The sequence below is a fragment of the Ictalurus furcatus genome, chromosome 7 (genome assembly GCF_023375685.1).
Source record: "Ictalurus furcatus strain D&B chromosome 7, Billie_1.0, whole genome shotgun sequence".
In the NCBI taxonomy this organism is placed as follows: Eukaryota; Metazoa; Chordata; class Actinopteri; order Siluriformes; family Ictaluridae; genus Ictalurus; species Ictalurus furcatus.
In genome coordinates, this window is record NC_071261.1 from 15,697,738 (window position 1) to 15,754,317 (window position 56,580).

The following is a 56,580-nucleotide window of genomic DNA, read 5'->3' on the forward strand; positions in this document are numbered from 1 at the left end:
ATTTTAAATAAAATATTGATAAACTAATCGATATTGAATCGAATCCAATTGAAATTGAAATCAAATCGAATCGAAACCATATAAATTAGAATCGAATCGCCAAATTGGTCACAATACCCAGCCCTAATGATCACAATGATAAATCATTGTCTTATAAGGTAGATTACAGTAGATACGTCTAAAAACAGGTTTTTCCCATTCATTGAACTTTATCATTTACATCATTTGAATTATTGAAAACATGAAGGCTGATTAAGGTGACTAGTTGCAAACAGACCAAATGTCGGACAAGTAGTAAGTTTGTCTGGGACAATGTAGGACACATTTCTGACACCCAAAGGCCTACCATTTTGATGTCTATCTAAATGACTATGCTTACATGGACAACAATAAGCTAATTACTGAGCTTATTCTGAATAAGACAATATTGTGATTAAGGTGCTTACATGAGCTGCGTTTAGAATATTCCTTTCATGTTCCCGTTTTACATGTTATAGAACATAGATTGATTAACAGCATACATCATTACCCCATGCTACGCCATCCGACGTTCCCTCCAGAATTTCACGTATCAACATACAGTTCATCTTCGTTATGGTACCATAGACAGTTTTGGGGGTTTCATTTTAAATCTTACGAAAGCTTCAAGTGCAGTTAATTGTTTGTCATGCTGTACGTGCAAATAGATGATTGTTCGAAGCCGTGGGCTGCGTCCAAAACCACATACTTAAATACTGAAATAAATGTATCTCTCCTACTATATAGTAAGTAAGTGCGCGGTTTCAGACGCAGCCATGCTCTCGTTTGCCGTTAAACGGCTGAGCACTACCATGTGTGTACATGTCCTGTCACAAAATGCAGTGAAAACTCGCACACGATGTTAATAGTGTGATTAACGTGTGTACATGTCTGTAATGCACGTTGATAATGCGACTAAAACAGGAATACTCCACGTCTTAATTTGATTTGTGTTTACTTTGATTATGACTTTACTCGGATTAAGGTAATCAGAAATTGCTGTTTACATGGTAGTTTCTTAATCAGAGTATTGTCTTAATTGGGTTAATATTGGACGAATGCAGTGTGACGTGATAAACAAACGACTCGAACCCGAAGACTCGAGACGTGAACTAATCATTTCTGTTTCTGTTTCTGTCAACACAAAATGAACAAATCACTCTCTGAGACAACTCTTTGTTCCCGAGTCATATTAAAGTTTCGTTCAAAATGAACGAATCATTCATGAACGACACATCACTAGTAACTATCAGGTTAAGGCTTGTCACTGTGTTAATGAGTAGTATGTGAATTTGTATTTAGTTGAATGATAGAATGCCGTTTTCCAGATCTAATTTACTTGGCTTTGGATTTGATCGCTAATGTTAGCTTGTTAACTGCTAAAATAATACTTGCCTATCTCTTCTAATTCGGCATTCTGCCATAAACAATATGATTTATTCATCATCAGTGAAAGCTTTTTGAAGTGATTTGTACATTTAGGGGGTTAGTTAGTTAGTTTACCCACAAAAACACTAATCAAACAAGATAATCCTGAAGACTTTGGTTAGATTTTTCGGGTGTTTGATTAGGGATGGAGCTAAACTCTTCAGGAGAGTGCAGTGTCCCTCCAGGACTGGAACTGCCCATCCCTGGTTTAGAAACAAATGTCAGGTTCAGTCACCTTTTCCAAGTTATTGTCTGGTATTTTAAGATCTACCTTCCTCCGCCCAAGATCTAACACACCTGTTTAAGTTAATCAAAAACTTCTTAAGGCAATAAATTACGATTACATTAAACTCATTAAACGATTACATAAATCATAAATACATTTATGATACAACAATGTGATCATCAAATCATGTCATCAATCAGTTTTATCATAGAACAAATATTTTATTACGGATCTTAACAGGGCTAAATAGTTTATAAAATGTTTGAATTACTTTCTGCCACTACTCAGCATACAAAATACATTTTAACAGATTACAATTTATAAAATGGAGACAAAATCTGGCAGGGTGGCACAGTGGGTAGCATTTCCATCTCACAGCTCCAGGGTCGAAGGTTTGATCTTGTGCATGTTCTTCCCATGTCCATGTGGGTTTCTTCCAACCACCCAAAAACATATGAAGATAAATTATTCCCTATAATTGCAACGCCCGCAGGTATTTATCACCTTAAAACTACTTTTGGCGATATACTCTCTCATGTCTGTCTCTTCCTAAGACTTAATTGTTACAGGATAATTACTGTCCTTTTGAACGTGTTCTGCAGTCTAGTTTAAACTCTTATTGATGGAATTGAGCAAATACCCTCAGGCTTCCATTATGAGTGGTTTAAGTAAAGAGATTTTCTGTCCTTTTCTCAGTACAGGACATGTTAATATTTGAAGTAATCCCACATACGCTGTTAAATGCAGTGGATTGAGATTAGAATAAAAAGGGAGTATTCATATGATAAGACTGGTATTGTATTATCTACTGATGCAGAAGAGATGGGCATGAATAGAAACAGTAGTTATTTATTTAAAGAATAGTCTCCAAGTAGTTTCACCAAAGTCGGTATTTTCCTTAAGCAGGGTCCTAGAAGAAATCATTTCAAAAAGTGCCAGTTATGTTTTTTCGTTGTCTGTCCTATGCCATTTTTGATTGCATTTTATGAGCATATTTTCAGCAGGACATTATATACAAATGGCAAGTTATGTACAGGCTCCAAAAGATACAAAATTTCATACATTATAATATGTACATTCAATGAATATACATTCTGTACAACAGACATTCATAACCGATCTCATCTCTCAACATTCAGTTCACATACACAGTTGCACAAGACAGTGTGTAAATTTGACCACAGCCCACTCACTCTCTCTCTCTCACTCAATCTCTCTCTCTCTCACATTCTTTCTCTCTCGCTCTCGCTCTCTGTTGCTATCTAACTCCGGTGCATTTAGTTTTAAGGAGCTGTAGCACTCGATGACTGTGATTGGCTCTCCATGGCTTCACTAAACTCTTCATGTTGACTAGAAGTCGACCTTTCCTCACATCATGGTGCCCAGCAACGAGATATTCCTCCCCTAGAGGCAGACAGATAGACATTAGACCATTCTAATTTAGTAAAACAGAACATTCTCATTTCAGTAGGGCTGGGAAATATACTGATATAATATCGATACTGTGATAAATGATTACACGATACACTTTTGCTGCTATATGTTTTACTTTTTTAATAATTATAAATTGAAATGGTACTGAATGGATGCTGTTGATTTGACAATTAAAAAATAACTTAATCTTCTTGTGTTTTTGTAGGCATTAGAGAAAAGTGTCGTCAAACTCAGTTTAACCTTTTTCGTTTAATTTACTATAGTTTTGCAGATAGTTAGTTCCCTAAATTATATATCGTGATATTTATTGATTCACAGAAAGGAAAATTCTGGGCCACAACCGAAAATTCAGGATGCACTTGGCTGAAAACCAAAACCGAAAATGAATTTTTTTAAAATCTATTTTTAAATAGTTTTTTTGTATAACTGTGTTAATATTAGACTTTTTAATTCATTTCATGAATTTAATGAATCTGAATTGAAGAACTACAAACCAATAAAATGATCACATTTTTATTGAAATGAACACACCAAAACAATATTAAATATATTATTCTTCATTCAGTTCTGTAACAATCAAATTGAACAGATTTTTTAATCCAATTATGCAAATAATGTAACGTTAACTATTACGATCTGCAAAACAGCAGTCAAGTAATGAACTTAGCAGCTCTAGGCTAGCATCTTGCAAATACAAAAAGTTTAAAGATGCTACACAATCATTTTAATGAAAACAACAGGCAAAACACAGAATGGTAGAGGGCCTCTATTCTGTCATTGTTGTTTTGCTGCACTCTGTATATTGAACTGGATGTCGTGTTCTCGGGTGGTGTATCAAACCTGCCATGGAAAAGTGCTTTGGCACCGTATACCCTCTGGAAATTTCTGCGGAACAAACACTGCAGATGGCAAATTTTATGTCCTTCTCAGAAACGTCAAAGTATTTCCAAATCGCTGACATGATCACCCTTTGCCGGGTAGCGCTGCGATAACCGTCTGTTAGATCGAGAGTGAAATCTGAGCGCTGAGCACTGAGGGGCGGGGCTGGCATGGCGGCATATATTTTCTGCCTTTTTTCTCTATCGGCCAAAAAGCAAAAATGCCATTTTTGGCTGCCGAAATTTCGGTGCATCCCTAGTGATACACATCGTGTATCGTAGAAATGTCTTCAAGTATTGTGATATGATATTTTTGTAATTACACGATTATCTAATCATATTATCACCACTTTCACTTCCATAATGCGTGTGTGCGGTTATACTCACCTGGGTACAGTACAGGGCAGGTACAGCCTCGAGTGGTCCAGGACTCTGGATACAGAGTGACAGTTCCTTGCATGAGCCTCAGGGTGGAGCTGCTCCACAGCACCTTCAGAACTTTAACATCCACCTCGGCATGAGAGCCCTTATCATGTGCTGCCAGCACTCTAACCTTTAGAGCTACACACACACACACACACACAAAATATGCTGGTATAAAATTAAGAGAACCTTACTTTCCTTCACATGCACACAGACAATTTAAACCATGGAACAGTGTTGCTGTAGACTACCACTATCTAACCTAAGCCTTCATTTCTAAATTCCTAAATTCTCAAACACCATGTCCAAATCTGGCTTATCTGCATGATATTATCTGCTGGAACACAATGACAGTCTTGGAATATCCTCAAGGCTACACATACACACGATAAGCATACATGATTGTTTATGTCTGTGCGTGTCTGATAATGCTTATACTTACCATAGGAATATTTCATAATGCAGAAGATTTTTCTGTTCCTAAGGGACTGCTGTTTGCAGACACATTTCTCTGCACATCAAAAAACAAAACAAAACAAAAAAAACAAGTTATCATCATCTTGCCTGTCAGTTTAGTTCCATTGTCAAGGCAGTATAAAAACACACATGACATTCAAGTGGCACATATCTTATCCAAGCCAACATAATAAACTCCAGAGACAAAGGAGAGCATTGTTAACAGACTTATACCTTGGAAGTTCAGGGCAGAAAAAAGCTCTTCCACTCGAAATAAGGTGGTGTTGTGATCAGGATCTGACCTGCACACACCCACACACACACACAAATTTGATACACATTATTAGGTTATATAACACTCAGTATTCTATGGGTTTCTGTTCATACACACATACATACACACACACATACACACACACATACACACATTTTATATTTTATATATATATATTATATATATATATATATATATATATATATACACACATACATATATATACACATACACACACACACACACACACACACACACACACACATACACACACACACACACACACACATACACACACACACACACACACACACAAACTAACCCCGTCATGCAGTCTCCACTGTATGGATCACAGTCACCTGCGCAGTGGCAAGGTCTGCAACCATACTGGTTGAAACCCCAGTATCCCAGCATACATTTGTCACACAGCGGGCTGGCCACACCAGGCTTGCACATACAATCCCCATTAGCAGGGTTACAACTCTCAGTTCCAACACGGTCGCACAAGCAAGCTGCGGTTGCACAAACAAGAGAAAAATATATTCATCCTGTACACATTAAGCATAATACCTAAAACAGTGCAGTCAATGTACATTTTACATTTATTCACTTAGCACACACTTTTATCCAAAGCGACTTACAAATGAGGAAATACAAGCAAAGCGATATATCAAGCAGAGAACAATACAAGTAGTGCTACCATACAAGATGTTTTAATTTATTTCTAGAGAAGCAGAATGCCCAGAGTAGATGTATAAGAGCCCGTGTAAGTGCAGAATTTTTTATTTTATCTTATTATCATTATTTTTCAATAATTTTAGGTAGTCCAATAAAAAGTGCAATATAATCTATGGGTGAATATATAAAAGCCTGAGTCAAGTTTCTTGGAAGGCTTATCATTGAGATTTTGAGACAAGATCGCATTTTATTAAGAATTAAACTGTGATCTACAAATTCAACAGCACTTATAGTACATCCATAAGAACAGGTAATTTAATGCCACTGTTTCTGTACTATAGACTTTTCTAAAACTTCAAATGTTTCACAAAAAGCATTTACATTTAAAGTGTTACATGTCTAAAAACTGCCTTTGTACAACACTTATTCTAAAAATAAAAATATTTTTAAAAACAGAACCAGAACTAGTCCTAGGGCTGCAAAATTAATCAATTATCTATCGCAATTACGATTTTGACTGCCCACGATTAAATGAACATGATCGACTGCGATATTGACGTTCAAAGTTCGTCCTCCGCTCATAGAAAACTCTACTGCAGATCAAATCAAGCGCTTCCTAAATTTGCAGCCAATCACCATAGAGCGGCGCAGGGATGACGTCATTTTGTAATACCAAAACCCGGAAACGGGGTTAGCATTTTACCGCTCGAGCTGCCAGTTTCGCTGCAAGGGGAAATCGTGACACTAGCACGATGCTAAATCACGCCGAACAGGAAAAAACTTTGCAGATAAACTCAGGGCTCTACAGTGCGACCGAAAAGTACTTTTTGCGACTGTGAATAAATATTATTCGCACCGGTGCAAGTGACCTGTTCGAAGTTGTATAATACAATCGGAATAAAAACTACAGGAAGTCCAAAATGCATCTACACCGAGCAACAGTTACTTTCCCACTGCTTTTCATCTCCTCAGTCAACCGAACAAGTGTGGAAATACTGCAGAGAAGCCATTATGGTGAAGAGTAACACTGAACATCATCTGCTTCTCTCAATTTCCCAATCTCACAAACCGCCATCTTTTATTGATCCCGCAAAATGACCTGAACTTTCACCTGCTCGTATAGATGCAGCGGCGTCGGGCGGAGTAAATTATTAATAATGCTAACACTACAAGGTGGGTTTAATTCAAACTTCATTATGATTGGTGAGGAATTATTTAATAATCAAGATTAGCAACTGTTCAGAAGGAGTACGCTGCTGCTCTCCTTCATGCTCTTCACTAACTCAAATATATAGCGTATTCACTTCATTTAAACTTAAGGTTGTCAGATATCACGAGAAAAGTCAACTGCAGTTTCCCTGTTTTGATTTAATCCCCAGTAAAACAATATTATCAGCAGACATGGAAACTGTACTGGGGGAACAGATCTAAAAGGAACAACTGAAACAAACAAACAGAAAACTAATAAAATGTAAAGACAGAAAAATGTGCTTAGTTAAATAAATAAATCAATTAATATAAAAAATAGATATTATAATAACTTCATAAAATATAAATAAAATGAGAAATGAAATAATGTTTAATTACTATGGGTAGCATTTAATATCAATTTGACATTAAGCTTAGTAAGCTATTTCCTTAGAAAGATATTAGCCTTTTTCCTAATATGGATCATGTTTGTGTTAGTCTACTTTTAATTAGGACTCTATTGTTTTTAAGATATTTAAAAATAAATATTTTATGCTTGTTTATTTATCAATTAACCAACAGTATTTCTCATTGCTATTATTTTAATTCAATTAACAGTGACCATGAGCAGAGAGCTTACATTTAACTGTTTATGACAGACCTCCTGATTAAAGTTTAAACAAAAAAAGATTGGTATCTGGATCGGTTTCGGCTGTAAAAATCCTGATCGGAGCATCCCTAATGAACACTATTAAACTAAAGCACTTCCCATCTGACGGGTAAATGAACTCACCCAATCACATCCTATATGAGATTATTCAGATATATACACAATATACACAGAGCTGAACTGACTCCAGCCCAGAACCATGACAGTGGAAAATGTCTAATAGTGTAGCTTTAAATATATTTAAGAGGAGCAGACTTCAAACACTGATTACTGTATTTGTTTACAAGGTGGAATAGGTTAACAGTGGTTTTTTGCATACAGTCTGTAAAATTAACTGAAAATATTGCATTTAGTTTATCAGAAGGTAAATTAATTTGTCATGGCTCATGCTATGTTCCTAAATTTTGTCATAATTGTCCAGCTCAAGTTTTCTCATGCCTACTTGTGCGTTATATTGTGGCACATTAAAGTTACCATCTCTAAAAAAAAAATAAATAAATAAAATAAAAAATAAATAAATAAACCTCAACTTCAACTGTGCTCCTAAATTGTTGTAATTAGTTGCACAAGTGCTCCAAAAAGAAACTGTCTTGCGTCTCTCCTCCTGTAAACACTGTTATTGACTTTTTCTGCATACGCCTGAATTGTTTTCATTTGGTTGCACATTGTTATATTTGATGCATATTTTCATTTGGTTGATAGCATTTTTATTTTTACTTATCCTATATTTTGGGTACAATTTTATTTATATTTTGCTTCTACGAGATGATGCACTTTAAGGATCAGTCTAATTTGATGCAAAGATTTGTACATTAGCAGGAATGTAGCAAAACATGGAGGTGAAAGCAGCGGTCTGTTTATTTAAATGTGAAAGTGCAATAAAAATATGTTTTAAAATCAATTAATAATCGTGATAAATAATCGAGATCTCAATATTGATCAAAATAATCGTGATGATCATTTTGGCCATAATCGTGCAGCCCTAACTAGTCCAATATGAAAGTGAACAGTTTTAGGTGGGTATATACTGAGTTGACAGTTTATTAGGTACAACTGTATTTGACCTATTTGCTATTTTAATCAAGTACATCTACCTTATAGGCTCAGCAAAACTTCTATACACACATCAGTGCCACTACTGAACTAAGATTGGTCCAGCAGTGGTTTTCAAAACTCAGGGTCATGAGGGAATATATTGCTTAATTTGACTATTTTGTTGCTATCTACTCAGACATCATGCTGTATTTCATAGTCTGAGGAGTGATGAATATGGTTTGTTGCCCAAAGATTTAATAGTTTTGATAATTATTGTGTTTATTGTTTAATGATTGTTTTAATTTTCATTTCATTTCACTTGTTCAAGAAATGCAGTTATTCTTCTTTCACCTGGAGACTTTTCCAAAGAATGAGGAAGTTCAGAAGTGTATAAGAAAAGACCATAAAAAGTAAAAAGGTTTTGAGCCCAAACATTACGAATGAAGTAAAAGTAGAGCGCAAAAAACCCCCAAAAAGAATTTGAAGCTTATAAGAGTTGCTCGTACTCATCATGACAGGAAGTCTGGTTGCATGTGTTTGTAGAAGAGGCTGCTACATGAACACACTAAAAAAAACAACAACAACATGATACTGATGCCTTGGCTATGAGCTGAGGTATCACAAGAGTAGTGTGTCAGTGTACACTATATGATGATTAATCTGTCTGCTGCGCACACACACACACAGTTTAACAGCTAAAACCCCTCAGAGTTCTCGTTATTCTGCATGTCTCAGCTCGTTATAATAGCCATCAGCATTCCGAACTGGAATTGTGCTCTATGCCAAACAGCCCCTGTGTATTTGCGCCCGTGTCTGTGCGCGCAGGCACATGTGTGAATTAATGTATTTTCAAAAGTACAGAGTTCCTGAACTCTGACATGCTCCTGGCTGAGCGTCATAAATAAATATTTGAACATAAATTATGCACACGTACACACACACTTCGTCAGCACAGCGTGAGAAAGAAAAGCATGATCAAATGTGGAGATGAAGAAAAAAAAGTGAGATTTCCCTTAAACCATTTAAGTGGCTTCTCAAAATCGGAACGCAATGCCCTCTAGCATCACATGCTGTATGTATTAACTAGAAGAACCTTTTCTATAAAGTTCTCCACACCCTGACAGTCATTGTGTCATAAGTCGCATTTAAGTCTATGACTTATGAGAGAGTGTGTGTGTGTGTGTGTGTGTGTGTGGTGAGGTGAGGTGTTGTCTTACCTGTACAGGAGTTGGCAGCAGTCAGTAGTCTCTCTGGATGTCTGTAAAAGCCAGTCTGGCAATGCTGACAGTGTCGACCTGTTGTATTGTGCAAGCAGTGACACACACCTCCACTTCTCTGACCAGAATGCACCCACACACTTACGTCAAAGTGGCAGCTCTCTGCATGTCCATTACACTTGCATTCTTGAAGCACACACAGATATATTACCACCGCTATATCATGCATAAGGATGCTAATTTACAGAGAGAGAACAGATAAGACAGAAAGAGTATTCACTAGCACACTGGTGAGCTTCTCCAGTTAGACCACTTGCAGGTCTCCATGGCCGGTCATTATAGAGACGATCACATCTCTCACAGTGATCACCTGCTGTGTGATGCTGACACACACACTTGCCATGCACCTGAGGAAGACAGACATAAAAACCAAATCAGTCAAATCCATCCACACCAATCCAGAAGCAGCCTTCTCTATTTTGGGAGGAGAAATCATATCGCCGGTATTTGAATAATCATCTTGACATGGAGCAAATAACCAAATATGTTATTGACTTTTTCCTTTGTTCTCTATTTCTAAAAATGTTCTCCTAATTTAACCATTTAAATGTTGTAGATAATTCCCACCCCATTATCTACAACGGCGAACAAATACAGGAGTGTGAGGGTTAATTGAGACGTGTCTGTATGACTACACTGAGAAGAATAGACAAAAAGCTCACAGATTCCCTTCTTCTTACAACTTATTAAAAAGATTTCTTTTGTGAATGCAAGATAATCTTGCCGATGAGCCATGAGAAGAAGAAAAAAAGTGCAAATTTCAGCCAATTTGAATCTTTGTCTAAAAGTTCCTCACCACACCAACCCAAACATACCTTGTCTTTCTCTAGTTTCAAACATCCATTTAAGTGTTTGTAAATGTTCCACATGATGCTACCAAAATCTCCAATGAGCACCAGCGAAGTAACACGTACAAAGCCATGACCTCCGCACTCCCTTCAATTCTCTTTACCTTTAGGCCCACTGCATTATGTAGCATCTGTGGGAGCAAGACTGAGATCTCCACTGCCCTGTTCCCAAACAGGTTCAAGCAAGAACACACAGACCAAACAAAACAAAATGGGCAACAAGAGAACAAAGAAAAGAATAAGAGTAGATGGACAGGATTCAAATAACTTTCGTGTGTTCATCCTTATTATAATTTACAAACATTACTTGCTCTGCTAATAAAAACACTGATGTGCAGTGTGCAGAAGCCATGTGTATAAAAATGCTGATGATCAATGAGTGTAGGCATCGACGCCCGGATATCTTCAACGTGAGTGAATGCATGCCTTTGTGTTTGGGTTGGTCGAGAGTGTGTGTGCGTGTTCGGTCTGCGCAGTTAGATCAAAGTCTGACCCTCCCTGGGTACAGTGTGTGTGTCACTATTTGTTGCTACTGTCCGATTACAAAAGGCAAACAATAAAAAGTGGATTCGAGAAAGTGGCATGCAACGAGGCCCTTCTCTTTACATGCTTTCCTCTGTGTATCATTCCCATTGTTCCTTCCCTCCTTCCTCTCTTTCCTGAGATAGGACTTTCCTATCTCTTTTCAGATCTGAAAATAGCCCCTGCTGTTAAGAGCTTGGGTTTTCACTAATGGTACCATAGAATAAGGGAATGCTGCATAACAAGTAAGGAGGGAGAAGTAAGATTAGAAACATATAGTAAGTTAGGCAAGCAGCCATTTATATAACCATGAGAATTACCTGTTAGAATAGCAAATATACCAGCTCATTATTAACAGGTTAATTATTCCTGAGCAGACACTTACACTCCTTATACAATGCTCAATTGTATTTGGCACTGCTGAACTGCTGAACTGAATCCTGAAGTTGGCTTATCTTGCCAATTGTGATAGTAAAAGATCAACTCGTGCGTCAGACACGAGGCATCTTTGTTTAAAAGAACACCTAAATGCCTAAAATCAAGTCTAGGCAACAATTCTTTCAGTTAAAAAGCTAATCTATCTGTGTCTGTCTCTGAGGCTTAATTTCCTGAACAATACTTTGCAAAATGCCACTTACCACATGACTGCTATTTGCATTTAGAATATTTATTTTGTATTTAGAATATTTATTTTGTTGTGTACGAACATAAAACAACATAAAAGTACTCATACACTATCAAGAGACCTCTGCTTAGGTCTCCACTCACCACATGGAGGTCACGAGTGTGTGTGGCCAGGTAGCCACTGGCTGGCACACATTGATCAGAATGGCCATGGCACAAGCAGGCTCCCTTCAGGATGAAGTCAGAGATGGCATAGGGGACACTGAGGAGGCTGGTATTACTCTCTTTGAGCTGACATGGCCATGGTTGAGGCTGCAGAAGGCGCACTCGGAGGTTGGTGATGCCAAGTTGGGCACGAGCCTCTGAGCTGTAGGGTTCTAATATGCCCCAGGGAGAGAGAGCACGATATATAACCTGGAAAGACACATTCACACGGAGCATACACATCTATTAAAAATTAGTAGCTAGTCAAGATTTATCAGTTGGTGCGTCACCATGTGAATACAACTGGAGGTCCTTTTACCACACTTTGTACCATTATTACTACTACTGCTCTGAATAATAAACAGCATTTTTTTTAACCAATATGATATTAGACTTGTCTGACTTCAACAAAATGTACAAACAGAAAAACAACCTTAAATATATAAACAACTTAAATACTATAGATAATAACCCAAATATTGATGACATATGATACCAACGCATAAAAGGCAGGCTAATTGCGAAAGCATACAATTCTAGCACTCCTTCTGACAAAAAAGGCAGTTTTCAGAGACACCCATGTCAATTTGGCATCTTGCATAACTTGGTAAGGAAATTGGTGGATGGAGGGGTTTCACAACTTTCAGAAAGACTGCTATATGTTTATGAGCCCCCTGTGAGATGCTATCCATGATGCCATGGTGGAGCCAATGAAGGCTGCCACATATACTAATTAGTTAATACGGGGACAGGCTGTAGTCTATGAGTCTTTGGAGAAAGGTTAGTATTTTGGGAGTCAGTGGAGTCAATGCACTGGATGCAGTTGATGGAGCACACACCATTTACAGAAGAGATGGGCTGCAAGTCTCAGTTGGCAATTCATTCTGAGGGACCAAACTCACAGGCACAGGTGACTAGTCTGAGGATGCCAAGACCCTCCGTCCACTTGAGACAGCAGACATGCTTGGGTAAACGCCTCTCGCTTGGGCATAGCTGCACTGTTGTGCAGTCCCAAAAGCAAATTTTAATGAGCCTAACTTGTGCCTACTTGAGGTGGTTCCGTGTAAGGTAGACACAGCAACTTGACTACATGCTACCTTAATGGTTGATGTAGCTGACTGCAATCATGTCTTAGCTAACCAACACATGGTGATGTCCAGCACTCATAAGAACTGGGACCGGCATATAGGCTGCCCTCATTTCCAACTGGTTGATGTGCGCTGATCTACCTCAGGATGTAAAGACAGTGTACATTTGCGCTCTGATTGGATCCATTTGGTGTACAGCCATAGGCTAATAAACCACTTCTTGTGGTCTTGTAAGCATAGGAGAATTACCGTTGTGGCTGCCTTCATCAGTCCTAGTATCTGCACCAGGAGTTGGTACCACACCTGGTGCCCTGTCTTAATTATAATGCCTGCCACATGTTAGATTGTCAGGAAGGTTGGCATTCTCAGTGAAACTGATGTGTGTGGCCTGCTTTGGTGTTATGGGAGCTCTCTTCTGAATACACTGTGAGACCGAGTAATATTATGTGTGCAAGGAGGGTGGTGTGCTCCTTGGAGCCAGTGATCAAGTATGGCAGTATCCTGATGCCACTGGCCATTGGGGAGAGAAGGCCACTTACAGTACATACATTTGAAAATCCCCATGGCACTTAATAGAGACTGAAGTATAGAAGTGGTAGAGGTGAATTAAATGACCTTGGAAGACCATCAGTGGTCTAGAGCACTGGGGACATAGGTGTCAAGCATGTCCCCGTGTGAATCAGTCCTGCCTTTGCATGGCTTGAACAACATCTCACAACCTTAACAAATGAAAAGAGAGGGCCTTTAGGAACCAGTCTGCCTCTTATAAATCTATAAGTGGACAAAAAACATCCCTCTTCTAAACAAGGATGTACGTTGAGTAGACCTTACTCCTTGTTTTGAAATGCATCTACCTTTTTGATTGCTCTGCTGTCCAAGATTCTTGGGTTAGAGCAACAACTTTGATCAGCAGCAGAACTGACATTTGTATCCATGCAACAATGGCCAATGTTTCTAGCTGTAAATCTTCCCGTCTGCTTCTGAGTGGTGCGACACAATCATCGGGAGATTACCTTACTAAATGCCATCAATGCCAAAGTCTACTATGGCTGGATGCACTCTCTTATTGGGAGGGATTTTATACTCTCATCCCTATCAATCAGAGCAACACTAGCCAATCATGAGTATCTGTGAGTTTATGTATGACTTCATGTGTCTCAGAGGAAGGATGTGCTAGCCCTCACCCTCCCAAGTTGATAGCTGTTGTGTGATATGGGACAGTTAGCTAGTGGATAGGAATTAGCTAATTTAGCAGATTTAGCAATAAAGTGTGTGCGGTATGGAGATGAGAAAACCACTCAATCATGCTAGTGGCACATAGCCAACGGCCGGGTAGTTGGATAGATGCCAGGGGGTGTGGAATACTCAGACTAGTACACTTCACCTAAGTACAGGAGATGAGACAAGACTATGCCCAGCTTTGAAGGCCAGGAGATATGTAGCTCCACGCATAGTCACATGCTGCTAAGCGGATATCTCCATATGTTGAAATGGAGGTCTGATGTGTATGAGGCAAGAAAAAGACACGGAAAAGATAGCCGTATGATAGCGTAAATTATTAAAAATATTATAAATAATTTGAAATACTACATGATTTTGTTTAAAGATCTCAGATCTCACAAGAAGTTATCCAAGCGATTCTCACCACCCCTGGTGTTTAAGTTGGGTGGAGCAGATCAATAAATAACAAATAAGTCAATGTGATGATACACACTATTTTTTAAAGTATTTATTAAATTACTATTATTGTAATCTAAATGTATTATTGCATATAATATAATAATAATCCCAACACCCTTTGACGATGTTCTTTCTATGACATGAGAGTCCGTTCAACCTCAGTAGCACCGGTTTAATAGGTCATCAGTCAAGTTTGCATGCGCACTCACCTCTTTGCTGTGAGAAACACTGATTTTAATTATGTATTATATTATATTACTAATAGAGTATTATGAATCTATTTTTTGTATCTTTGCACACACTCTCACCTCTCCACCACTACATGGCCTTGGTGATGAGTATTTCTCAGTACAGCCATGGCCATCTTTCAGTCCAAACCAGGAGCTGCAGTTGCTGGCGTAAAAGTGCAGGGTGCCCCATGTATGCCCGAAATCCCGCGAACTCTCCACAGTCATGGCTGCAGGGCGTGGCGAGTGGAAGATCACAATCAAGTGGGTAAAGTAAAATTCCACCTCCAGGTCCAACTGTAATGTTTCAGCGATGGCGTCTCCGGCCGACTGCCACCATGTAGGTGGCTGTGTGAAGGGTGAGTCGGTCATGGAGGTGGGTGGGTGAGCATGAGGGTGACACACTTCACACTGCGGTACACAGCTGCCATCGTCATACCTACATAAGTACTCTGGTGTGGTGGAGCCACACTGCGTGTCTGTGAGCATGGGGCGCCCAGTGGCCAGGTTGCCCATACGAGGATTACATACACGGTTCTCACAGCCTAACACACAAATGCACAAATAACAGCAATTTTGTGATAATTGATAACATTGATAACAAATGAAATCAGGGATTAAATTACGCGGAATGCTTTTGGTTTGCATGAGGAGCAGGAAGAGATGACCTCTGGTATTATAATTTGATGAAAAACCTGCAGTCGGGGCATAAGTATTTGGACAGTGACCCCATTTTCGTAAATCACCATAATGGATTTGAAATGAAGCAATCAAGATGTGATTGAAGTGTAGACTCTCAGCTTTAATTCAAGGGGTTTAACAATAATACTGCAATAGACATTTAAGAATTACAGCCTTTTTTTTTTTTAGTCCCTTCATTTTCACAGGTTCAAAAGTAATAATATAAACTAACAATTATAAATATAATGATTATTTTTAATATTTGGAGGTAAATACTTTGCAGTCAATGACTGCCTGAAGTCTGGAACATCATCAAATACTGAGTTTCCTCCCTTGAGATGCTTTGCCAGGCCTTTACTGCAGCCGCCTTCAGTTGCTGCTTGTTTGTGGGTCTTTCTGCCTGCAGTTTTGTCTTCAGTACTTGAAAAGCATGTTCAATTGGGTTGAGGTCAGGTGACTGACTCGGTCATTTGAGAACATTCCATTTCTTTGCCTTAAGAAGCACTTAGGTTGCTTGTGCACTGTTCAAGTTTTGGGCCATTATCCATCTATACTGTAAAACACCATCCTATCAGTTTTGCAGCATTTGACTGAATCTGAGCAGAAAGTATAGCTCTATACACTTCAGAATTCATCCTGCTTCTTCTATCAGCAGTCACATCCATGGCTGTGCAAACCAGTGACCCAGTTCCATTGGCAGCCCATGCCATAACACTTCCTCCACCATGTCTGACAGATGATATGGTATGCTTTTGATCATAAGCCCATCCTTTTCTTCTCCATATTTTTCTCTTCCCATTGTTCTGGTACAAGTTAATCTTGGTTACATCTGTCCAAAGAAGTCTACAATCTTGATTGTAGACTTTGACAATGAAACATCTCATCCAGAGTGTGCATAACTTGGCTAGATGTTGTGAATGGTTTTTTTCCCTTCACCAAGGAAAGAATTCTGCATTCATCCACTTTAGTTGTCTTCCCAGCCTTTTGGTGTTGCTAAGCTCGCCAGTGCATTCTTTCTTTCTAAGACTGTACCAAGTTGTTGATTTGACCACTTCTAAAGATTATGCTGTCTCTCTGAGAGGTTTGTTTTGTTGTTTAGTTTTTCAGCCTAATGGTGGATCAGTCAATTGTCCGATTACTTTTGAGCTTGTGAAAATGGAGGATCTATGGCTGTAATTCCTAAACGGTTAGTGCAATATTTTTTGTTAAACCCCTTGAATTAAAACTGACAGTCAACACTTGTGTACAGTGGCAAAATATCAAAAATCGTATCACTTGACCAAATACCTATGGACCTGACAGTAAATCATAGTATAGCATAATAGCACTAATATATTTATACAATTTTAAACTGCTTTATAGAGATATGATTCAATCTGGAATGTGTAAATTGTATTGCTGTAAATCAAGGTAACTGCTAGATGCTGTTTATATAGACAATTGCATCCCCCATGGTTTCTAAACAAAGGATAGGAAAGAGATTAGTGAAAGTAATGACAGCAAAGAGTGGGGATACAAATTATTAGAGAAATCTTACTTATTTCAGATTTAGATGTGGGATACCCCAACTTGAGAACTAATATTGTTGAGATTTTTAAAAATTATTTTTTTTTGTGACAATGAAGGAATATGTTTGAAACCTAACACTGTAAATGTCTTATTGGTCTCCCCACTCGATGATAGTTCGTTAATTCAAAAGACATAAACAAATATATCGAAACGTGTGTTGTTGTTGTTGTTTTGATGGCACCTGCAGTGCACTGACCTGAACGCGCAGAGTGAGAAGCGCCGCACGCGAGCAAGAGAAACAACGCCCACCTCTCCATCGATGCCCCGTCAAAATGTCTCAAACAACACACACAAAAAAAACCCGTCTCAAATGTCTTCAAATGACAAGATCAGCGCTGGAGTGAATTCTCTTATCCGAACAACGGCGAAGGATCCGCAAGTAGCGCCAGCGTCTCTCAAGCGGCAAGTAGAAGCATGACTGCATTAGCGTGGCTCGGCCAGGTGCGCGCGCGCCTCGGAGCTGCGCTCATTTGCCTCCGTGTTGAACAGAAAGCGCTCACCTGGGCAGCGGCGCAACTCTCACGCGACACCGCCATCTGTTTAGCAGGACACTCGGACACACTTTTACCGTTTATGTGCCGGGAGAGTCCGCGGGCAGTGAGGTGAGATATACGCTTTCCCCTTCACACACACATCTCATTCCAGCTTCGTGCTGCTGGATCCTCGAGCTGAATTCTCTGGAATAGCGTTGAGTGACAGGAGTGTGAACTTTAGCTCCGCCCCCTCTCCCAACATTTTGACTCCGATTTAAAGGAGCATTCCCGGCAACCTCGGCTGTTGAGTCACACTTGAGTTTCATCCAAGCCACACACAAACACACAGGAAGGCATACACTTCTGGGCAAAATAAATAAATAAAAATGAGCCAACCACAATATGGCAACATAATAAGCTTTTAATGGTTTTAACAACAAAACATTGGTCAGAAAATGAGTAAGAATTAAACACATGCACTCCTGAGATATCCTGTGCCACGATTTGCTTGTGTACTTTTGCTGCACTGCACTGTTTGGGGAAAAGCTAGAAACAGGGAAACTCACTTATATAGTCTTCTTGTACGCAAAGGTGAAAATCATGATAGTTATTGAAATGTTTCATGTAACATTCAAAGTAACACATGCCTAGGTGTACAAAATTAAAAGAAAGTAAAAAAAAAACAAAAACAAAAAAAAAACATAAAATAAATCCATCCATCCATCCATCTTCTGTACCGCTTATCCTATCCAGGGTCACGGGGAGGCTGGAGCCTATCACAAGGAACTCGGGGTCAAACTATGACAGAGCACAATCGCACACATTCACACATTACGGACAATTTGGAAATACCACTCAGCCCACAACACGTGTCTTTAGACTGGGGGAGGAAACCAGGATACCCGGAGGGAGTCCCCAGGGCTCAGGGAGAGCATGCAACCTCCACGCATGCAGGGCAGAGGCGGGACTTGAACCCCCAACCCTGGAGGTGTAACACAAACGTGCTAAAAGCTAAACCATTTTCGACCCCCCCACATAAAAATAAAAAGCTGTCCGCAAGTTTACACAAGGGTGAAATATTTAAAGAAATCAAATTGAGACGCTATCACATACTAAGTTACTTTATCTACTTTATCATTCTTGCTAATTTCCTGACCAATGATTTGTTGTTAAGACCATTAAAAGCTTAATATTTAGCCATTTTGTGCTTGGGCCATTTTATTTTTTACCCAAGAGTGTACTAGGCGCCACAATAAATGATTTGTTAATCTTTATTCCAATATTAGTCTTTAATACACATAAGCCTGCAATATGTAATTGAGTCCTGGAATAATTTTTTTTCATTTGTTCCAGATTTTCTCAGGTTTTCTGTGCGTGTGTTGATAAATGGTGCCATTGTCATAAATAAATAAATAAATAAATAAATAAATAAATAAATAAATTTGGTCACATTCATATAGGCCGATTATTAGCCATGTCATCAAAAAACAGTTTGACTTAACATAGGCTACTGTAAATCATATCCAAATTTCTGTGTGTAGCAATATAATCACAATATGCTCATTTCAACCATATTGTGCAGACTTACCATACTCATAACCTACATAGTTCCAAAGCTAATCATGTGCGGTGGTTTACTTTCAGAAGTGGTTTGATTGGTGTCAGATTAAAGGCTGGAGGGAGGCAGAAAGCGGAAAACATGGAAAGCAGCTGAGTGGGAAATGCCAGTGGATCAAAGCCATGTCGTTCACTGCCCCTTTCCTGATTGGCTGTCTGGAATGCGGACTGGCTGAAAGGCTTTCCGGTCGTAATCCGTTCATGTAGATTTGCAACCGTGGTCCTGTTTCTTAAATTAATCGTGCTTTTATTGCTCAAGGTTTTTTTTTTTTTTTTTTTACAAGAGTTCAATGCTTTACCTCTTTCATCACTTTTACAGCCTGTACTCTAGAGAAGATACAGTTGTACTCTGATAGGACCCACATAGTGTATTGTTACAATGGACAGAAACACTGTGTTTAGTTTACAACTTGTCCTACTGAGACAGCTCTTTTTGTAAAGAACCAACACTTGATTGGAAGGGGAGTCCCAGTCATTTTTGTGGACAATGAAGCTGTTATTGACATACCTTGCCATTTTCTTGCAAGGTCAGGTGCTGCAGCCAACATGCCAATCCCATATTCTTTACAAACTTTTGATGACTTAAGATGACAGGTAATGCATTCCCTTCATTCCATCAAGACTCTTCCAAACAAGCCGATTCATTCAGGAAAGATATTTGTCACTCAGTTTACACAAATGAAGTGACATTCAGACACTGGTGCTCAGGCTGGAAGGAATAGGATTAGTAGACATACTTTTCATCATCTTCAGCCACTTGTATTAGCAGCTGCCATATGTGATTGAAGACATACAGTACTGTGCAAAAGTTTTAGGCACCCTATTTTTTTTTAGTACAAACTTTGTTATAGATTTTTTGTTTAATGATTTCTACATTATCAGTTCAGTACAAACATTATAGATTCCCAACATTAGTTTTCTAGAACAAAATTAAATGTTACAGAAAAATGTTTGTATGTCAGTAAAGAAAGCAGCATATTCACTTTTCAGACAAAAAAACCACAATCAAGGCGGCTGGTTTTGCCGCAAAAATAAGAAGCAAGTGCGACAGTCAAAGTCTCCAGAAGAGACTGTGGCTGGTTCTGCAAGATGCTCAATAAAATTTACAACTCATTTCCTTATAAAACTACACTAATTCTATCTGAGACTACTATTTTTATTTTTTTGTCACACCACATATTGACTGTATTGCATTTACTACTGTTTACTGCAAGCTCAGAAAGGATGTGTTAATATCCTACACACTTTTTGTGTTATTACTATTTCACCACATGTTGTGTTAAATTATCAACACAGTGACCAACACAACATGTAAAATTATTGTCCAATCACGTTGCGTACTGTGCTCCCAATGTCATCATCCAAATATAAACTCAATTTAAAGTGAATGTTCGTTCCTTTGACCTTTTGATTGGAGTCGGAGTCCTGAGGCGAGGAAACCAAATGACCACAGGTAAGTTAGCGTTCATCACTATTTAGCATTAATGCTGCTGAAAATGCCTGGCTGAGTTTGTGATATTTACGCAGGTAGCACTCAAAAATGTATTCACTGGAAAACTCAGAGTGATTATTAACTTTACCTATCACGACGGCTTCAAAAGTGAATATTGTGTACTGCTTCCTCAGTGTTGGCGTTACACTACTAGTGTCATGTGTTTATGTGGCTGTGAAATATGGACCGAGGTTATTCTATAATTCTCTGTGTCTGCATCTTATCTGAAGCTCTGAGTTAGGGTTAGCTAGCTGGATGCTGTCACCAATCACAGTAGGGATGAGTGATGCTAACCTAGACGGTCACTGGAGTTGATAACATTAACATACAGCTCGAGGTAATGTTAGACGGTCCAACTACCTATGAGAGTTAACGATAACGTAACATTACAGCTATTCACCATGGTGTAATACAGAGAGTGGGTTAATGTTACTTACATTTAGCAAGTGTTTTGGACAAGGCAAGCTGTAGTAATTAGCATTAGGAGGATTGGTTAGAGCCGTGTTTCTTCATGTATTCGGTGAATGTTAATGCTGGGTAACAGGTGCAGACAGTCAGTGGCTAACGGAACTTAGCTAGCTCAGTAATGCCGAGGCCAAAAGTTATTCACAGGTTACCATGAAAAAAAAGAGACGATGGGGTTACAGTAGGCTGTAATGCTTTCCACTATCTCTGTAATGATGGTTAAATTAATTAGGTTGTGCAAAAAAAAAAAAAAAAAAAGCAGCTAGGTGATCAATAAATTTAGTTGCAAAACCAGCCCGAAACCAAAACCCAAATATCCTATACACTGTATGGCTTTTACATACCAGCATCAGTATCATTGCTAAATACATTGTGAAAGCTTGTTTAATATTAAACATTTTAACAAAGCAATATTAAAAACATTCTCTGGGAATTTGTTCAAAATAATTTGGCAATCTTAACAGTAAGTGATATAGCTACACAAGACCCAAATTCAAACAGTCTCTAATAATTTATTTTATGTGTAATTTACTGTAGAAGTTGCAAATTCCCCCTTTTTTTCATACACAATAGCAATTTTCAAAGTATCAGTTTCACATATAGTCTCGGTATTACTTGGTAGTGGATTGAAAAGCAAATCCATGGTACTATGAGTAAATTTAACTCACTGTATCTAGTTTCAGACATAGTTGAAATACACCATATGGGCAAAAGTTTGTGGATACCTGGCCATCACACTGGCCATCACACTCATGTGTGCTTGGTGAACATGCCATTCCTGATTTAGCCCCCTTTGTTGTTATAATAACCACTGTTCTGTCTCTGTGGAGCTCGCTTTGTACACAGGGGCATTGTCATGCTGGAACATGTTTGGGCCTCTTAGTTTCAGTGAAGGGAAACTGTAATGCCACAGCATACAAAGACAGCCTAGACAAGTGTGTGCTTCCAACTTTGTGGCAACAATTTGAGGAAGAAACACGTATACGAGTCCAGGTGTCCACAAACCTTTGGCCATACAGTGTTGGTCATATAGTAGTAATCAGACGCCCTCTGTTGGTCGCAAAATGAAAAGAAAAAAAAAACTCGACGGAAGAATTTTTTTTTTTTGTAACTATATGCCAATTTTACACGTTGTGTAACTACATATCGAAATATATAGCTACACCATAAAGTGCATGTTATGGCAAACTATAACAAAATAGGATATATCATATTTTGTTATAGTTTATATATATCTACTACAAGGTAGAGGATGTGTTCATTGTGCACGCCAGGACAGGAGCGGTCGCTGTACTTCACCTTCTCTGCGCTTCCGGTTCAAAGGTCATTCGTTGTCCTTCCCTTTCCTGGCGGCAAGGCATGCGAGTGTGCTTCTGAAACAGATGCTTTTTGAAAGAATTATTTTTTGGTATTGAAACCCAATTTACCTTTATAAACATGGTAAGTCATGTCAACTCTTTTTCGCTTTGTGTACAGCTTCATTCTTCACGTCAGTCTGAAAAGGTTTTTTTTTTAAATGCATTACCAGGTTCGCTAGTTGATTAGCAAACTAGCCGGCTGTGGCTCACAACGTAAGCGTTTCGTTTCTATCATCCAGCAGTATTTATCATCTTACTGTCTTTGTGATAACTACAGAAATACTTGGTGTACTTCGCACTTTAATGTCTATTACGGCAGAGGTTCGTATGATGTGTTGTTTCGAAGATTACTAGGTAGCGAGACTGGCTTTAATAGCTAGTACGGTGGGTTTTTTCCCCCCACCAGTATTTCGGCAAACCCCGCCTCCTGCTTTATGATTGGCTAATAACTGGCAGTTCATCCATTGGACCACCTTTCATGTGACCCGTTGAGAAACTAGTTTTGCTTTCTTACCAACCATTTTTAAGGTGTTTCAGCCACTTATATATATATATATATATATATATATATATATATATATATATATATATATATATATATATATTAAAAAACAAAACACTTTCATTTTCAGAGTTTGCCATTGAATCCGAAGCCTTTCCTGAACGGTCTGACGGGGAAACCAGTGATGGTGAAGTTGAAGTGGGGGATGGAGTACAAGGGTTACTTGGTATCTGTGGATGGATACATGAACATGCAGGTACTGTATTGGTGTACACACATTCATTCTACATGCACATATAGCACCTGACATGAAAAAACCCCCATCAGTCCCTAATGTGTAAACAGGACAATCTAATACAGGTCATAAGTGCTTAATGTGTTAAAATTTGAGTGCCATGGCTCCAGAATGAGCTATATATACACATTACTGGTCAAAAGTTTTGAGTCACTCGACTGAAATGTTTCTCATGATTTTAAAAACCTTTTGATCTGAAGGTGTATGATTAAATGTTTGAAATCAGTGTTGTAGACAAATATAATTGTGCCAACATATTCATTTCTTTCATTAGAAAACCAAAATTTTATTTACAAAAAATATATATTTTTAAATGGATGCCTTGGAGTGAAATATTCCGAAAAGCAGCCAATAAGTGTCCAGCATAGGTGGGAACTCAATAAATTGTTTGAGAAAATGCCAAGAATACATTTCTGGAAATTCTAGGCAAAATGGTGTCTACTTTGAACATGCTAAAATATTAAATTATTTTGATTTATATAGGATTTATCATCACAACATAATTATACTTATCAATCATTTCCTTTCTATAACTGTACTATAGAGCCAAGCAATGCTAAGTGTTTTGGAAAGATCTTATCTGTGTCCAAATTCGCCTATTGTCCGTCATAAATAATATCCGAGATTAGAATTAGTGTTTCCAAAATCGTAGTATGTTGAAATGAGCATCCCAGAGGTACCCGGATGGTCTACTATTTCTGGTAGATTTTTTGACGTGTGGACCTGTGGACACTTTTTTTTAGCTAATATTACCCACAACTCATTGCGCGATGGAGGAAGAGGAGTTTTGTGACGGTTTGCTTCGCCGAGTTCAAGGACACATTTTAGAGCAGTGTAAATGAAATGTGGAAAAATAAATCAAGGGAATGGTAAATTAAAGTAGACCGATACATTTCCTGAAAAAAATGTGAGTGGTGCTTGCGTTGGCGAAACAGGGACGGGCGCCAATACTTTCGAGAGCCGACAGTGTAAGGTGCCAATACTTGCGAGAGCTGGGCAGATAGGGTGCCAGCACTGTTGGAGCCGGCCGTGTAGTGCGCCGATACTTTTTAGAGCCGACCGTCAAGGGTGCCAGTACTTTTGAGAGCTGGCCGTGCAGGGTGGCAATACTTTTGAGCGCCAGCCGGATAGGGTGCCAATACTTCTGAGAGCCGAACAGATCGTGTGCCAATACATTTTAGAGCCGAATGTGCACGGAGGCAAAACTTTTAGAGCTTTCTCTTTAGAGGGCAATACTTTCGAAACTCAATGCAAAATTATAAAAGGAATAATGAATGAAGAAAAGCTGAAATGCAACGCGGAGTGTGTTTACGGTGATGGTGTTCTCTTCTGGGTAACAACGTTCTCTTCCGTTACTCGACGTATTAATATCCCAGTGCTTGCGTACTCTTTTGCTACTCACTCAAATGTATGTACTTTTTCTTCACAAAGAGTTTTAGTCATTCAAGCTTTAGCTTTAATTCTATAATATCTACTGTATAAAGAATGAGACTTGTGCATATATTTTTAGCAACTGTGTGTAATACACATTCGAAAATAATCATCCGTGTACGTGAAGCAGGTTTATAATAATGTGACAATTTGCACAAATGTTACGTCAAGATCATGAAAAAATTAAATCGAGATCACGAGACCTTTTGTTATGTGGAGATCACGAGAAAATTATGTTGTGATCATGAGAAAATAAGAAAGAAAGAAACAATTGGGGCTTCCGTAGCAGCCAAGTTAAAAAAAACCAAACAAAAAAAAAAACAAGCAGTAATGGTCAGAGATCTACATCAATAATCTTATTTTCTAGAAATAAATGTATATACCCCATTAATAAAGTGTACGCTACCCTGGTGAATACCATATATATTTATTACTTACTCAAACTCTTGAAACACTATAATTACAATGACCGTTTTCTTCTCCCTTGTTTAATGTTCAGTTGGCGAACACAGAGGAGTATGTGGATGGAGCTTTGGCGGGTCACCTCGGGGAGGTGTTAATCAGGTAACGGCATATTTCAAACACTTTCCACATATTGCATTCACACTGTTAAATAGTACACAGGATTTCGGTTTGTTATTCCTGTGAGATTTTAGCGGTTGTGTGCTGCTCTGACGTCACATGAAGACTAGTACTGTTTAAAGGTAGGATTTTCATTTAAGCATTCCACAATGTGTATATGAATGACCGTGTCACACTGAGTCAGGGGGTGTGGTCAGTGGCCTATAGCTCACTAGGTAGCTGAGCCAATGAGGTGACGCGCATGATGGCTTCGTCTGTAGTATTAGCATGAAAGCTGAAGGTTTGGAATGTAATCCGTTTGAGGCAGAGGAGACCGAAGAGCAGGTTAGAAAGCTGACAGAGCAGACTAAAGGACTAAAGCGCTGCTGCACTGGCGTCATTAGATGGCAACAAATCACTCATGACCGACACCACTATCAGCAGGCAGTTGAATGGTGTTGACTTAACTCAAGTGAAAATAGACCAGTCAATATTTAAACTGAAAGAGGTTAATTTCATCTTAAAGTATGTATATCGCATTCATTCTAGTGATATCGGTTCTGTGCACTATTTGTTAGAATGAATACATTTCTTTGTTTACGTTTACATTTATTATTTACATTTAGCACACGCTTTTATCCAAAGCGGCTTACAAATGAGGAAATACAAGCAAAGCGATATATCAAGTGGAGAACAATACACATAGTGTTACCATACAAGATCTTTTATTTGAGTTCTAGAGAAACTAAGTACACAGATTAGAGGTGTAAGTACCAGAGTAAGGTTTTTATTTTTTTTAAGGATAATGTGGGGTTGGCATTTTAGGGGTTAATTAGGTGTTCACGGAAGAAGTGGGTCTTTAGCTGTTTTTGACGATAGTGACAGATTCTGTGGTCCGGACTGATGTTGGAAGTTCATTCCACCAAGTTTATTGATTCTATAGCAGAGTCTTATGTATTTATCGTAACTTCACAAAAGAAAATGAATCTGTGCAATTACCTGTAGTTGGAGTAATGGAAAGTTTTTCATTAGCTAATGTGGAAGCAGTTAGTCAAACAGAAACTGTCCAAGAAGCTCCTCACTGAGAGTTTGTCATGAATTGACATTGATCAAGGTACACTTGCTTCTGTATACTTGTTAAATTCTGTGCAATTCTTGAAAACAACCCCATATTAATCCAAAGCACCATTTAATCCAATATACTGTTTATTACTCTTTATTTCATTGTAATTATTTATTAATTTGTAGAGTTCAATACACAAATCTTTCATTTCAATGTCACATCTTTGTGTGTTCTACAATTACACAATTGTGATTCTTCCTAAAGCTCACCTAATCCATTTCGTCTGTCTCTTAGGTGTAACAATGTTTTGTATATACGAGGAGTAGAAGAAGAGGAAGAGGACGGAGAGATGCGAGAATAATGTGGGATTATGGATTTGGGGTTGAAAATGTATGGTTTAGTTTGTCTTAGTTATATGTGAAGTTTAGTTTTGTTTCTTTTCTGTTTTTGTGAATTCATGTGTTGGGTTTTTTTACACTATAAAAGCATAATTCCTGGTTGTACAATGGTGCAAATAAAATTATGCATTTTGTATTTTGCTTGTTTTCTTGAATGAATGAATTACATACTTGCATTTTCCGATAGTTACTCTGTAAGAGACTGCACCTGTCATAGGATTGATTTTGTAAGGTTTATGCCTCTCTTGAGCAAACCGTGCAGTCACATTTAAAGAATGCAGGCAGGTTAGTGGACTGTGAGTATGGATGGGTGATGTACAGCGCCCTCCATTAATACTGGCACCCTTGGTAAATATGAGCAAATTCTGATCACGGGGAGTAATTGTACCGGTATATCATGGTCATATCATGGTATATCATCATCATATACGATGCGATATGGCTCAGCCCTAACTGTGAGACACATCACAAAGCCATCTTTGGGAATATTTCACAATGTAGAATTTCAATTTAGATGAATTATTTAATTTCATGGTATTCTTTTGAAGAAACTGTCCTCTAGAAGAGGAAATTACATTGATGGTGGCTTTAATGTCCTGTGTCGTGAGCAGTGTCTTGTATGGAACTTGCAAACGTACCCATCACGTAGGCATAGATATTCTTTACAAGAGCAACTTCATTTGCCACTGGTGAAGTTCTCAACACGTGTTATCTCATTGCCAGGTGTGGGAATTTCCTGTGGCATTGAACTACTTTTGAACTTGAGCTGGGGTATATTGTAAATTAAAAATATGTACAGTGATACATGAAAGTTTGTTAGAACTTTCTATATTTCTGCATAAATATGACTTAAAACATCAGATTTTTACAAAAATCTTAAAAATAGATAAAGAGAACCCAGTTAAACAAATGAGTCACAAATATTATACTTGGTCATTTATTTATTGAGGAAAATGATCCAATATTATGTGTGTGAGTGGTTAAAGTATGTGAATCTCCAGCATTAGCAATTAATTTTAAGGTGAAATCAGGTATTTTCAATCATTGGCATAACAATCAGGTGTGAGTGAGCACCCTGTTTTATTTAAAGAATAGGGATTTATCTTCGCAACACATGTTTGTGGAAGTGTATCATGGCAGGAATGAAGGAGATTTCTGAGGTCCTCAGAAAAAGAGTTGTGTGTATTGTTGATGTGTAACAACATTTTCACAATACACAAAATATATAGGTGGTCGACAAGATAACCTTAATTTTGTAGTGAATAAATCGCAATTATTCAGCTGCACAGGTGGGATACATTAGGTTGAGCTCACACCTTCTTAACCCTGGTCCTGGTACCAAATTTCCTGCACATTATGGTGTTTTTCCTGCTATAACACACCCACTTCAACTGTTAACCACCTGTGTGGAAGGTCTACTATTTTATACCAATCCTATATATCAAACGCTAATGCAGGAAGAGACGTAAGGACAAAGCCTAAATCCTGAGCAATTAAAAAAAAAAAAGTATTTTTTCCTTTGCTCAAAAAAAAACTTTACTAAGAGTGGTTAGTGTGGAAGGAATTCCCATGTTCTCCCTCTGCTTCGGGGGTATCCTCCGTATACTTTGGTTTCCTCCCCCCAGTCCAAACACATGCACTGTAGGCTGATTGGCATCTCTAAATTGTCCATAGCGTGAATGGGTGTGTGAATGTGACCCTTTGATGGGTTGGCACCTGGTCCAGGGTGTCCTCTGCCTTGTGCAGAGAGTTCCCTGGGACAGGCTCCAGTCTCCCCGTGACCCTGTGTAGGACAAGCTGTACAGAAAATGGATGGATGGGTGAATGGTTAGTGTGGGAATGCAAGTAACTTTCGGTATTTGTATGAAAACATTCCAGAAAGGATGTTCTGGAGGGTGGAGTTATCAGGTTATTGCTAATATATTGCTACAGATTTCTGTTGTTTTGTCCACCACAGTATTTAGGATTGCTGACAGTGGCCCAGTTTGGAGATGGACTCAATCCAACACCTTTAACAGAACAACGTCCACAGAGGTGTCTCTCTGCCAGGTAGGAGGGGCTGGATCAGATCCGACTCCACCCCCTGGACTTTTGGTTTTGCAGCAAGTATTATCTCATCTGAGAGAATACATTTACATTTATTCATTTGGCAGACGCTTTTATCCAAAGTGACTTTCAAATGAGGAAATACAAGCAAAGCGATCTATCAAGCGGAGAACAATACAAATAGTGCTACCATACAAGATCTTTAATTGAGTTCTAGAAAAGAGGTGGGTCTTTAGCTGTTTTTTGAAGAATACAGTATATATAATTAAAATTTAAAATTAAGTCAGCCACATTTCTGAGTAAAAATAGTGTTAAAAAATGTACCACAACATCAATATTATATCACCTAACCTAACTGAAAATTGTTACCACTTTTTGTTATTTGTTTTGCATAAGTCAAATTGCCCAGGTTAAATAGTTTAAATCTGCGGAATGTTTAAAACAATAAAGATTTCAGCGCCTGTTCGAATTCGGAGTTCGATGGAGTAGGACGCGAAGTTGGAGGCTCTGCTGATTTCGATTAAAATTCGAATTAATTAGCGCTTTTCGGTCATACAATATATTTTGACTTATTCTACTCCGTTTCTTTGTTTGCACTTTTAATTTTGTAGCACGTTAAAATGTCTGGAAAGAATATGAAAACCTGTGGTACCATTCAGACACGACTGAGGCCTAGTGTGCGCGCCGCGAGCGAGTCCCCTTCTTCCCCTGAATCCGCGTCGCCGAGCGGTGACCCTGACTTCACCGCACTCAGGCTCGAGCTGCTGGCTTCACCGAGGAAGGACATCGCCTATATTTTTTTAAAAAGGAGCTCCAGGAGACTCTCGGGGATGCGCTGTCTACTATCCAGCTTGACCTGCAGGCCGTGAAAACACAGCTGGCTAGTGATAAAGTTGCTACCGAGGCTACCATATCAGCGTTTACATGGGCAGCAGTAATCTAACTATTGACCTTACTCTGAGTAAGATAATAATGTGATTAAGGTGTTTACATGAGTCGCGTTTAGAATACTCCTGTCATGTTCCTGTTTTACATGTTATAGAACGTAATTAGATTAACAGCCCGCTGTTAATCTAAGTGTCATGCTGTACGTGCTAATAGACAACTGCTTGAAGCCGTGGGCTGCGTCTCAAACCGCGTAATTACCGTCTATATAGTAGCCGAGAGACATGTATTTTCCCCCACTACAGGCCTATAGTAGGAAAGTATGCGGTTTGGGACGCGGCCGAACTCTTTTGTTCGCCGTAAAACGTAAAACTGCCGTGTGTGATCGTGTCCTGTCGCAAAATGCGGTGAAAACTCTCCACGACGTTCATAATGTGATTAAGGTGTTTACATGTCTGTAATACACGTCCATAATGCGACTAAAACAGAAGTACTCCACCTGTCTTGATTCGATTAGAGCTTAATTCGATTATGACCTTAATTTGATTAAGGTAAGTAAAAATTGCTGTTTACATGGTAGTTTCTTAATCAAAGTATGGCCTTAATCGGATTAAGAGTGGATTATTGTTGTCCATGTGAACGCAGCTACTACTGAAAGGTACTGTTGTGGAAATGGAGCACGCACTCTCCGGTTGCACTGATGACATAGCTCACATGAAGACTACTATAGAGTCTCTCACTGCGACCGTGACTCAATTAGAGAATAAATGTGAGGATTTGGAGTTGAGGTCACGGCGCAATAACGTTAGGATAGTGGGAGTTCCAGAGGGTGCTGACACATGTACAACTGCTGCTGTAGCGGCCTTGTTAAAAGAGGTGTTTGGTCTGAAGAAGGAACCGGTTTTGGACCGGTCCCACTGGACCCTTCAGTCGAAGCCCAAGCCTGGTGAACGACCACGAGCTATTGTGTGCAAATTCCACTATCACAGTGACTGTGTTGACATTTTATGCTGTGCAAGAGAGCTCCAGCGGATTAAAGTGTGGGATTTGACCATCTCCGTTTTCCCTGACTACACAGCCAAGACAGCCCGGGCCCAGGCTGCATTTAACGAGGTTTGGCATCAACTTCGTGGTATTGAGGGTGCACGCTATGGAATACTTCACCCAGCTCGGCTTCGCATTACATATAACGGTGTTCAAAAGGACTTTATTTCAGCGGAGGAAGCAGGAGATTATGTTAAACTCTTGATATCGGGGGGAACTGCATCACCTATACAGCGACGTCTTTTTCGCTCTCCTTTTATTTTTTGCACTCTGCCTTCCAGCCCTACACTATTCAGATTTTTATTGAAGATATTGTCACATTACTTCACCTAGATTTTGTGGACTCATTCCTCTTAAATGTACTTCTGTATTAATGTGGTTCTCTGTTTTGATGCTCTGACTGGGTTAGAATTTCTGTTTATTTAATTTTATTAGTGTTTTTTCCTCGGCTTTACGTGCTACACTGTTATATTATTTGTTATAAGTCTTTAAAAGTTAAGGACATTATATTTGTTATTGTGCACAGACTGTTTATCAGACTTGAAGTCAGTAGGGGCCTTTTCTCTTACTGGAACTTTTTGTTTTGGTAATTTTGTTGGTTAGTTCAGCTTACTCTCCGAGTTGTTTTCACATTGTGGACAACTTTTGGTTATTTTGGGAAACACTGCTGTCTCCTTTGTTTTATGGAGACTTTGGGTGTGTGTGTGTTTGGGGGATTGATGGGGGGAGGGGGAGGAGGTCCCACTTCGGCTCTAATTGGCTATTTATATCCCTTTGGTTTACTTTATTTAAATGGTTAGTAGTAATATGGATCCCAGCATAGCTGGGACAGGCACGCCTTTAAGATTTATTAGTTGGAACGTCAGAGGTATGGGTAAACATGTCAAGAGATCTAAGGTTTTTACACATTTAAAATGTTTAAACTCCGATATAGTATTTTTACAGGAGACTCACCTACATATTAAAGATCATCATAGGTTACACTGCCCTTGGGTGAGTCCACTCGAGCTTTAATTCGAAGGCAAGAGGGGTCGCTATTTTAATTGGCAAAAGGTCACAGTTTTCCTCCACTAACATTATTGCTGATGTGAACGGTAGATATATTATAGTTGCCAGTACTCTAATGCAAAGACAGGTGTTGTTGGTAAATGTATACGCTCCAAACTTTGATGATGTGGAATTTGCTAATAGATTGTTGAGCAATCTCCCTTTCTTAAATACTCGCCTGTTGATTTTCGGGGGAGATTTGAACTGTGTTTTTGACCCAAACTTAGATCGGTCTAATCCCCGTACTCTGAATCAATCTGCTATTTCTAAAACATTTTCCGATTTTATGTGTCAGAATGGTCTCATTGATCCCTGGAGATCCCGTAACCCCTCTCTTAAAAAGTTTTCTTTCTTCTCCCAGGTGCATCATTCCTATTCGAGGATTGATTATTTTTTATAGACAGCACTCTTGATTCTTGTGTAGTTTCTTCTGACTATCTGGGTATTGTAATTTCTTGGAGATTTAATTCTCTTCTTTTGGCAGACAGTGAATTCTGTGAGTTCGTTTCCACTTCTATTGATGACTTTCTTTTCTTCAATCAGAATGACTCCACCTCTTATTCATTGTTATGGGAGACACTTAAATCCTATATCAGAGGGCAGATTATTTCTTACTCTGCTCTCTGTAATAAAAAGCACACTGCTAGGGTTAATCAGAGATATGCATTGAACCCCTCTCCATAACTTCTTAAACAGTGTCTCGACTTACAGGCAGAATTTAATCTTATTTCGACTAAAGAGGCGGAACGCTTGTTGTTACGTACTCGTGGTTCATACTATGAACATAGCGACAAGCCGAGTCGTTTACTGGCACATCAGCTACGGCGACAGGCCACTTCCTGTCTCATACCTAGTGTTAAAAACACTTATAATATTGTCACTACAGATCCCATGGAAATTAATGCTACTTTTAAATCGTTTTACTCTTTGCTTTATAAATCCGAATTTCCTACAGACAGTACTAAAGTGAATGCATTTCTTCAAAACCTTTGTAACCCTGTTATTGATTCAAATACTGCCATGCAACTGGACTCCCCACTCTCTCTTGAAGAAATTTTAAATTCAGTTAAAACTATGCAATCTAACAAAGCTCCTGGCCCGGACGGGTTTCCAATTGAATTTTTTAAAATGTTTATTGGAAAATTAGCTCCATTGCTTTTGGCTATGTTCAACAAATCCTTGCAATGTAGGTCTTTGCCTCCAACTCTGACACAAGCCACGATAGCCCTCCTTCTTAAGGAGGGTAAGGATCCAACCTCCTGTGGTTCTTATAGACCGCTGTCTCTGCTTAATGCAGATGTAAAGGTGTTGGTGAAAGTAATGGCATCTCGTTTAGAGAATGTACTCCCTTATATTATATCAGAAGAGTAGAACAGTTTTATAAAGGGACGTCAATTGTTTTTCAATACCCGTACACTCTTTAATATAATTTATTTAAAGCATTTGGCTGAGCTTCCTGAGATTGTGATTTCTTTAGATGCTGGAAAAGCATTTGATAGGCTTGAGTGGGAGTATTTGTTTGCAGTCTTGAGGAAGTTCGGATTCGGGGATAAGTTTATATCTTGGATTAGCCTCCTTACTCACCCCCTAAAGCCAGGGTTCAGACAAACGATATTTATTCGGATTTTTTTATTTTGCTCTCGGACGTGGGTGTCGCCAAGGCAGTCCTTTATCCCCTTTGCTTTTTGCTGTCGCTATCGGGCCTCTGTCTATCGTATTAAGATCTTCTCCCTTGTTTAAAGTAGTAGTTCGATATGGTGTAGAATACAAATTGTCGCTATATGCTGATGATTTGTTATTGTATGTAACCGATCCTATTGCCTCTATGCCTGCTGTCTTGGGTGTTCTGGAGTCCTTCGGTGTTGTCTCTGGTTATAAATTAAATTTGGACAAAAGCAACTGTTTTCCCATCAATACTGCAGCATTTTCTCTCCAACAGTCAGATCTATCTTTTTGATTTAGTCAGTCAGGGTTTAAATACCTAGGTATCAACGTGACACGTTCTTTATCTAATCTTTTATCAGCTAATTTCACTCCCCTTATCTCAAAGGTTAAATCCAACATTCAGAGTTGGGGTAACTTACCCCTTTCTCCAATTGGCAGGATCAATGTCGTCAAAATGAATATATTACCGAAGTTTCTTTTCTTGTTCCAGCAAGTTCCTCTTTTTCTGCCAAAATCATTCTTTGATTCATTGGATAAGGTAATTAGTACTTTTATTTGGGGTGGGAAGCCACCAAGGGTTAGTAAATCTTTCTTGCAGAAATGTAGACTGAGTGGAGGACTTGCATTTCCCAATTTTCAATTCTATTACTGGGCTGCGCACATCCATAAACTTTGCTACTGGGTTAAATCTCCTGGATCTTCTTGGTGTAAATTGGAAGTATCTTCTTGTAGGGAATCCTCTTTACCTGCTGTACTTTATTCCTCACTACCTACAAAACTCTCCCTATGTACTGATAATCAAGTTGTCCTCAACACACTTGAGACTTGGTATCAATTTAGACGGCGCTTTAAATTTGTAGGTGCATCCTCTTTGGGTCCTTTAGACAACAGCCACCTATTTCCTCCATCGTGTTTGGACTCTACATTTTAGTGTGGGATGACAAGGGCATTAAACAAGTTAGAAATCTGTATGCCGATGGTGTCTTTGATAGCTTTGCCAATCTGTCATCTACTTATGACCTCCCTGTGACGCATCTCTTTTCGTTATTTTCAAATTCGGAATTTCGTTTCTAGATGTTTTCCTAATTTCCCCTTTGCGCCTCCTGAACAGGCTTGGGAAAGCTTGTTTTCAAACAATCCACATCAGAGAGGAATGATGTCTAGGATTTATGATTTTATTCTGGTGCTAGGTAGTGAGGCAAGCACCAAAATTAAGAATGCGTGGGAAACAGAGTTAGGAGTACAGATAAGTGAAGAGTGTTGGGAACGTGCTATAGGGAGGGTATAGTCTACCACTTCTTGTGCTCGTCTTGGACTTATCCACTTCAAAGTTTTACACAGAGTCCATCTGTCCAAGTCGAGACTTTCTGTAATATATCCGGACGTAGAGGACAAGTGTGATAAATGCCATGGCTCTCCCTGTTATCTTGGCCATATGTTTTTCTTCTGCCCTGATCTCCATGGTTTTTGGTCTGGTTTCTTTACCATCATGTCCACTATTCTCAGAGTAGACTTAAAACCTTGCCCATTGATTGCTGTATTTGGGATTCCTGATGCCTCGGTTCCATTGAGCTCGACACAAAAGGATGTTATCGCGTTCACATCCCTTATAGCAAAATGTTCCCTACTGTTGCATTGTAAGTCTGCTAAATATCCATCTATCTCCCAGTGGCTAAAGGACGTGATGTTTTTTTTAAAACTCGAGAAAATAAGGTATACGATGAGGGGTTGTACTAACAAGTTTTTTTTTTTTTATAAATGGCAACCTTTTATTGCATATTTTATGGAGTTAGACATTTCCCACTTAAATTTTTGTGCCTGTTGTTGGGTTCTACAATATCTATATAACCAGCAATAGTTATTGGTTAGCCATGATGAGTCGGGGTAGGGGGGTGAGTTTGTTTTCGGTGTTTGTACTTTTTAATTTTGTTTTCCTTTGTTAGTATAAAAAGAAAAAAAACTGTGAATGATTGTTGCTGTGTGTCAGTCGGTTTGTTTTTCTTCTCAATAAAACTTTATTGGGGGGAAAAAAGATTTTGGCGCCTGTTCAAATGATTTTATAAAGAAAAAGAGGCAAAGGCAGATCATTTGCGGCCTCTCACGTCCTGAACACGTGAGTTGTGGGTTTGAGAGATTGAGTGTGTCATAGCTCGAGTGTGTGTAAATTATGTGATGAAAAATGTCTACTTTTACCTTCTCTACTATGAGCCAGCCCCCACCCCACAGCACAAACCATTTATTTCTCGTCTCTGTTCCTCTCCCCATTGCAGACCTTTGCCCTAGAGCTTGCCTCATTTCTGCTAAATATTTACCTGCTTTTTCATGTGTCTGGTGTGTGTGTGTGTGTGTGTGTGTGTGTGTGTGTGTGAGAACTCAGCTCTGCTACAGTGCTCGTGTTCAAGAGGATAAGCTGCCACAAAATGTCCGACAGTCTCCGGCTTTTAGTGAAAAATGCCAAACAGGTGGTTATGGTGTGTAAAAACGGGGAGAACTTTCTGACCAAAGATGGGATGCAGAATTTGGCGGTTCTTGAGAATGCAAGCGTGGTCATTGGACAGTAAGTCATATCTGAAAGCATGTTATGAGTGGCATATTTCTATGAGAATGTATACACTTGACTGGAATGAAATAGAAATTATACCGTGTTATGTTTGTGCTCATGCATTGGCCGTGTCTGTCTATATGTCTGTGTTGATTCTAGTAATGGACTTATCGAAGCCGTGGGACCTGCAGACTCCATCGAGTCCCGCTTCAGAGAAGCTGTATTTGATCACGTTTTGGATGCTACTGGCATGTGTGTTCTTCCTGGCAAGTACTTATTCTGCAGCCACCTATTTTGTATAATTCAAATGATCATAATATTAAGTCACCTAAATTTTTTTTTTTTCAGGTTTGGTTGACGCACACACTCATCCGGTTTGGGCTGGGGACAGAGTACATGAGTTTGCAATGAAGGTAGATTTTAAAAGTCTTCAATCAGCAAGTTCCGCCTTACTTTATTTACATTTATTCACTTAGCGGACGCTTTTATCCAAAGCGACTTACAAATGAGAAAAATACAAGCAAAGCGATATATCAAGCAGAGAAGAATACATGTAGTATTTAAGGGCAGTGAAAATAAGATTCCTTGCAAAATTGATATGTAGGTCATGGCATGCATACTAACACACTGTGTGTGTGTGTGTAGTTAGCTGGAGCCACATACATGCAGGTGCATGAGGCCGGTGGGGGCATTCACTTTACAGTGACACACACACGTGCAACAAATCCAGAAACTCTGCTGCAAGGGCTGAAAGGCCGTCTAGAGCGCATGCTGAGAGCTGGAACTACACTGGTGGAGTGTAAGAGCGGTTATGGACTGGAGCTCAATACCGAGCTCAAAATGTTGAATGTTATAGATGCAGCCAGGAAGACCATGCCTATTGGGATATCCTCAACATACTGCGGTGCACATGCAGTGGCCAGGTGAAACACATAATACTAGTCCTTTTTCATTATTGCTTATATACGGTTTCTTGTTATATACAAAGCAGGCCAACGTATAAGTGTTGGAATACAGTCTAACACTAAGTTTTTCATCTTCATGCTGAACTGTGGTTTATGTGTTCGCAGCTAGAACTGGATTAAGAACTGCTGATCCAGTACATAATAAAACCCACATATTTTCTCTGTCATTTTCATAATCTCACGCACACTCTTGACTTCTGCTCGTGTTCAGAGGTAAGACTATGGAGGAGGCGACTGAGGACATTCTCTCAGTGCAGCTGCCTGCTGTACAAAAGCAGATTTCTGCTGGCAACCTGCAGGTAGACAATATTGACGTGTTCTGTGAGAAAGGAGTTTTTGATCTGAATTCCACACGCCAAATTCTCCAGGCTGGGAAGGACATGGGTCTCAACATCAACTTTCATGGAGATGAACTGCATCCTATGAACTCTGCACAGGTGTGTATACATACAGGAATATATGTATATACGTATTATATTACTGTATATATATCTGAGTATATAAAGTATTCATAGGTCTTCAAAGAGAGTCAACACACACTTCATCTGGCTCAAATCTACACCAAATTAAAAGGACTGACGGTCATATAAGTGCTTTTCCATTAGATACAGTGTTGTGAAAGTTTTTTTCTGATTTCTTCTATTTTTGTGTATCTCCTACTAAATTGGTTCAGAAATTAAAACAAAATCTAAAATAAAACAAAGGCAACCTGGGCAAACACAAAATACAGTTTTTAAATGATAATGTTATTTATTGAAGCAAAAAAAGTTATCCAATACTAACTGGGCCTGTGTGAAAATGTATTTGCCCCCATAGTTACTACTTCCCAAAATTTATGAAACTGCATTTATAATGGAGTTCAGCTGGCCTGGATGCAACTTGATTACTGCAAACCCTGTTCAATCAAATAAACACTTAAATAGAACTTTTTCAACAGCATGAAGTTGGTTAAAAGGTCTTACACAGTAACACACTATGCCAAAGTTGAAAGAAATTCCAGAAATGATGAGGAAGAAGGTGATGGGTGAAGGTGAGGGTGACATACATCAGTCTGGGAAGGGTTACAAAGCTATTTACCTCCAAATGGGAAAACTCAGCACAGTAGTGATCTTTCCCCGCAGTGGCTGACCTTCCAAAATTTCTCCGGTCAAGCATGGTGGTGGCAGTGGTGTGGGGATGTTTTGCTGCTTCAGGGCCTGGGCAACTTACAATAATTGAGGAAAATATGAATTCTGCTCTCTGTCAGAAAATCCTAAAGGAGAATGCCTGGTCTTCCATCCGTAAATTTAAACTCAAGAGCAACTGGATTATGCAGCAAGACAATGATCCAAAGCATAGGGGTAAGCCCACCACTGAATAGCTCAAAAAAAGCAAAATTAATGTTTTGGAGTGTCCTAGTCAAAGTCCTGACTTGAACCAATTGAGATGCTGTGGCAGGACCTTAAAGGGGCAGTTTATGCCCAAATGCTCAAAGGTTCCAGTGTGGCCGGACTAAAGCAGTTCTGCAAAGAAGATTGGGCCAAAATTCCACCACAGTGTCAATGAGGGCAGTTTAAACACAGTATTGAAACAGGTCACTGGAATCATTTTCTTACTAGAAAAATCGGTTTCTTTGACTCTCACATAAAACTAAATATCAAGTTCCAGAGAACAACTAATACTTTTAAAAGGTATCATTATGCAAAGGGAAAGTGACAAAGGGTATGAATAGTTCTTTATTGTCTCGCACTGTCATGTAGTAAAGCACTATTATTAAAAGGCAAATAGACATATAGAGAAAAAGCTTAAATGCAACACCAATATAATGCAATACATGCGTTTGCCCTTTTTGCTCTGACTCCTAATCTTAGCTTGGGGCAGAGCTTGGTGCTTTAGCCATAAGTCACCTGGAGGAAGTGACTGATGAGGGCATTGCTGCCATGGCAAGAGCAAAAACATGTGCTGTTCTGCTGCCTACCACTGCCTACATTCTCAGGTAGATGTTTAGAGTAAAAACAGTAGAACCTTGCTAATAAAGCTTAGAACTGCAAACCATGAATGAGCAGAAATCAATATTTCTATCATCAAAACAGGCTTCCATGTCCTCGGGCCAGAGATATGCTTGATGCTGGAGTTATTGTAGCACTTGGGAGTGACTTTAATCCCAATGCTTACTGTTGCTCAATGGTAACTAACATACACATACATGTTTTAACACTATGTAGATGAAATACAGTGTATTAGCTTTGTGTGTGTAACACTCTTTACAATACTTTTTGGTAGCCTATGGTGATGCACTTGGCCTGTGTGGCGTTGAAAATGTCGATGCCTGAAGCTCTGGCAGCTGCCACAATAAACGCAGCCTACGCGTTAAATCACTCACAGTCACATGGATCTCTGGAGCCTGGCAAACAAGGAGATCTTCTCATCATTAATGCCCCACGGTACACACAACATCCACAACATTCATGCTTTAATACATGGAAAAGTTTAGAATTTATGATCATGATGGTCTGAAATACTGGATTATTAAATAACACTGGATTACTATATTGGGTTTGATAACATTTTAACTTATTTCCAAACCTATGGTATCATGGTCCATATTTAAATACAGATCAGGGATAGGTATGAGATGATACATAAAGACATGATACAAGACATATCCTGATACAGACTTCACGAGATCATATTGACACAAAGAATATGAATTTTTAATACATTTATTAAAAAAGTAATGGAAACTTTTTAAACCAGTGCAACATTGTATTGTAAGAAATAAATCAGGCTTTGTAATATAAGGTGCCATTTTCCCCAATTATTGACATGGAAAGAATGTTTGATGGAATATTGTGCCTTAAATGATTAGACTACATAAGAAATAGTCCAGTATCTTATGTATATGGTGTCATCACCACCCCTATTGCGGTCTGACATCCATGTGAAATGCACAAGCATGTCACACTTACCAGTTTAATAGTACAGATCAGGACAACAATCGTGATTTTATTTTGTATATTTCCTCATCCCACTGAAATTAGTTTCTGGTCACTTCATCGCTAGCGCAACACATGATGTGCTTCTGAATCATTTTGAGACATGATTGTGATTTACATCAAAACACAGTGCACGGGCATTTATTTTAACCCGCATTTGAGACCTCAGTCAAGCCAGGCATGATAGAAACCAGAACCTGCGTCTCAATTCGCCTACTATCCGTCCTAAATAGTATCCGAGATTAGAATTAGTGTGTCCCAAATCTAGTATGTTGAAATGAGTATCCCAAAGATACCCAGATGGTCTACTACTGTATGTACGTTAGATTTTCTAAGTGTGGATCACTTTTTCAGCTATTATTTCCCACAACTCCTTGCATGATTGAGGAGTCTTGTGACGGTTTGCTTTGCCGAGTTCAAGGACGCATTTTAGAGAGGAGTAAATGAAACGTGGAAAAAATAAAATCAAGGGAATATGGTAAATTAAATTATATAGTATAAATTCTATAAGGAATAATGAATGAAGAAAAACTGAAATGCAACAAGGAGTGTGTTTATGGTGACAGTGTGCATAACTAGGCAACAACGTTCCTAGACTCTTGTTACATGACACATTACAGTAGTATGTTCCAGTATTTGCATACTCTTTTGCTACACACTCAAAAGTATATACTTTTTTTTTTTCCACAAACAGAGTATATACTTTTAGTACATAGTAGTAGTAGGCGAATTGGGATGCAGAGAGAGTGCATGTATATAATATATGGCAGATTATGGTAACTACCTTCCGATGGATCGTGGACAGTGTGGCTTTTTCAGTATCAGTGGGGCTTGTGTTTGACACAAGAGCCATAACGCTTCCTTCTTATTAGCTTAACTTTCTGGACTATTTGTGCTCTGTATGCCGTTACCACTGGTGTTGCTGCCAAGTGTGTAAAAAGAGGTAGCACTTATAATGAATATTAAACAGAACACCTCAGAGAAGCAAAAATCAACTCACCAGTATTTTGAATCATGATAGACAAGACAGTGAAACTCTGTCTCATGGGATGAATAGTCCACTGTCTCACCATTTCTTCTTACTTTGTGCAGGTGGGAGCATCTTATCTACCAGTTTGGAAGCCATCAGGAGCTGGTGAGATTTGTTATCATCAAAGGCAACATTGTTTATGAAAATGACAAGGTCTTGGACCTCTGAATGTAGAAACATTCTTTTATTTCAAAGAGCTGCTGATAATCAACAGTTTATGTGAAGACATTTACGGCTGTTATTAAGGTGCTATGAAGTCAGACATTACAATACAAACTCCCTGATCAAAAAAAAAAATAGACACATGACTTTTTTTTGTAGAGGGGGCTTTCAGTGAAGATATAAATTATATTATATAATTTAAATAACGATACAAAATGACTCTAAAATATATGTAGTATACAAAGGCATATGAGTTTGTCTGAAATAAAAAAGTAGCTTAAAAAAAGGTAGCTTAGAAGTAGTCCAATAACACCTCAGGTCATTTTTGCCATTGGTTTGTACTTTACAGACATTAGCAATATCACTGTTAAGTCAGTAGACAGCAAGCTGTGCAAAAATGTGGCGGATTATTCCACACTTTTCTGTTTTCAACAGAAAACAGAATCAATACTTATAATTTTTTTTAAAATCACATTTATTTGATCTACATTTATATATATATACACACATTTTGAATGAAACTGCTGGATTTGAGAATACTACACACGCATACAGGAAAAGCTTGTCGTTCAAGAATAAAACATTTATATTTTATATAGTTACAAAACCAAGAATGTCCAGTACAAAAAAGCAGAAATGTATGTGTGATGCACTGGCTCTGTGCAATAAATAAATTCAATAAAAAGAAATCTCAGCTTTGTAGTCGTGTGCAGTCAGCTCCTTAGAGGAAAAGCACGGTTCAGGATGAGCTCTACATTGTCTCCACCTAGCGCACAAGCCTCCAGCACACACACCAGCCTCCGATTCGTCAGCTGTGCTGCAGTGGCAATCAAATCAGCTGTGGGTGGAGAAACACAGAGGCTGTAATTAAAGTACCGTTGTGATTGTAATACATGTTTACTTGCAAAGATATTGGTCCACCTAATTGAATTAATTTCGATCCCCATTTGTATATACCCTAAACTCGGTTCATACAGTGCCCTCCACTAATATCGGCACCCTTGGTAAATATGAGCAAGGAAGGCTGTGAAAAATTTTCCTTATTGCTTAACATTTGATCTTTTGTTCAAATAATTCACAAAAATACTCTCATGTATATCAAACAACTGCAAACACGGCACAGGTTTATCTAAAAAAAAAAAGATGTGTGTGCGCACAACAATTATTGGCACCCCTATGAATTCATGTGAGGAAAAATATATTTGAAGTATATTCCCATTGATATTTTAAATTTTTTTAATACACCTGGGTGACTAGGAACAGGAAATTGTTCAATCATGACTTCCTGTTTCAGGGGGGTATAATTATGAGGCAACACATAGGCCAAATTCTCTTACTCATTCATAACAATGGGTAAGACCAAGGAATATAGCTGTGATGTGCGGCAAAAGGTTGTTGAGCTTCAAAAAATGGGAAGTGGCTATAAGGAAATGGCACAAGCATTGAAAATGCCCAAGTTCCAGTCAACTGAAAATGTTATGAATCAACCTGGAATTGGACACGTGTTTACATTGTCTCAGCGCACTGTGAAGAGGATGGTTTGAGTGGCCAAAAAATCTCCAAGGATCACAGCTGGAGAATTGCAGAAGTTAGTTGCATCTTGGGGTCAGAAAGTCTCCAAAACTACAATCCGAAGTCACCTACAGTACCACAAGCTGTTTAGAAGGGTTTTTTTTTTTTTTTTAAAAAAGCCTCTACTCTCATCCAAAATCAAACTCAAGTGTCTTCAGTTTGCCAGACACTACTGGACCTTCAAATGGGATCGAGTTCGATGGTCAGATGAAACCAAAATAGAGCTTTCTGGCAATAAACACCAGAGGTGGTTTTAGCGCACACAGAGAGGTAGCCATATGGAAAAAGTACCTCATGTCCACGGTTAAATATGATGGTGGATCTTTAATGTTTTGGGGTTGTTTTTCTGCCAGAGGACTTGGACATTTTGTTAGGATACATGGTATCATGGACTCTATCAAATATCAACAAATATTAAAAGAAAACTTGACTGCCTCTGCCAGAAAGCTTAAAATGGACCGTGGTTAGATCTTTCAGCAGGACAATGATCCAAAACATCCATCAAAATCAACACAGAAATGGTTTACTGACCACAAAATCAAGGGCCTGCCATGGCCATCCCAGTCCCCTGACTTGAAACCCATAGAAAACCTGTGGGGTAAACTGAAGAGGAGAGTCCACCAGCATGGACCTCAAAAATTGAAGGATCTGGAGAGATTCTGTATGGAGGAATGATCTCAGATCCCTCGCCATGTATTCTCCAACCTCAACAGGCATTATAGAAGACTCAGACCTGTTATCTTGACAAAGAGAGTTAGCACAAAGTATTGACTAAAAGGATACCAATAATTGTTGCACATATATATTTAACAAGGACATATATATATTTTTTAGAAACCTGTGTTGTGTTTGCAATTGTTTGATATCCATGAGAGCAGAGTATTTTTGTGAAGTTTTTGAACAAAAGATCAAAAGGTTAAACAATAAAGACAATTTTTCACAGCCTTCTTCACTCATATTTACAAAGGGTGCCAATATTATTGGAGGACACTGTATATAGCAAAATGTATGCTCATGTGAAAAACAGCATTTAGTGGCAGTGCTGAAATGAAACAGAAAACAAGAAGCATGTATGTAAGTTCTTATAAAAAGCCTCCTCATTCTTACACAACTGAAGATTGGATATTTTTTGGCCACAAGTACATTAAATATATGGTACATGTTGAAATAAAAAATACTTTACAAATGAATACATTTCTACTAGCAGGAGGATATGTTTTCGATGGAGTTATTTTTTTTACCTGGGCTTGGGGGTGGAGCATGTGAAGAGAAGCCACCATGTGAAAGGACAGACTCCCATGTGTTGTCGTGTGTCAGGGGTAGGGGCTTCCAGTGCAAGGTCCCAGGAGTGGCAGGGAAGAAGATGACATCCAGCATCACTCCATCTGATAAAACTGCATACACACACACACAAAAGCACATACACATTCACACATAAAATGTTTGTGATGTGGTGTGTGGGCCTCTGACAATGGTCACAATTGTGTGTGCGTGTGTGTGCGTAAACACATTTGTTTATTTCTGTCATTCCAACCTCTCATTTTTAAGGTGAAGTAACCAGTGTAACAATGGGCAGGGCTAAAGGACTCCAGCTCTCTGCGTGGGAGGAGTCTGTGGAAACTGTTGGTCTGCATTCCCACAGCTGCTGCTTGGACGTGCCGTCGTTCATAACAGAAGCTCCACGGTAATGTCTCAAGGGCGACATGAGGCATACCAAGGTGGGACTGCATAGGGCTACTGGGTGGCATGGAGAAATCTTCATCGTCATCATCATCTTCATAATCATCGTCGTCATTTCCAACCAGAAATTCCATAGCTCCATCAAACATAGAGAAATCTGCAGAAGGAACAAGACGTTCCAAAACATTAGCTTCCCCAAAACCAACCGTGTTACACTTTCATACGAACAAATCATTCATTTTAAAGACCCTGCCCTTCAAAGACAACTGTTCTTCAGCAGATTTCAGGCCTCTTTTTACATTTCTCCAGCCAGAAATTAGCATTTGCCCTCAGACAAGAAATGCCTTCTCAGCTCTATTCCTGTAAAAAAAGGGAACTCACGAGGCATACATAATCTGAACAGAGGGTATAGTATTAGGTGGGAAGAAGAGGAAGGCTTGTCAGTGTTGTCATTGTAATTGCTGTTCACCTTGATGTCAGCAGAGAGCTTTAAAATTAAAAGCTGCTTCTTTAAAACTTTATAGAAAGTTTACTTGAACAGCAGCATTCGGCATGCTGCTAAAAACACTAAGACTTTTAACGGAAGTGTCTATAGATCTCTTACCGTTCTCTGCATCCTCCTCTGTTGATGTTTGATGAAAAGGTGGTGCCAACCTGACAACAACAACACGTTGTTTGAAAGAAGCAGAAAACTCCAGAGCGCTCTCTCTCTCTCATATACACATTACCTCTTTCTGGAGCTGCTGCTGCTAGAAGAAGCAGCGGTAAAGAGCAATTTCCTTTTTGTTGGAGTTTTAAAAGGGTCCGACCTACAAAACAAACAGTATCGCAATCAGAATGCTCATACAGGGCACATTATGCACAAATACACAAGAAAGAAACACAAACCCTTCTCTTTGTCTGGGCGCTCTAGGACTAAGTTGAGCTGTTAGTGGGTCTGAATTCTGCATCGCCCTCATATCCTAGGAGAGAGACACAGAAAGATTTTATTATAAAAACTGATGTGTGATTAAATCCTTGATGAGATGAGATGTATTCAATATACAGTGTGTGTGTGTACCTGTCTGCAGTGGTAGCAGGCTGCTGTGATAGTGCACTGAACAACAAAGCGTTGTCTCTCTCTGTAATGTAGCCTGTCACACTGGAGCTTCATTTCTCCCCCACTGATCAGGCCTGCCTCACCTGAACAATACAAACACACACAATTTCACTGTTTTAGTGCATATTTATGATATCATATTTTTAGTGCCTTTCAAGTAAGCTGTACACACTCATCACATGGTCTCCAGACTGTCAATATGGATGCAAACCATATTGAATGTTCTTCAAAGATGACAAAATGCTGCCCGCGGACTACATTTCTGTATTTTCCTGACAGGTATGATCATTTCGCTAGATTTGTTAAGAAATCATTATTATTATTATTATTTTTTGCAATTGGTTACATTTTTGAACATTCTGTAAGGAAGCACAGCTCTGCTTTCGCTCTTGTTGCCATCGTAAACATATTATGTCTCTCTTTCTGCAAGTATACCCATATCTGACACCATGTTCTCAAGTGACATGAGCTCTGAATAAATAATTCAAATGAATCTGCAAGCAACTTGATTAAATAAATAAATAAATAAATGTGTCACACAAGGCAGAGATAATCAGCAGTCGGCATAATTAAAGACTTTTAATAATAAATAAAAAGTAATACATGTCTGCTCATCTAAAGTATTCTAATTCTAATCACTAACAATATTCATAATAATGCAGTCTTTCAGCTAATAATCCAATCCATGTGACTTACACCATGGACAATGGCATGCTATATAACCAAAAGTCGCCGCCCCTCGTTTATGGAATCAACTGCCACTGGACATCCGCCTTGCACCTTCATTTACCACTTTTAAAAAGAGGCTAAAAGCATATCTTTTCTCCCAGGCGTTTTAATCAAACTTTTACTATTGTCTATTGTGTGTCTTTATTTGGTTTTAAGCTGTTTTCTATTTTATTTTTCTTTATTCAGCACTTTGTTCAGCTTTGCTGTGTTAAATGTGCTTTATAAATAAAATTTACTTACTTACTTACTTACTTACTTACTTACTAACTAACCATGAGATTTTGGTTTCAATTCAAAATTATTATCCCTCCCTTGGCTCAGATTTCGAGTTCATTATCTCATGCTTTACCGCGTCGGTTTTCCATAAAGCTTTGTAGAAAAACAGGCAGGGGTGGGTAGCTGAAGTATCCTCCAATCACAGCCCTGTCCAGCATGTTGGCCTCGTCCACTTGTTTCAACCACTGCAAGAATTGTCGGACTGGACGGATCCCTCTGTATGGCATAGTGTGGTGGGAGCCGGTGCCTGTGTGCCATCAGACAATCAGACCTCAGAAAAACAAAAACATGTGCATTATGTATTGAAAGCTGGGTGGGTGAACGTGTGTGTGTGCGTGTGTGTGTGTGTGTGTGCGCGTCCAGTACCCGTGCAGTACACCTGGGTAAATGAAGTATTGCTCAAATACTCAAAAGTTGTAGCACTGCCAACTGTACTCCTTAATAGCTTGAGCCTAGTACAGACAACCAGTGCCACTGAGAATGATAAAAGAAAAAGAAAAAAAGATTTGAACGATAACGCTTTGCATTACATCTGTTGTAATAAAAAGACGATATGTGCGATTACTTGGTTGGATTTGGCTTTGGATGTCTGGCTGCGATGTCGAAAAAAGCTTGATGGTGATTGGTTGATCTGTGGTCCCATCTTCCAACCGGAGCCACCGGTACTCTTCAAATTCTGACCTCCGTCCATCTTGAAACGAAACAAAATGGATCAAAACAAAACGAAACGACGGATTTCAGTATACAGAAACGGCTATTGGCTCGAGTCCCGCTGTGCTGCGCTACTGAAACAGAAAACACACTCCTCTGATTAGTTTCACTTAGTTGAGCGAGTTGTGTGTAGTGCTGTCTCACCCTTACTCCTGATACGTTCTTGTCGGCCCGCAAAAACAACCACGCCGATAACGTCGCAGATGGTGCTGTCAGGAGAACTTTGTAGATCATGTCTGCAGAAGACATGACACACAGTGAACGTACTATACAAGCAAACAAAATAACAAAGAACTATGAATGTAGCCTATGTTGCCGAAAGTATGCGGACACCTCACCAATCACACCCGCGTGTGCTTGTTGAACATCTCATTCCAGATTTAATCCCCTCCCCTTTTGCTCTCATAATAACCTGCACACTTCTGCGAAGGCTTTCCACTAGATTTTGGAACATAGCTGTGGGAATTTGTGCTCATTTAACTACAAGAGCATTAGCACCATTTTAGACAAATAATGCGCATCCAACTTTGTGGTAAAAGTTTGGGGAAGGCTCATATACGGGTGTGACGGTCGGGTGTCCGCAAACTTTTGTCCAAACAGTGTATCATCTTAATAAGACTACAAACAACAGAGATATGAAAAAGTCAAATATTTGGTGGCCAAACTGTAGGTGGGTGAATCAGTCACTGTAAGAATATTGACATTTGCATCAGAAAGAGGAACAGCGATATCCAAGCTCCATGACAGAGATAGACAGACACAAGTTATATTACTAAAACAATTCAGCTTCGGCAATTCAATTCGTCTTCAGTGACTCGCTCTGTTTCCATAAAATTCTTGGAGTCATCAAGTCAAAACAGAAATGTAGGCATTTTTATGTTACTTTTAAAGTGCAAAAACAGGCCATTTCATTAGTCCTACAAAACTGTATTTCTACTTCTCAAAACTAAATAGCAACCCTGTGATGCAGTCTCAGAAAAAACCATATGCAGCAGGTTTCACAAAGCTGGATTTTTTTTTAAAGCAGTGATTTGGAAACAAACCATTGCATAACCCGGCTAAACCCTTTGGGTCCTTGCTTCAAATTTTACAACTGCAAACTGTCTTAAGGACAATTTTCAGAGAAAGTCTATGCCAATAAAACAATACTCCTTGTTTATAAAATATCCTAAATATCTTTCAGACTGAATGCTTTTTTTGTAGTTTAGAGAATGAAAGGGTGGAGATCTAAAGGTTGTAGAAGTTGTAAAGGTTGTAAAGCGCTGTTAAGTAGGCCAGAGTGAACTGGTGATGGAAATTCTGAAATTTGAATTTAAAAATGATACAGAGTTTTGGATTAAACTGTATACTATTAATTTAAAAAACAAACAAACAAACAAAAAAAACCCTGTGTTTATGTATGTTTACCCGGTGAGGAAGTTATGTGGCAGGTCTGGTAAACCCCACTCGGGTGAAACTTGCTGTTTTGGAATGATGGTGACTTTAGCTGTAGGATTTCTGGAGTTTAGACTGATCTCTGATAGAGAAGGAGAAAAACAAAGAAAGGTTAAAATGCTAGACAAGCCAAATACTGAAAAGCATAAAACAGTGATTGTATGTGTCGGATTGGGATTTTTACACTTGTCTCAATTATACTGGGGTTGGTGGGAAACAATTTTACAGAAGAGGCCTGAATAGCAGAACCCTGTTCTCTGGTGCAGTGAATGCAGCAGATGGAACTTTATCTATGATGCGCAACGATGAGAACGTTAGCTGGATGTTTCTCTGTACCAATATTTGGTTCTGCATCTTGTCCACTCCGGCTGCTGTAGCTGTCCTTCACTCTGTACCGACACAGTCTTAAAACCTGACCAGGCTGCAGACAACGGTACCAGTCTAAGCATATGCTGTTCCACAGCACCACGCACACACTCATGGAGCCGTCAGCGACCTGTAGCTCGGCCTGCCACAGACAGAGAAGGTAAATTACGAGTTAGTAGAAGGAAGGAGTAAATTCTGTATGTTTTTACAGTTACATTTATATAGCGCTTTTCTAGACACTCAAAGGGCTTTACATACTATAGGGGTGGGGGAATCTCCTCAACCACCACTAGTGTGTAGCATCCACCTGGATGATGCAACAGCAGCCATAGTGTGGCAGAACGCCCACCACACACCAGGTATTAGTGGAGAGGAGAGAGTGATGTAGCCAATTCAGGGATGGAGATTATTAGGGGGCCATGACAGATAAAGGCCAATGGGGGAATTTCGCCAGGACATCGGGGTTATACCCCTACTCTTTACGATAAGTGTCCTGGGATTTTCAATGACCATAGAGAGTCAGGACCTCAGTTTAACATCTCATTTGAAAGACGGTGCTGTTTTTACAGTATAGTGTCCCTGTCACTATACTGGGGCATTAGACCCCACACAGACCACAGGGTGAGCGCCCCCTACTGGCCTCACCACATGTTTTGCTACATTTGAGTTTCCCCGTCAACTCATAGTCATAACCTCTGACCTTGTACGGGCATTCACAGCTCTGCTCTGCTTTCCCATAATACATCAGTCTGGATTTGTGCAGAACCCGCACACACAGAGCTCCTTTGCGACGTAGTGAGCCACTCAGGAAGCGCCGACGGAGCTCTGCTAGAGACACTACCGGCTGTACATCTGTTCAAAGGCAAATTCATTCAATGAACATTAACAAGCTGCAACACAATAACACAAAGTATTAACAAGTAGCATCAAATGGGAAAAAAAAGAAGCCGAGCACAACCATTATCAATAAAATTTACACTGCAATGGTTATGCACACTTTTTCAGTTTCCTTTGGCTGAACCCCAAATCACTTTCCACACAACACAACTAATGATTCAAGCCCTTGTGCTCTTATACACAGTTCAGCTGGTTGTAATACCCATCGGTGGTAAGTGATCACCACTGACCAGATATCTGAATGATGTACCAGTTTAAGCAAAGCAGTGGCACGAACATGGTAGTGTGGGTTGTGTTGGTACAAGTGTACCAGTAAAGGTAACAGAATTTATTACTCAAGTAAAATTGAGTAATCAAGTCATCTAAATCAATACTCTTGTAAAAACTGAAGTACATCATCAAATTCGGCACAAAGGTTAAATTAGAAAAGGAAAAAGGATGTCTGCCTCAAATTTTTAGTTACTCAAAGTAATTGCAAATATCTGACTATAGACAAAAGGTTGTGCAGTAGTGCTTCTTAAATGTAGAAAGTAGGAATGTAAACATCAAAAGTATAAGGTGAAAGAAAATCTCAAGTCAAGTAGGTTAAAGAGACTTAAAGTCGATGTGAAGTGCCTTGAAGTATGCGGTGTTATTCGATGTGTTGACGTAATTTCCACTGAAACAGGAAGTAAGGACGGGACATATCGAGTGGTTCCTCCGCCTTTTTAAATAGCGACATAGGTTGCATCCGAAAACTGAAAAATGCTGCCTTCGGAGGACGCGTTCCAAGGTAGGAAGGCATCGAGGCACGTCCGAATCCAAAGTTAGCTTCACTTCCTGTCTCATGAGATACCTTCATCTGATCGATTTTTGAAGACAGCATAGATGTACACTTTGCTGCCTTTGATATCCCACAATACTGTGTGTGTTTGTCCGAAGGGCAGTGGTTTTAATCGATTCTGGTCTAGCTCAGAAAAATAACATGGCGTGTTACAGGGCAGTTTTTGTAGAAATGTAAGTTTTATTTTCATTTTCAACAACTTTCGATTGCGTTTCTACTAGGGCTGCAACTAACGATCATAATCAATTACTTGGCCTATTCTTTTTTCGATTAATTGATTAATCGGATTGGGGGTGAGGGCAAACTTTCAGTACCATTTTTTGGTTTATTTAAAATAAAATCCACAAACTGAGTGCTACAAATATAAACTTCAGACTAAAACTTTACACAACTGTTTGTCCAATTATATAAGACTGAAAAGAACCCAATACACACAGATACACACCAGAATATATATTATTCATTAGGACTGTAGTTTAATTCAGTGCTTTATGTGCATCCATAAAAATAATGCATAAAGACTTATATACAAAATAAACTAAGTATATAACTAAGTATTTTAACAGTAAACTGAAGAAACTTATTGTTGGTGTATTCTGGCTAGTGGCGTCGCATTGAGTGCGTATGACGTCATGCACAGTTGACTAGGAAGCAGCTTATACTTCCGGTTAGTAAAAACCCGCTAGCGTTCCTTTTGAGATGATATTACCTTTCTAAAATTCATACACTAGATGGTAGAGTACTCCATGCATAGTGTAGGTGTACAGCACTTAATTAGGGACTCAACTTTAGTAGTTACTCTCCGAAGCGTGTTTTCGGAACAGAAGTAACGTAATGAGTAAACGCACCCCGTGCCGACCAACTAATTGATAATGAGATTCGTTAACAACGATTTTCATAATGTATTTTATCGATTAGTTGTTGCAGCTCTAGTTTCTACCGAGAAGTTAGTGTTGTAGTTGCTAAATTTTTGCTTCGTTATCGCCTAAGCGCTCTCTAATTATATTTCAAAAGGGTCATCAAAATGTCTTTGAGTATCATCATACAGTTAATACATAATTGTATAAGCTCTTTTTTTTTTCATTTTTACTAGATAAAATAATGATAATGAGTATTTATTGGTCAAATATACAGTAGAGCACAGTGAAATTGTTTTCTTCGCATACCCCAGCCTGTCAGGAAGCTGGGGTCAGACTGCAGGGTCAGCCATAATGCAGCGCCCCTGGAGCAGAGAGGGTTAAGGGCCTTGCTCAAGGGCCCAACAGTGGCAGCTTGGCAGTGCTGGGGCTTGAACCTACGACCTTCCGATCAGTAACCCAGAGCCTTAACCGCTCTGAAATCACACTAAATATACCAGGTGGTGGTAGTGAGCAGCTGGTAACCTAGCAACGATGTTACATTATGCTGCCTCAGAAGCCTGTCCGAAACCGTTTCCGGAGGTGCCTTCGTGCGCAAAGGCTGCCTTGGAAGTCATTGCCTGATACAGCAGCAAGGCAACAAGTCAGCTGCCTAAGTTTTTTGGATGCAGCTGTAATTTACACTGAAACAGGAAATCAGGACGAGACATTGAGTGGCTCCTCCCCCTTTTTATGTAGCCAATAGCGTTTAGCTTACCTCACAGCCTGGGATAAATCATACTTGACAGTTAGTACCATGACAACGAATACTTAAGATTCTAGAGCGCATTTGATTGGACAGAAAATGTGATGAGACGCTGAACTGCAGAATGATGCCATCAAAACCGTCGATGCGTATTGGTGGTAGAGTGAGACTGTACATTTTGAATGCTTACATCTTCTAAATGCAAATTCTGTCATTGTTTTGGAGCACACTAGCTTATAGATAACCTTAAGGCTAGGGTTGAGTTTTGATTTCATGGAGACTTTAAATACCATACTGAAAAAGTTTCCTTAATGGTTTGGTAATTTATTTAAACATGTTGGTGTGACTGTGTGATTGAGAATAGTCCTGTGACCAAAAATATTTAACTAAAAGCATTCAGTGATCAGAAACTGACATTGATGATGTCAAATGGGGTACGGTCTCTCACTCCACACCTAACACATCCATTATGTGTCTAATATAGGGTCCAGTAAGCATATAGTGCTAAAGAACCCCCAAACAATAGAAACCATTACACAGAAATTATAATAGTTTCCACTGTAAATACCATTACAACCCATCAGCTAACCATTACTTGTCCTTAATGGTATCCACAAGACATGCCAGCAATAGACGGCAACAAATTACCATTATCTCAATTAATTAGAGACCCACAGGGACCATTACAATTCCCATTAAAACCATTACAAATTCTATGAGGGTTTCTATTGTGGAAAACTGTGCATGAGTGCAGATGGACTACAATGTGATCTATTTTCGTGGGATTTCCTGATAAAGGTGTAGCTACAAAATATACAAAATAAAATAAAGTGTGTCCACAATAGTGTCCTTTTTTGGGGGGAGGGAAATGACCCGTTGTTTGAGCTCTAAGCTGAGCTGGAGTCTCGGTACAGGTCGGTTACCTTCCACCACATCCTCTTCCTCCGAGTCCTCTGCGCCAGTCTCAGATGGAGGCGTGTGCCGCCATGTTTCCCCGCAGAAATCATGATTATTCCACAGGGGGAGGTAAGTGCTCCTGTGGGCTCTGAGCGGGACGAGGCTGGGCTCCTCGGCCATCACCCACGGCAGTGAGTCCACATGAACAGAGGACAGGGAAAGGAGAGCTGCGTCGCTCCCGCCTGAAGTGTCCACATCGAGGCTACAGATGTGAAATGTCCTGCTGTCCCCTTCGCCACTAGCAGAGAACACAACATTTCTCACCACACTTCCGCAGCAGAGTTTATTTCTGTGAATCTGTGCGTTCAGACTGGGCTCTAGAGACACTCTGACTCTGCAGTCTCCGTCAGTAACAGTAGCATCGTACAGACTGTCCGAAACAGAAATGCTTTCCGGGAAACGGACGGCGAAATTCGGGTCTCTTCCGTAGCGCTCAAGAGAAACTAAATACAGCGGCTCAGCTTGGGTTTTGACTCTGAAAGACCCAGATGGAGTCGTCAGGAGTTTGTTTAGGCTTCTTTGAAGCGCACAGGCTCCAGAGCAGCTTGGCATAGCCGCCATTTTACTGACACCATGATAAAAATAATGCAAGGCATGATGGGAAATGGAGTCAGGTCCTTGCACGCGCTCATAATCACACGGTGCCTGACTGTAGTTTTAGCAAGGAAGCGAGGCAGACTAAACTAGTAGTAGTAATAATAATAATAATAATAATAATGGATATTGTTATTATTTATTCATTTATTTATTTATTTTAATTTTGCAGGGAAAAAAACAATAGAACCCTCATAGAATTTTTAATGGTTTTAATGGAATTAATGGGAATTATATTGGTTTTAATGGAAACTCTAATGGTCCCTGTGGGTCTCTACTGGTAATCTGTTGCCTTCTATTGCTGGCATGTTGTGGGAAAATGTTGTGGGTTTCTATTGTGGGAAACTGTGAATGAGTGCAGATGGACTACAAAATGATCTATTATGGTGGGATTTCCTGATAAAGGTGTAGCTACAAAATAGTGTATGTTTCCACAATAGTCGCCACTGAGTCTCTCTTTTTTTGGGAAATAACCCGTTGTTTGAGGTGAGTTTCAGTGCAGGTTAGTTACCTTCCACCACATCCTCTTCCTCCGAGTCCTAATGAGAGTTGTATTGGTTTTAATAAAAACTGTAGTGTAATGGTTTCTACTGTTTTGTTCAGCAGATAATTCTTCTTCTTCTTCTTCTCTTCTTCTTCTTCTTCTTTTTCTTCTTCTGCTTATTATTAGGCCCTATTTTTATTATGGCAGATGTGCAGTAAGGGACACCTCTAAAATTGCTGATAGATTTTCAGATACTTTAGATATGCCTGCTTATTAATTATGGATCATTATGCCATGATGCCTTGATTAAATGAATAATAGGTCAAGCAGTTTGCTTGCTGATATCTCAGTGACATTTGCACGTGTTACCGCAGTAATTAAGTGTGACTGTGTGTTTGCGTGCTGTAACTATGGATGTCTGAAAACAGAGACAGGACACAGAAACAGGACCTGGCATGAATGACAACGCTGTGCTAAATAACAATAATTCAATTAAACCTATATGTCACTGCTTCTTTGCTGTTTCTATAGCCTAAATCCAGTTGGACGCTCGGAAACCTAAAATTCATCAATGTGGGCCATTAACAGACCTGGGATTGCACTTAAAAAGAAAAACAAAACAGTAAGATATTGTGTGTTGTTATTTATAACCAAATCATTAAAATATGTAACCTACATTTGTTATTTTGTATTCAGCATAGACTAGACTAAAACTAACTCAAAATTGAACCTGTACAAATACTGAAAGTGTATTTGTTACATATACTTACATTTCACCCCTAAAATCTGTCTTATGCAATTCAGTTAGATTGTATTTGTATAGCACTTTTAACAATCGAAATTGTCACCAAGCAGCTTTACAGAAATATATCAATTCAGTATATACATTTTAAATGTCTAAGTTTATCCCAAATGAGCAAGCCAGAGGACATGATGGCAAGGAAAAACTCTCTGAGACAAAATGAGGAAGAAACCTTGAAAGGAACCAGACTCAAAATGGAACCCATCCTCATCTTGGTGACAACGGATATTAACAATAATTAACAATTCCCTTTTATAACCGTGTACTATATGGTTAAAAAAGTGCAATTGTGTAACCAGGAAATTCATAACCAGGAGACTTGAGTGCAGAAATGTTCATGGCAATTGCAGTCCTAAAGCTATCATAACTATTGTAGTCTTAATCGAAAACTGTTCATATCAGTTGTAGTTCAAAGCCATCTTCAAACTAACATTGTGTTACAAAGAAGCAATTCATTATAATTTCAATACCAATGCAAGTAAGTGCCAGTGGAGCTATTATCTTAGGCTTGATGCAAAGCTTTATGTAAAAATTGTAAACAGTCTAAACAGGACCACTTTACTTTCTTTCACTATTTACAGAAACATGAAGCTATAAGTTTTCCACCCATTTCCAATGGCCCTGTTAAGTCACTACCACAAGTGAGTTTTCCCCTCCTCTTGTAATTCTCCTTCTTCCATTACTAGAGCACCTTCAACCTATATAGGTGCCTTGTGTCTTTTCTTCTACGGTAATACGATCTAAATTTATCATTATTGACTGAACTAAGTGTACTGTAGATTCTTCACTGAAAAAGCATAACTTCTTCAGTATTATAGGGGGCTAATTGGCTTCCACAGACTTCAAGATCTTTTTTTCTCCCAGGGTCAAACTCATTATGGACCTATTAATAGGACAATCAATAACAAGGTATAGGACCAGACACAGAATACACAGAGACTCTGTGTTTATTTTTTTTTAACAGTCTTAGTTTATGTCCGAAGATTTTGTAGCACATTTTGTTTATATGAATGTCTTGTATAAGCCGAAAATCTCAAGTCATCAAGTTGCTCCTTATGCCAAAGTGAGTGTGGAAATCGATCTGAAGATTACTGCCCACCTCAAAGTAGG

The 56,580-nt window shown here is 39.0% G+C and overlaps 4 protein-coding genes across 10 annotated transcripts; 2 read left to right on the plus strand and 2 right to left on the minus strand.

Annotated features, from left to right (window-relative positions):
• Positions 1-1,508: 1,508 nt before the first annotated feature.
• On the minus strand, positions 1,509-19,212 carry ntn4 (netrin 4). The gene is made up of 10 exons (XM_053628891.1): positions 17,625-19,212; positions 15,260-15,723; positions 12,124-12,393; positions 10,206-10,332; positions 9,926-10,111; positions 5,460-5,649; positions 5,098-5,165; positions 4,850-4,918; positions 4,372-4,545; positions 1,509-3,076 (listed from the first exon to the last, which is right to left on the minus strand). The coding sequence occupies exons 1-10, from the start codon at positions 17,683-17,685 to the stop codon at positions 2,931-2,933; spliced, it is 1,755 nt and encodes a 584-aa protein (XP_053484866.1). The 5' UTR covers positions 17,686-19,212; the 3' UTR covers positions 1,509-2,930.
• A 3,581-nt stretch (positions 19,213-22,793) lies between these two features.
• On the plus strand, positions 22,794-27,219 carry snrpf (small nuclear ribonucleoprotein polypeptide F). The gene is made up of 4 exons (XM_053628892.1): positions 22,794-22,915; positions 23,466-23,591; positions 25,561-25,625; positions 26,980-27,219. Exons 1-4 carry the CDS (start codon positions 22,913-22,915, stop codon positions 27,044-27,046), a joined length of 261 nt encoding a protein of 86 aa, XP_053484867.1. The 5' UTR covers positions 22,794-22,912; the 3' UTR covers positions 27,047-27,219.
• Positions 27,220-28,877: 1,658 nt separating this feature from the next.
• amdhd1 (amidohydrolase domain containing 1) lies at positions 28,878-42,138 on the plus strand. Of its 7 annotated transcripts, XM_053628894.1 has the most exons (11): positions 28,878-28,910; positions 29,041-29,132; positions 36,148-36,327; positions 36,472-36,578; positions 36,661-36,725; positions 36,958-37,235; positions 37,489-37,714; positions 39,128-39,252; positions 39,350-39,443; positions 39,540-39,700; positions 41,345-42,138. In XM_053628894.1, the coding sequence occupies exons 1-11, from the start codon at positions 28,908-28,910 to the stop codon at positions 41,448-41,450; spliced, it is 1,437 nt and encodes a 478-aa protein (XP_053484869.1). In that variant the 5' UTR covers positions 28,878-28,907; the 3' UTR covers positions 41,451-42,138. The 7 variants fall into 7 exon arrangements, with proteins under 7 accessions (XP_053484869.1, XP_053484876.1, XP_053484875.1 ...); XM_053628901.1 differs by lacking the exon at positions 29,041-29,132 and having other exon boundaries at positions 28,896-28,910; positions 36,159-36,327; XM_053628900.1 differs by lacking the exon at positions 28,878-28,910 and having other exon boundaries at positions 28,999-29,132.
• A 9-nt stretch (positions 42,139-42,147) lies between these two features.
• On the minus strand, positions 42,148-54,166 carry si:ch73-71d17.2 (RPA-related protein RADX). Its single transcript, XM_053628893.1, has 15 exons — positions 53,557-54,166; positions 50,012-50,163; positions 49,282-49,453; positions 48,919-49,027; positions 47,656-47,747; positions 47,366-47,491; positions 47,167-47,274; positions 46,874-47,047; positions 45,757-45,878; positions 45,585-45,658; positions 45,425-45,505; positions 45,301-45,350; positions 44,551-44,853; positions 44,258-44,410; positions 42,148-42,282 (listed from the first exon to the last, which is right to left on the minus strand). The coding sequence occupies exons 1-15, from the start codon at positions 54,149-54,151 to the stop codon at positions 42,158-42,160; spliced, it is 2,436 nt and encodes an 811-aa protein (XP_053484868.1). The 5' UTR covers positions 54,152-54,166; the 3' UTR covers positions 42,148-42,157.
• Between the last annotated feature and the right edge of the window lie 2,414 nt (positions 54,167-56,580).

Bases quoted from the DNA above. Each gene is read 5' to 3' on its own strand.
- ntn4 (XM_053628891.1), bottom strand. From the start codon at position 17,685: ATGGAGAGGTGGGCGTTGTTTCTCTTGCTCGCGTGCGGCGCTTCTCAC. The intron at 5,650-9,925 runs GTAAGACAACAC...GTGCAACCGCAG, and splicing joins TGCTGCCAACTCCTGTACAG to CTTGCTTGTGCGACCGTGTT. The intron at 5,166-5,459 runs GTTAGTTTGTGT...GGGTGTGTGCAG, and splicing joins AGTGGAGACTGCATGACGGG to GTCAGATCCTGATCACAACA.
- snrpf (XM_053628892.1), top strand. The intron at 23,592-25,560 runs GTACTGTATTGG...TTTAATGTTCAG, and splicing joins ATGGATACATGAACATGCAG to TTGGCGAACACAGAGGAGTA. The intron at 25,626-26,979 runs GTAACGGCATAT...TCTGTCTCTTAG, and splicing joins CTCGGGGAGGTGTTAATCAG to GTGTAACAATGTTTTGTATA.
- amdhd1 (XM_053628894.1), top strand. The intron at 29,133-36,147 runs GTAGGAGGGGCT...GTGAGAACTCAG, and splicing joins CAGAGGTGTCTCTCTGCCAG to CTCTGCTACAGTGCTCGTGT. The intron at 37,236-37,488 runs GTGAAACACATA...GCTCGTGTTCAG, and splicing joins GGTGCACATGCAGTGGCCAG to AGGTAAGACTATGGAGGAGG.
- si:ch73-71d17.2 (XM_053628893.1), bottom strand. From the start codon at position 54,151: ATGGCGGCTATGCCAAGCTGCTCTGGAGCCTGTGCGCTTCAAAGAAGC. The intron at 45,659-45,756 runs GTACACACACAC...TCTCTCTCCTAG, and splicing joins CCTGCTACCACTGCAGACAG to GATATGAGGGCGATGCAGAA. The intron at 42,283-44,257 runs GTAAAAAAAATA...CTCCACCCACAG, and splicing joins TGCTCCACCCCCAAGCCCAG to CTGATTTGATTGCCACTGCA.